Source organism: Lolium rigidum, chromosome 3 (assembly GCF_022539505.1).
Source record: "Lolium rigidum isolate FL_2022 chromosome 3, APGP_CSIRO_Lrig_0.1, whole genome shotgun sequence".
NCBI classification, from domain to species: domain Eukaryota; kingdom Viridiplantae; phylum Streptophyta; class Magnoliopsida; order Poales; family Poaceae; genus Lolium; species Lolium rigidum.
Window position 1 is genome coordinate 300,251,203 of NC_061510.1, and position 72,089 is coordinate 300,323,291.

General features: G+C 43.6%; 3 protein-coding genes across 8 annotated transcripts; all 3 read left to right on the forward strand.

Moving 5' to 3' along the window:
* The first annotated feature begins 35,314 nt into the window (after positions 1–35,314).
* Positions 35,315–44,299, forward strand: LOC124703621 (disease resistance protein RPM1-like). Of its 6 annotated transcripts, none has more exons than XM_047235851.1 (9): positions 35,315–35,422; positions 36,875–37,061; positions 37,150–37,402; positions 37,582–37,804; positions 37,916–38,036; positions 39,755–39,961; positions 40,097–40,162; positions 40,836–40,887; positions 41,343–44,299. In XM_047235851.1, the coding sequence occupies exons 2-9, from the start codon at positions 36,900–36,902 to the stop codon at positions 44,024–44,026; spliced, it is 3,768 nt and encodes a 1,255-aa protein (XP_047091807.1). In that variant the 5' UTR covers positions 35,315–35,422; positions 36,875–36,899; the 3' UTR covers positions 44,027–44,299. The 6 variants fall into 6 exon arrangements, with proteins under 6 accessions (XP_047091807.1, XP_047091808.1, XP_047091806.1 ...); XM_047235852.1 differs by lacking the exon at positions 35,315–35,422 and adding an exon at positions 36,302–36,367; XM_047235850.1 differs by lacking the exon at positions 35,315–35,422 and adding an exon at positions 36,378–36,732.
* Positions 44,300–47,771: 3,472 nt separating this feature from the next.
* Positions 47,772–49,301, forward strand: LOC124696744 (putative serpin-Z6A). Its single transcript, XM_047229424.1, has 2 exons — positions 47,772–48,173; positions 48,264–49,301. Exons 1-2 carry the CDS (start codon positions 47,772–47,774, stop codon positions 49,227–49,229), a joined length of 1,368 nt encoding a protein of 455 aa, XP_047085380.1. The 3' UTR covers positions 49,230–49,301.
* Positions 49,302–51,654: 2,353 nt separating this feature from the next.
* Positions 51,655–53,085, forward strand: LOC124696745 (putative serpin-Z5). The gene is made up of 2 exons (XM_047229425.1): positions 51,655–52,074; positions 52,177–53,085. The coding sequence occupies exons 1-2, from the start codon at positions 51,655–51,657 to the stop codon at positions 53,083–53,085; spliced, it is 1,329 nt and encodes a 442-aa protein (XP_047085381.1).
* The last annotated feature ends 19,004 nt before the right edge of the window (positions 53,086–72,089 follow it).

Consider the following 72,089-nt stretch of genomic DNA (forward strand, 5'->3'; position numbering starts at 1 on the left):
GATGGTTTCTGATGGCTTGTTGTTCTTCCTGTTCTAAGTGTTCTTGGTGTTCTTGGTGTTCTTGGTGAACTTACCACTGCTGCTTGTCGATGGCTGAACAAGTGACTAGGGTTTTGGCTGTGAAAAGCATTTATATGGTCAGCCATTGCATCTCTGGTCGACAGCTCCACCTTCCCCTTTGGGTGACTCACTGTGTGTGTGTGCTGCATGCACACAACCCTGTGAGCAGGCTGTGTGTGTGTGTACACCTGATACTCTGAACTTGGCTTGGAGATGATCAGCTCGACAGCTTGATCATATCCCCTTCATTTCCTTTATTTACTAACCTGCCAAGTGGCTATGCCACTTGGCTTAATTCTTGTCGTGCTTTGTTTTGTGCAGGGAATCAACAATTGATCAAAATAGATACGGAGATCATCAAATTCAAGATCAAGTGAAGATGATCTTGTAGTATTTAGGATAGGATTCATCCTTGTACCTTTCTTTTTATTTTCTTTTATTTTTCAATTTCTCCAATTCTTGTAACGTGTTGTAATATTTCATTTATTTCCGTTATGAATAATGTAAAGACAATGTATCATGTGTGTTAATCAATAAAGCTCAAAGTTTTCTTTGATGAGCTTTACTATAATTAATTGTTCATATTGTTTATTATTTATAATTTACTTAATGAATTTCCTCACAATTGAATTTATGAGATATTTGTTTGATGTTTGAATTTGAAATTCAAATTCAACTTAGGTTTGAATTCAATCATGCAACTTAAGTTATGATGCAAACTCTCCCCTCTCTTCTCAAAACTCTACCTTAATTAGATGGGAAACAAGTTTGTCGCACTCTCAAAACCCTAACCCTGTAAGGTGTCGAGAGAGAAACTTGTCCCCCTTCGATGCAGTTTTTGTTTAAAAGAGCGAAATTTCCCCGTAAATTACAATGCAATGCACATCCCTTTCTAAAATCTACCCCTCGATCGTCTCTAAACCTGGGACATTACATCTAATCCCTAGGCCTTGTTCCTAAATAATGCTATCGCTGCTTGTTTACTGTTTTACTGCGTTACTACTGCTGCGTTACTACTGCTCATACTTATTTATACCACATGTATTTCACTATCTCTTCGCCGAACTAGTGCACCTATTAGGTGTGTTGGGGACACAAGAGACTTCTTGCTTTGTGGTTGCAGGGTTGCATGAGAGGGATATCTTTGACCTCTTCCTCCACGAGTTCGATAAACCTTGGGTGATCCACTTAAGGGAAAAGCTGTTGTTGTTCTACAAACCTCTGCTCTTGGAGGCCCAACACTCGTCTACAAGAATAGAAGCTCCCGTAGACATCAAGCTATTTTCACGGCGCCGTTGCCGGGGAGGAAAGGTAAAAGGTACTCACACTCCGGATCTCGGCTACTAAGCTATTTTCGCCGTTGTAAGTACTCGAAGCTATTTCCTTTAGATCCTGCAATTGCATCTTTGTGTTTCTTGTTTACACTAGTTTGGCATAATGGACAAGAATGAGCTTCTTATTCTATTTCCTGATTTAAAACATGGATTGTTTGATGCGAAAATTAAAAAACCTATGAAATCTTATTTGCATGCTTTGGTAGTAATATTAGTATGAACGCTTTGAACACCATTGTTGATAATGATATAGAAAGTTCTAAGCTTGGGGAAGCTGGTTTTCATGATCTTTTTAGTCCCCCAAGCATTGAGGAGAAAATTTTCTTTGATGATACTTTGCCTCCTATTTATGATGATTATAATGATAGTGGTCTTTTGGTGCCACCTACTATGGAGAGTAAATTTTGTTGTGATTATACTATGCCTCCTACACTTGATGAGAATAATAATGATAGCTACTTTGTTGAATTTGCTTCCACTATAACTAATAAAATTGATTATGCTTATGTGGAGAGTAATAATTTTATGCATGAGACTCATGATAAGAATGCTTTATGTGATAGTTATATTGTTGAGTTTGCTCATGTTGCTACTGAAAGTTATTATGAGAGAGGAAAATATGGTTGTAGAAATTTTCATGTTACTAAAATGCCTCTCTATGTGCTGAAATTTTTGAAGCTACATTTGTTTTATCTTCCTATGCTTGTTACTTTGCTCTTCATGAACTTGTTTATTTACAATATTCCTATGCATAGGAAGCATGTTAGACTTAAATTTGTTTTGAATTTTCCTCTTGATGCTCTCTTTTGCTTCACCTACTATTTCTTGCGAGTGCATCATTAAAACTGCTGAGCCCATCTTAATGGCTATAAAGAAAGAACTTCTTGGGAGATAACCCATGTGTTATTTTGCTACAGTACTTTGTTTTATATTTATGTCTTGGAAGTTTTTTACTAATGTAGCAACCTCTCCTTATCTTAGTTTTGTGTTTTGTTGTGCCAAGTAAAGTCTTTGATAGTAAAGTGAATACTAGATTTGGATTACTGCGCAGGAACAGATTTTTTTACTGTCACGAATCTGGGTCTAATTCTCTGTAGGTAACTCAGAAAATTAAGCCAATTTACGCGAGTGATCCTCAGATATGTACGCAACTTTCATTCAATTTGGGCATTTTCATTTGATCAAGTCTGGTGCCTCAATAAAATCCATCTTTACGGACTGTTCTGTTTTGACAGATTCTGCCTTTTATTTCGCATTGCCTCTTTTGCTATGTTGGATGAATTTCTTTGATCCATTAATGTCCAGTAGCTTTATGCAATGTCCAGAAGTGTTAAGAATGATTGTGTCACCTCTGAACATGTGAATTTTTGATTATGCACTAACCCTCTAATGAGTTTGTTTCGAGTTTGGTGTGGAGGAAGTTTTTCAAGGGTCAAGAGAGGAGGATGATATACTATGATCAAGAAGAGTGAAGAGTCTAAGCTTGGGGATGCCCCGGTGGTTCACCCCTGTATATTTCAAGAAGACTCAAGCATCTAAGCTTGGGGATGCCCAAGGCATCCCCTTCTTCATCGATAAATTATCAGGTTCCTTCTCTTGAAACTATATTTTTATTCGGTCACATCTTATGTACTTTACTTGGAGCGTCACGTATGTTTCTTGTTTTTGTTTTTGTTTGAATAAATGCTTGTGTGGGAGAGAGACACGCTCCGCTGGTTCATATGAACACATGTGTTCTTAGCTTTTAATGTTCATGGCGAAGGTTGAAAGCTGCTTCGTTAATTGTTATATGGTTGGAAACGGGAAATGCTACATGTAGTAATTGATAAAATGTCTTGGATAATGTGATACTTGGCAATTGTTGTGCTCATGTTTAAGCTCTTGCATCATATACTTTGTACCTATTAATGAAGAAATACATAGAGTTTGCTAAAATTTGGTTTGCATATTTGGTCTCTCTAAAGTCTAGATAATTTCTAGTATTGAGTTTGAACAACAAGGAAGACGGTGTAGAGTCTTATAATGTTTACAATATGTCTTTTATGTGAGTTTTGCTGCACCGGTTCATCCTTGTGTTTGTTTCAAATAACCTTGCTAGCCTAAACCTTGTATCGAGAGGGAATACTTCTCATGCATCCAAAATCCTTGCGCCAACCACTATGCCATTTGTGTCCACCATACCTACCTACTACATGGTATTTCTCCGCCATTCCAAAGTAAATTGCTTGAGTGCTACCTTTAAAATTCCATCATTCGCCTTTACAATATATAGCTCATTGGACAAATAGCTTAAAAACTATTGTGGTATTGAATATGTACTTATGCACTTTATCTCTTATTAAGTTGCTTGTTGTGCGATAACCATGTTTCGGGGACGCCATCAACTATTCTTTGTTGAATATCATGTGAGTTGCTATGCATGTCCGTCTTGTCTGAAGTAAGAGAGATCTACCACCTTAATGGTTGGAGCATGCATATTGTTAGAGAAGAACATTGGGCCGCTAACTAAAGCCATGATTCATGGTGGAAGTTTCAGTTTTGGACATATATCCTCAATCTCATATGAGAACACTAATTGTTGCCACATGCTTATGCATTAAAGAGGAGTCCATTATCTGTTGTCCATGTTGTCCCGGTATGGATGTCAAAGTTGAGAATAATCAAAAGCGAGAAATCCAAAATGCGAGCTTTCTCCTTAGACCTTTGTACAGGCGGCATGGAGGTACCCCATTGTGACACTTGGTTAAAACATGTGTATTGCAATGATCCGGTAGTCCAAGCTAATTAGGACAAGGTGCGGGCACTATTAGTATACTATGCATGAGGCTTGCAACTTGTAAGATATAATTTACATAACTCATATGCTTTATTACTACCGTTGACAAAATTGTTTCATGTTTTCAAAATAAAAGCTCTAGCACAAATATAGCAATCGATGCTTTCCTCTTTGAAGGACCTTTCTTTTACTTTTATGTTGAGTCAGTTCACCTATTTCTCTCCACCTCAAGAAGCAAACACTTGTGTGAACTGTGCATTGATTCCTACATATTTGCATATTGCACTTGTTATATTACTTTACATTGACAACTATCCATGAGATATACATGTTACAAGTTGAAAGCAACCGCTGAAACTTAATCTTCCATTGTGTTGCTTCAATGCCTTTTACTTTGAATTATTGCTTTATGAATTAACTCTTATGCAAGACTTATTGATGCTTGTCTTGAAGTACTATTCATGAAAAGTCTTTGCTTTATGATTCATTTGTTTACTCATGTCATTACCATTGTTTTGATCGCTGCATTCATTACATATGCTTACAATAGTATGATCAAGGTTATGATGGCATGTCACTTCAGAAATTATCTTTGTTATCGTTTACCTGCTCGGGACGAGCAGAACTAAGCTTGGGGATGCGATACGTCTCCGACGTATCGATAATTTCTTATGTTCCATGCCACATTATTGATGATATCTACATGTTTTATACACATTATATGTCATATTTATGCGTTTTCCGGAACTAACCCATTGATGAGATGCCGAAGGGCCAGTTGCTGTTTTCTGCTGTTTTTGGTTTCAGAAATCCTAGTAACGAAATATTCTCGGAATTGGACGAAATCAACGCCCAGGTTCCTATTTTGCCCGGAAGCATCCAGAACACCCGAGAGCCACCAGAGGGGAGCCCTGTGGGCCCCAGATGATAGGGCGGCGTGGCCTGGGCCCTGGCCGCGCCAGCCTATGGTGTCGTCGCCCCTTCGACCTTCTGACGCCGCCTCTTCGCCTATATAAAGGTCCCAGACCTAAAACCTCGATACGGAAAAGCCACGGTACGAAAAACCTTCCAGAGCAGCCGCCATCGCGAAGCCAAGATCTGGGGGACATGAGTCTCTGTTCCGGCACGCCGCCGGGACGGGGAAGTGCCCCCGGAAGGCTCCTCCATCGACACCACCGCCATCTTCATCAACGCTGCTTGTCTCCCATGAGGAGGGAGTAGTTCTCCATCGAGGCTCGGGGCTGTACTCGGTAGCTATGTGGTTAATCTCTCTCCTATGTACTTCAATACAATGATCTCATGAGCTGCTTTACATGATTGAGATCCATATGATGAGCTTTGTATCGCTACTAGTTGTGTGCTACTCATGTGATGTTATTAAAGTAGTCTATTCCTCCCTGCATGGTGTAAAGGTGACTAGTGTGTGCACCGTGTGGTTCTTGTCGTAGGCTATGATCATGATCTCTTGCGGATTGTGGACTTAATTATCATTATGATAGTATTGATGTGATCTATTCCTCCTTCATAGTGTAATGTGGACGGTGTGTGCACTATGTTAGTTCTTGGTTTATTTTGCAATGATCTATTATGCTCTAAGGTTATTTAAATATGAACATTGAATTGTGGAGCTTGTTAACTCCGGCATTGAGGGTTCGTGTAATCCTACGCAATGTGTTCATCATCCAACAAAAGAGTGTATGTAGCACATATGAGAAAGAGTTATTTATTATGCGATCAATGTTGAGAGTGTCCACTAGTGAAAGTCTAATCCCTAGGCCTTGTTCCTAAATATTGCTATCGCTGCTTGTTTACTCGTTTCTACTGCGTTACTACTGTCATGCGTTACTACTGCTCATACTTATTTATACCACATGTATTTCACTATCTCTTCGCCGAACTAGTGCACCTATTAGGTGTGTTGGGGACACAAGAGACTTCTTGCTTTGTGGTTGCAGGGTTGCATGAGAGGGATATCTTTGACCTCTTCCACCCTGAGTTCGATAAACCTTGGGTGATCCACTTAAGGGAAAACTGCTGCTGTTCTACAAACCTCTGCTCTTGGAGGCCCAACACTGTCTACAAGAATAGAAGCTCCCGTAGACATCAATGAACAAATCATCCGCTTGTTTTCGGATAATCTCATACTTCAAGTCTGAATACATCTCATCCATAATCCTCATGGTTGCTACACTTCCCTTAACATCACCTTGAATAAACAAAATCTGAGCGTCCTCTAGCTCTTTCCGAAGTTCCTTTGGAATCTCCCATTCCGTAGGTTGATATTCCGTACTCTTCCTGCTTAAGGCATCTGCTACTACATTAGCCTTGCCTGGTGTATAATTGATTGTAAGGTCATAATCCTTAATCAACTCTAACCATCTCTTCTGTCTCATGTTTAATTCCTTCCGAGTGAAGAAGTATTTCAAACTCTTATGATCGGTGTACAACTCACACTTGGATCCATATAGAAATTGTCTCCAACTCTTCAAAGCATACACAATCGCCGCCAATTCTAAATCATGTACTGGGTAGTTGTGTTCATGTGGTTTCAACTGTCTTGATCCATAGGCTATTACTTTCCGATCTTGCATAAGAACACATCCAAGTCCATTCTTGGAAGCATCACAATACACCGTGTAATCCTTTCCGAGTTCGGAACTCGCTAACACCGGTGCTTGTGGTTAACTTATCTTTGAGTGTTTGGAAGCTGGCTTCACACTCATCAGTCCACACAAATGGAGTATTTTTCTTGAGTAACTTGGTCATTGGTCCGGCAATCTTCGAAAATCCTTCTATGAATCTCCGATAATAACCTGCCATACCAAGGAATCCTCGTATCTCCTTAGCATTTTTGGGTGACTTCCATTCTAATACGGACTGAACCTTGCTTGGATTCACCTCTATTCCTTCTTTGGTTATCACATGTCCAAGAAATTCAACACTATCTAACCAAAATTTGCATTTGCTGAACTTTGCATGTAGCTGATGTTCTCTCAAAATCTGCAGAACTATCTTCAAATGCTTGGCATGTTCTTCTTTATCTTTGGAATAGATTAGAATATCATCTATGAACACTATCACAAACTTGTCCAAGTACTTCATGAATATCTTGTTCATCAAGTTCATGAAAATTACTGGTGCATTTGTTAGTCCAAATGGTACAACCAAGTATTCATGGTGTCCATACCTTGATACAAATGCTGTTTTTGGCACATCCTCCTTCTTGATCTTGATTTGATGGTATCCTGACCTTAAATCTATCTTCGAGAAGACTCCAGCTCCTTGAACTTGATCAAAAAGGTCTTGTATTCTAGGTAAAGGGTACTTGTTCTTGATAGTTACATTGTTAAGATTCCTGTAATCTCCACACATCCTCCTTCCACCATCTCTTTTATCCACAAAAATGACTTGTGTACCCCATGGTGACACACTTTCTTGAATAAATCCTTTCTATTCCAATTCATCTATCTGGGCTTTCAGCTCCACTAACTCCTTTGGTCCCATCTTATATGGTGGTTGAGCTATAGGTGTTGTGCCTAGAATCAGATCGATTGTGAACTCTATCTCTCTATCGGGTGGCATGCCCGGTAGTTCCTTGGGAAATACATCTGGAAATTTATTTACTACAGGGATATCTTCAATCCCCACCTCTTTCAAACTGTTGAGCTCCAATCCTATCTCCAACTCATTGTATTTGTCTCCTTGGAAAACTATTCGACCTCCAATAGTGTTGCGAAGTGATACTGTTTTGTCTCCACAGTTGATCACCGCTCCATTCTCCGTCAACCAGTCCATTCCTAGGATAAATGAGATGTCCTTCATGGGAATGATGAATAGGTCCGCGAAATACACACAGTCACATATGGTTATGACTTGTGCTTCTTTCACGTTGGTTACTAAGATTGTTCCCCCCACGGATAGGACAGTTATAGGGGTTTATAACTTAGAACATCTAAGCCCGAATTTTTCCACAAATTCCAGTGCAAGAAATGATATGGTTGCTCCAGTATCAAATAAGACTTTGCCAGGATGAGTAAGAATACTGAGCGTACCTAAGACTGTTTGATCCGACTCTTCCGCTTGCTCCAAAGATGTGCAATTCAGCTTTCCATAAGGCTTCCCCCTCTTCTTGTTGTTGTTGTTGTTGTTGTTGTTGTTGTTGTTGTTGTTGTTGTTGTTGTTGTTGTTGTTGTTGTTGTTGTTGTTGTTGTTGTTGTTGTTGTTGTTGTTGTTGTTGTTGTTGTTGTTGTTACTTCCACCTCGTCCTCCTGAGCTCTGTCCGCTCCAAGACGCCTTGTTAGGACACTCCGGCTTGATGTGTCCATCCTTCCCACAACCATAACAGATGATTCTGGGTTTCTGACAATCCTTCTGCAAATAACCTCTCTGGCCACAATTGTTGCAAATGATCTGATTGATTGGGTTCGACTCGACCTCCCGGTTGTATTGATTACCGTAGTAGGTCGAAATCGGGGTTTGAAACTCCGATCAGGTGTTGGTTTGCTAATTGGGTACTTCCTTGGCTCGATACGAGCCCTGTTCCTCCTATCCACCTAGACTTGCCTGTAGTCATCCTCGAAAGTGATTGCCGAGTCAATCAGTTCCTGGAATTCAGCAGTCCGTGCCAACCTCAGTTGCATCTTCATGTATGGATTCATGCCTTTCATGAACCGCTTCTTTCTTTTCTCTTTCGTGTCCACTTCCTCGTGTGCATACCTGGAAAACTCGTTGAAATCCCGAACATACCGCATAATGGGTGCGGTGTTCGACGTAGTTCGTCAAACTCTCTCTTCTTCAGCTCCACCACGCTCTCCGAACATGGGCATCCGGAACTTCTTCTTGAACTCCTCCCAGGTGAACACCTTATCTGGAGGATGTACTGCTACAAGATTCTCCCACCATGACGCTGCTGGTCCTGACAACAGATAAGTAGTATACCGAATCTTCTCCTCATCGTTGCAACCAACGGTCTTCAGCTTACGTTCCGTATCCATGAGCCAATCTTCAGCATCCATTGGTTCTGGAGCTGATGTAAAAGGTAGTGGTGTTGCATTTTGAAAGTCTGATAGGGTTACTCCCTTGCCTTCATTACCCCTATCGTTGATGACTTGGGTAAAGAAGTCTTGCATGTTCTTGCCTTGATTTTCCTGGTATCGCCTCCTATCTTCTTCCATTGCTCTCATATACTGTTGGAAATCTGGATGCAGCATTGGGTGTGGTGGTGGTGCATTCTCCTCTCTAGCTGCTGCATCTGCCTCCTCTTTTTCTCCCGCCTCCCGCTCTCTTTGAGCCTCTTCAGTTTCAACTAACGCCATGTTCCCCCTAGTCCTGTAACAAAGAGTGATTACTCATAATTACACCATGCAAATGTTTTCTGAGCTCAACTCATTGCCCAGAACTAGTCACACAATGAAATCAAGAAGCAAATACAAAACAAACATTTATTATGCATATACTTTGTATATTACATAACATACACACTTATATTACATGTGGTACATATAAACCACTTATTTGGCTTTAAGCCCAAGCCAACGGAATTTAAAAATACGTTCTATTAAATTACCACCTATACGACTTTATTCTTCCTGGAAGCTCTACTCCTCGTCATTATAACTCGCCTCCGCGTACATCCCTGGGGTCCATCCCGGTACAGCGATTTGTCTTCCGAACACCGTCCGGAATGAAGGTCCTTCCAGTATGTATGTAATCTGAATCGGACGAAGTGCCGAGACAGAGATCTGTCATGCCAAAGTAGCTGGATAATGACTCATATGTATCCCCAGTAGGATACAACTGTTGACCGCCAAAACCCACCGTCGGGCAGCGACAGTCAGCACTAGTAGAGCCGGGAAGAGCCTAGAGCTGCGGCTGGCTGAGACCCCTCCGAGCGACGGCCCGCAATGCTCTTCTGGTCACACGCGGCGATGCGAAGTGCAAGGGCGTGCCACCTGACCTATACCCGGTCGGGAAGGTGATGGGGAATGCCTCGCTAGTTCCCGCATGGCATACACGTAAATGTTAAATACGAGCCTCGATCGGCTCTCGGGTTATCCCGTGAATCGGCTCAAAGAGCCGATCCACCCATGATCCGTGCGGGGTGCACGAATACTTGGTGATCCCGCTTGATCAAGATAAAGCTAATGAGATCTACGACGATTTAGGGTTTTCACCGCATAATCGGATCATCCTACTCCGGTTAGGCCTCGCGGCCACGCACGGTGCTCATAAGCCGATCCTAAACAAGGCCAAAGAACCAACAATGTAGTTGATCCACGGAACATCCTGTTTAGGACTTGCGAACGCCACCCTACATGCCACTGGATCCTCCCCCTTTGTAAGGCCTAACTATTGCGGATATTAAACTAATCCTTGCGAGCAAGGAGCAATCGTAACGGATCAGATCTACTAAACGATGAACAAGCGGGTGCCGCCCCCATGCCCGAGATAGGCATGAGGACGGCTAGATATGCAAGGGTTGCACTACGTAAGCATGTTTATACGAAGGACAATGCTAACCCTAACACATCTATGATAACTACGTTGCCCGCCATCAAAGACGCTTCGGTACGGGCAACGCATGAACAACGTGGAGCTTGTGCTGCCTAGATCGCAAGATGCGATCTAGGCGACATGTCGCTACCTGATTGAAACCCTCGAGACGAAGGAGTTGGCGATGCGCCGAGATTGGTTTGTTTTGGGGTGAACGTTGTGTTGTTGTTTATTCCATAAACCCTAGGTACATATTTATAGTCCAGGGGACTTTCTAATGCGGGCGTGCACTAAACCGTGCACGAGTAAGATTCTATCTCTAAACTAAAATACGATCAATATGTTACAGATACACGGGCAATTAAGCCCAACTTGGTATCACAGGCCGATTCATGTAATTCTCCACATATATTTCCTTAAGCCCATCTTGACTGCGGCCCACCTCCGACGCGGTCAAATCTCGGTGATAACACATGCCCCCCTGGTTTTGGAATTGGTAATTCCAAAATCACTCTGCTTTCCTTCGTCGGGTCATGTCGTGGCAGAACCGTCGCAGTATCCCTTATGATGATGCCTTGCCTTCTCAACTTCTCCGCGTGACCTGGCAGCTTTTTTTTTTTTTTTTTTTAGGCACCATTTCCTCGGAAACTGCCGTGGCATTGAATTTCCACTATATCCTCCTTCGATTTAACCGCTCTGAACAGTTCTTCTTTGTATCTCCCCCGCATTAGCACTCCAAAAAACCCTCCCAGCCACCATGTCTTCCTCCTCCTCTGACCCATCGGATCTTGCCAGCCAATCCTCCACGTCCCGTGAGCCGACGCCGGAGTACGACGCGGCGGCGGTCCACGCGGCCAACACCCGCCGCGCCATTGCGGCGGGGAAGGAATCAGACCACGATTTCTCCATCTGGTCCGAGGACGACCAGTCCTTGACGGACGGGGAGAGCGACCTCCGCTTCCTCGCCGTTGGGGAAATAGAAGAGGAGAGTGACGACGACGGCTTCTCCTCGCGACTTCACCTCTTCCGGGAAGAGGAGGAGCAGGAAGGGGAGGAGGAGGACGACGACGAGAGCTCCTCCGACGAGCCACCGGCCAAGCGGTTCTGCCCTTGGCCGGGCAATCTTAGCGACTTCGACAGCGACGAGGACGACGCTGACGAAGAAGATGAAGACAACGAGGGCCCGGTCAGCGGCCATTGGAGCGACGACGATCCCGCCGGGAGCAGCGCCGATAGTGGCGACGACGGCGACGACGAGGGCAGTGATGGCCCATAGATAGGACCTCTAGAACAGGGCCAGTAGTAGTAGATGGGGCCGTGGATCCCCTAGTACTTCCCTTTTGAGAGCAATTAGCTCTTTATGTAAGAAATCTCATCTTAATCAATGAAGAACTTTTCCTCAATCTTGATTTTGCCGATTCCTTTTAATTGAGCCGATTCTCTCTTCTACTGACCTTGCCGATTCGTTCCCTTCGCCAATGCGTGATGAACCGATCGCACCGCATCGGTCCTTTGAAACTCACCCTTCTCTTCTTCAGCTGATGATTTTCTAAATCTGGTGGAAAACGCCGGATTTTCAGGAAAACCTTCGAACTTTTCCAACCAAACCCAATAATCCTTTTCAGTACCCATCATCGTGAAGAAGGTTGCAATGAAGGATCAGCCGATGGTATCCTCATCGGCTCTTTAAACAGAGTATCCACTAGGCCTGCTGCCCCCCGAGCCTTACTCGAGGCGAGAATGTCAGAGAGAATGCGCCACAGCCGATCCTCTTTCTTCCTCCGACAGCCGATAATCCCTCGTTTCAGCTGAACTAGCCCCCAAAGATTGGAAATCCTTGACGAAAAAAGGTTCGGGAACCCGGCTCGGCTCGAAGCAACTGGGGAAGTTTCCATTGTTTTTACTCCCTTGAGGCAATAGAAGGCACCACCGTCGGACTCGGATTTGGTGGAGACTCGATAAACATTGCGTAATTCCACTGAAGTCGATGGTTGCGCATCGGCTGTTATATCCTTAAGTCGATGCCTCGTCGCATCGGCTATGTTCGAAAATTTTCGAATTTTCACTTTTTGTTTTTACGGCCGACCTGTGCATCGGCCCCCATATTCCAATACCCATCAACAGAAAATGAGAGGCTTCCGTTGCATATCCTCGTATTTTATCTACCTGGGTGCCCCCCCGAGCCGATTCTGTCAAGAGAATTGATGGTATCGGCTCGTGTCGGATAACATGTTGAACCCGGGCAGAATGGTGGGTGAGGATAATTTTGGCCGATTGCTGGAATCGGCCTCCACGCTGCTTGCTCGTTGAAGGTTTTGTAAGTTCCCTTCATAAGTTTTTTTTTTTTTGGGGCCGATCACAAGGATCAGCCTCTCCTGGTTTGCTCATTGGTTTGGTCTTGCTACTTGGTCAGGCTGGATAAAACCAACCCGACTTCTGACTTGATGCGCTTGCTGTCGTCCACCTTGAGTGCTCCGTGGAGTCGTGGAGCGCTACGCTCTGTCGGCAAGACGAGTACCATGTTTGTGCCAGCCCGATGTCTCATCATCGGCTTTCCTCTGTTTAGGCGCCACTCCATTTTCCGTGGACGACCCTCTTCATCCGGGGTTCGCTGGACCTTTGCAGCCGGATCAGGCCGTGCCTTCCTTAGCGTATGCGGGTACAACCTCTCGGCTTCCTCTAGGCCGCGCAATCGGCTGAACCCTGCGCTTTTGGGAACGGCTGAGTCCGTCAGGGCACCACCTTGGCCGGTGGTACCTATCTTCTTCCACTTCTCCCTCGCCTTCTAAATCCTCAAGATCTGCCCAACGAGGTGACTCAGCGCGTTTGCTTTGTGGCGGGAGAGGCCCTAGGCGCTCGAACACGGACACGTTGGCTGCCCCCTTCTTTTTCTGATTGCATTCTGGGCAATTGCCGATTGTGGGCAATCGGCTCATTCCTGAATCCCAGCAGTGTCTGAAGAAGGGGCAGTCCCAATGCCTGGCGTTGTCATCTTGCTCCCTTGATGCTTCCGTGGCACAGCGCTCGTGCTCCTCCTCATCGCGATCCTGCCGACGATGTCTTCTGGCTTCTCTAGCCAAACGATCTCCTTCATCATCATAGTTGGACCGTCGGCGTTGGTCATACTGACTCACATATTTGTTGAGGAGGTGGTCAGAGAGAGGTCGTTGATATCTTATATTCTTCACTTCTCCCTCTGTGACGTAGCGCTTGCCATCATGATGGAGCCGATCGCGTGGAGCGGCCTCCTCTGTATCTTTGCTATGAGAGCAGCTGCCCTCATCTCCATCTTTGCCAGAGTGGTTCCCAGGTCCTACCATGTTGATGCTGAACGTGGGACCTGGCTGGCAGCCCTCGGGGTAGATGACTTCTACCATGTTAACGGCGGGGAAGGGCTGGGTGTCTACCTTCATGGCGTACTGGTTGAAAATTAAACGCCCTTCTCTATCGCCGCTTGGATGTGTTGACGCCACACCCTGCGGTCGTTGGTGGCATGGGAAAGCGAATTGTGGAATTTACGAGTACGGCTTTCCGTTTAGCTCTTGCGCCGTGGGGAACTTGAGACCTTCGAGAATCGTCAACTCGTTTCTCCTTGAGCAGGAGGTCGAAGATTTGTTCGGTCTTGGTCACGTCAAAATCAAATCCCCGGGCGGCCCCGGTGGCTTTACCCATTTGCGGGACACGGGGGTTCCTCCCCGAGTCCACTCGACCATCGCTACTTCTTGGTCTCCCGCGAGCACTTCACTTTCCTCTCGTATCGACCATGACTACTGCACGCTTGAACTTGTCTTGGTACAGGTCCGGGTGGCGCTGTTCATATGCTGATAGTTTCGAACCATGTGCGCCGACGAGGGATAATCTGCTTGGGAGGCCATGTCCTTGAGCTGTGTTGCAAGGCCAGCCTACGCCAACTCGATCGCTTCCTTTTCGGTTATACGAACCGAATAACATCGGTTCCTAAGGTTCCTGAAGCGCGGGATGTACTCTGTCACCGTTTCTCCGCGCTTCTGACGTAGTTGTGCTAGATCGGCAATGCTAGAATCGGAAGCTTCTGAATGATATTGCATATGGAACTGTTCTTCCAATTGCTTCCAAGACCGGATGGAGTTTGTCTGGCAAAGAGGTATACCATCCAAAAGCCGATCCCGTGAGGGACTGTGAAAAGAGCCTCACGCGTAGTTGATCCGACACCGAAGCCGGTCCTAGTTGCGCCAAATATCGGCCGATGTGCTCGATGGAGCCGGAGCCATCCGATCCACCGAATTTGGAGAAATCGGGGAGCCGATATTTAGGTGGCAGCGGGATCATCTCGTACTCATCGGGGTACGGCTTGGAATAGCCGATTGCCCTCCTTTTCGGCATAATGCCGAACTGGTCTCTCGGTATGGTACCGATCCGATCCGCTGTGGCCGGCTGCAGGAGATGCGCTCTGAAGATTCGCCGGGGTGGCGTACTTAGCCAGCCATGTTTGCTTTTCCAGCTCTGAGCCAACTGCAGGAGCTGGGCTCGGGAGTTTCGTCGGGGTGGCGTACTTAGCTAGCCACGTCTGCTTCTCAAGCTCTGTCGCTGACGTTCCTCCTGTTTGCGCCGGAGTCCCTGACGTTGTGGCCTGGTTTGAGAGTGCCCAGTTGCCACAATCTGGCACATACGTGCACGCGTATCCTTGAGGGATCTCCTTAGGCGCCTCAACCAAGAACTGGTAGTCATTAGGGTCACCACCGATCTTGTAGACGACGAATGCCGGTGTAGCCGGCACTTCAGCGGTGCTGCCAACGCATATGGCAGCGGTGGACGGGACTGGAGTGGCAACTCTCCTTGGTGCGTCCCGAGAGCTGGTCCGGACGGCGAGTACTGGTGGCTCATGATCTCCTGGATCACGCGCAGAGCGAGACGCTCCAACACGTTGACCAAGTTTTCAGAGTGGCGGTGTAGCGAGTGAGCCACCAAGTAGTTAATCTCCTGCCGCAGGGCCATGGTGCGTTCCTCCGACGGGCAGAGAGATCTATCCCATCGAGTGCACCTTGTGGTGAGAATCCCTTCCATCCGATGCCATGGGTACGGGTTCTTCGAAAAGAGCCGATGAGGTCGGCTTTGAGGGTGGCCTTGATCTCGTCATGTTTCTTCTTGAGCTCAGCGAGCAGCTCCTCGTAGGTGACCGGCGTGCCGTCCGTCGCCATCTCGGATGTAGATGGCGATGTGGTTGATGTAGACGATCAATGTCCCACCGGGCGTGCCGAATGTGTTGACCGCCAAAACCCACCGTCGGGCAGCGACGGTCAGCACTAGTAGAGCCGGGAAGAGCCTAGAGCTGCGGCTGGCCGAGACCCCTCCGAGCGACGGCCCGCAATGCTCTTCCGGTCACACGCGGCGATGCAAAGTGCAAGGGCGTGCCACCTGACCTATACCTGGTCGGGAAGGTGATGGGGAATGCCTCGCTTAGTTCCCGCATGGCATACACGTAAACGTTAAATACGAGCCTCGATCGGCTCTCGGGTTATCTCCGTGAATCGGCTCAAAGAGCCGATCCACCCATGATCCGTGCGGGGTGCACGAATACTTGGTGATCCTGCTTGATCAAGATAAAGCTAATGAGATCTACGACGATTTAGGGTTTTCACCGCATAATCGGATCATCCTACTCCAGGTTGGGCCTCGCGGCCACGCACGGTGCTCATAAGCCGATCCTAAACAAGGCCAAAGAACCAACAATGTAGTTGATCCACGGAACATCCTGTTTAGGACTTGCGAACGCCACCCTACATGCCACCTGGATCCTCCCCCTTTGTAAGGCCTAACTATTGCGGATATTAAACTAATCCTTGCGAGCAAGGAGCAATCGTAACGGATCAGATCTACTAAACGATGAACAAGCAGGGTGCCGCCCCATGCCCGAGATAGGCATGAGGACGGCTAGATATGCAAGGGTTGCACTACGTAAGCATGTTTATACGAAGGACAATGCTAACCCTAACACATCTATGATAACTACGTTGCCCGCCATCAAAGACGCTTCAGTACGGGCAACGCATGAACAACGTGGAGCTTGTGCTGCCTAGATCGCAAGATGTCGCTTACCTGATTGAAACCCTCGAGACGAAGGAGTTGGCGATGCGCCGAGATTGGTTTGTTTTGGGGTGAACGTTGTGTTGTTGTTTATTCCATAAACCCTAGGTACATATTTATAGTCCAGGGGACTTTCTAATGCGGGCGTGCACTAAACCGTGCACGAGTAAGATTCTATCTCTAAACTAAAATACGATCTAATATGTTACAGATACACGGGCAATTAAGCCCAACTTGGTATCACAGGCCGATTCATGTAATTCTCCACATATATTTCCTTAAGCCCATCTTGACTGCGGCCCACCTCCGACGCGGTCAAATCTTGGTGATAACAACAACTCACCTTCTTCTGCCATCCATGGAGGATTTCTACTCACTTGACCTCTCATCTTCTTCTTCTTCTTTTTCTTAGTTCCAGAACTCTCACCTACAACGTACTGGGATGTTTTGGGTAGTCCCATCTCCAGATCTAAAGAAATGGAGTTGGTGTCTTTCTCTTCCTGCCCAAAGCTTTGGTTAACGTCTTGGTTAACCGCGCCTCCTTCATCCTCTGAATCACAAGTGATGGGTTCTCCTTCATCCCCAAATGGTTCCCCGAAACGCCAACCAGTCGAATTCTCGATTGGTGACTACGAGCGATTTAGGTTTACGGAATCATCTCCCCCATATCCAGATTCATACGATGCTGATACATGCGGATAGTGTGGGACAAAGTTGGGTGTGAGTGGATCTTTCTGGGACAACTGGTCACTCAAATCTACATAGCTGTCTAGGCTAAAGAAAGGTGTAGTGTGTTGTGGTTGTGCCCTCAGATAACACATCCGAGTTTGGACTTTATCAGGGTCCGTGAACTCAGCTAGCATGTGGTCAATCTCACCCCTCATCTTCATGTGTAAAAGGTACATCGTGGTCAATAAAGACTTACAGCTATCCATGTGATGTGCTGCAGGCTTCGGGGCTTCGTGTGCTAACACCGGATGATTCGAGTGGGATCCTCATCTTCCTCGGCATGAGGTATATGAGAAAACTCTGAACATAGCAGCTCTCTCGACTTGTGCTGCCTTATCTCAAGGATTGCCTTGAATAGGGCCATGTGATAGGTCTGTGGTGATGGTTTTGGCTTCTCCGTATGGCATTATACGACTCATCAGCAGTTTTGTCGGTAGTTGGACCGATACTCTGCACTTGGCTAGGATTTCCCCATCATAGTACGTATACTTGATAACAGGTATCCGTGGGTCACAATGGAGTTCCTTCAGCATCCCACACAGGAGAGCTGTGATTGGTCCATCATAATCACCGAGCCATCCCTCAACCTTCCTCAAAGTCCTCTTAGGAAACGTGTTCGCCATTATGGTTGTATACAAAAGCAGAATATTAGTAGTGATGATGCATCATAATAGCTATAATAAAGAATTATCGCACTAAAATATATGATCTTGCTATTCTCATGTGAATAATCATCATATTTGTAGAGAATCCTTTACTATTTCTACTTGACTCCTACAGGTTTCTTCCCTATACTAGGTTTTTCCAACCTAAGGTCGCAACATTTGCTCTGATACCAGCTGCGGTGACCCAGCATACCACTGCATGTTGTAGTATACAAGTCATTAATATGATCTTTGTGAAGGGACTTCTTCACAAATTTCCATATCCCTCAGAGTGGTACAACAGAAACATTGCAGGTCATAACACTCCATATATTATTACAAACATTGTCTTAACAAGTTGGTATTCTCACAGGTCCTATGAGAACACCCTAAGATACTACTTAATTACGATTACAACTCATAACTATAGATGAAAGAGCTCAACAACTTATTTAGGTAAGTTCTACGTTGCTCGGCTCTATGATGCTAGGGTATATCACTACTCCTCCACCTCCATGTCATCGGGTCCGTAGACTATCCCATAGTCTACTCCTTCAACTCCGCCGGTAAGATCAGGTTCCTCGTAGACCAGCTCGTAGCTTCCTTCCGGTGCTCCATCGTTGATGGCCTCCTCTTCCGGATCACAGTCTAGCAAGGGTGTCGAAAGAAAGTGAGTACATAGGTACTCATCAAGTTCTAAAAGAGTAAAAGGTGTTTGATGCACTAGCTACGACCATTGATCAGGAAATCGCAGGTCAATGCATGTTTTGAAATTATTTCTTCAAAAGGTTGCTTTTATTATGAAAACTATGCCCGTCAGTCTTCACAGGTTGACCAGAACTTCATGGAGTTCCTTTCCTGCCACGTTCGCAGTTCCCTTCCCGGAACAAGGAGTGATAGCCACAATTTGATATACACTCTGCAGAGGTGCGTTACTTTTCCCACAAGAGATCCCACCCTTTTTGCCATCCGCAGGGACTTGCCCCCGTTCACACTTCCTTTGGTGTGAGGCCAGGTATGAAAATCCAAGCCCACACCGCCTTCTCGCGACCCCGCAAACCCACCCTTTTGTCCACCCGTACACCCCCAGGTAGACTTCTCCCGATAATACGGCTTTACTCACGGTGTACTTTGGACAATCCATCATAGACCGTAGAGCTCAACATCACATATGGATGGGGATTTAAAAGGCTATCCCAACCTACGGCGGTGCCTCCAACACCCTGCAGCTCTACCGAGTCCGTTGGCGTGCGAAGGGAAAAGATACGGCTGGCTTCCCTAGAGCCATTATAGATCTCATGGTTAACGCGGTTTGTACGGCGCTAGAATCACTGGACGGCATTGGTAATTAATCCTAGGTTAATATAACCCATGCAATGGAACCTCCACCATATCAACACATACCATGGTTCCACTGCCAACCACATAGTCATATTGATAGTTGGAAAGTAACATTTTATTTGCGATGCAGGAATGATAAGTATATAACTTTGCATTAAAGTAATAGAAAATACTCAAGTTGGTATGAGCAAGGGTGAACTTGCCTGTGGACTGTGAGATAGTGCAGTTCAATGCAGTTGATGGAACCTGGACCTCGGGTTCTGTAAGAAGCATCATTGTCCGGTAAGGACAATGTTATAAAATCCAAATAATGCAGTCATGTATGTATTATTTTATGTGGAATCCCTTTACCCCAATGAGTTATTACAATTTAGGGTTGAGTTAAGATTTATGCCTTTGGCAGTAATTTACAATTGCTTTAATGTGTAAACCATTTTAATTCTCATAAAGTAAAATGATTCAAAGTAAAACTACTTTACCTTGGTGATTCATTATTCATTCCAAAAATGATTGGAAATAATAGAGTTGCCTCTACATTTTTGGAATAAAAAGGAATAGAATATTTTCCTTTGGAAAATACCTTTTTCAAATAGAAATGACTTGGAATAATAGAATTTCATTTTGAAATGTTTGAAAATAAGTATTTGAACTTATTTGAGATTTTTCCTTGATTTTTAAATACAAGGAAATAATAGTTTGAAATTCCAAGTTTTTATTTTAAATTCATTAAATTCATAAATTTGAATTTGTTTCTTAAATTCTATTTCATATTTTATTCTTGTTAAGAATAATTTTTCATTCACAAATCCAATTTTTAATGGATTTTTAGAGTTGTATTTTATTTACTAAAAATTGGTGAAATTCTGGCTATTTTCTTAATTGTGAAATGACCAGAATACCCCCTGGCCCCTATTGGGCCAGCCCACTAACTAAAGCCCATGGGACAGTGATAACCCACAAGTATAGGGGATCGCAACAGTCTTCGAGGGAAGTAAAACCCAAATTTATTGATTGGACACAAGGGGAGGTAAAGAATACTTATAAGCCTTAACAACTGAGTCGTCAATTCAGCTGCACTTGGAAAAGCACTAGCAACAGGGGTGATGTGAAAGTAGCAGTGATATGAGAGCAATAGTAACGATAACACGTACGATGCAGTAATAGTAACACGAGAGGCAATGGCACCAGAAAATGGTTGATACTACTTCCAATGACATGTAGAACGAGTATATGATGATGAGAGATGGACCGGGGTTCCCAGCTATCTACACTAGTGGTAACTCTCCAATAACAAGTGTTGGGTGAAGAAATTACAGTTGGGCAATTGATAGGATTGAAATAGCATTAAGACAGAACATCAAGATCATTAATCATGTAGGCATGTTTTCCATATATAGTCATACGTGCTCGCAATGAGAAAATTGTACAACATCTTTTGTCCTACCAGTCGGTGGCAGCCGGGACTCTAGGGAATCTACTGGAAATTAAGGCACTCCTTTTAATAGAGCACCGGAGCAAAGCATTAACACTCCGTGAAAACATGTGATCCTCATATCCAAGCCTTCCCCTCCAGCTTGTCCCAATTTCGTCACTTTGGGGCCTTTGGTTCCGGACATAGACATGTGCATACAACTTGTAGATATAATCTAAGCAATAAGTATAGAGCTTAAATCTAAGATCATGCCACTCGGGCCCTAGTGACAAGCATTAAGCATAACAAGATTGCAAGCAACAATAACTTCATAAACTTTGTAGATAGACAATCATAATGTAACAATCCATCGGATCCCGACAAACACAACACCGATTACATCATATGAATCTCAATCATGTAAGGCAGCTCATGAGATCATTGTATTGAAGTACATAGGGGAGAGAATACCAACTAGCTACAGCTAGAACCCGTAGTCCATGGGGGAACTACTCACGGAGCATGATGGAGGCGGTGGCGTTGATGGCGATGGCTTCTGGGGGCACTTCCCTGTCCCGGAAGGGTGCCGGAACAGAGACTTCTGTCCCCGAAACGGAGTTTCGCGATGGTGGCGGCGCCCCTGGAGTCTTTCTGGAGTTTCATCAATTGGTATCGCGTTTTTAGGTCGAAAGGGGTCTTATAGGCGAAGAGGCGGCGCAGGAGGGGCACCAGGGCGCCCTCCCCATAGGCCGGCGCGGCCAGGGGCCTGCCCGCGCGGCCCTATGGTGTGGGGCCCCTGGGCCTCCCCTCCGGGTCTCCTTCGGTGTCCCGGTCCGTCTCGGTGAATTATGATGTTTGGTCTTCGTTTCGTCGAATTCCGAGAATATTTCCCGAACAGCCTTTCCGGAACCAAAAACAGCGTAAAACGGAACCGGCACTTCGGCATCTTGTTAATAGGTTAGTTCCGGAAAATGCATAAAAACATTATAAAGTGCAAGCAAAACATGTAAGTATTGTCATAAAACAAGCATGGAACATCAGAAATTATAGGTACGTTGGAGACGTATCAGACAGCCCACTAAGGCGTGCCCCATATCGGGTCGGTGGCGCCGAAGCGGCCCACCTCGCTCGCTCACTCACTCGTCTCTCTCACTCGCTCGACCTAACCCTAACCTCTGGCGACACCCGTGGCGATGGCGTCGCCGCCATGGCCGCCGTCGTGCTCCGGCCATCTCCGTTCTCCCCTGCCTTAGCCACCTACCAGATCTGTACCGCCGCGAGACGATCTATCGATCTCCGTTCTTCGATTGCTTCCTCTCCTGGCGAATCGCCTCCTCTCTGGATCTCGTGGAGAATCGCCTCGGGCGATTGGGTGATCTCCGACGAGCTCTCGCCCTCGCCGTCGACGTGTGCGCCTCCGAGACCGACCTGGCGCGGGTGCTGCTCGCAGTACCTGTGCCGTCGTCTCCGTGCCGTGCTGCTGTGGTGGTGTTCGTCGGCGTAACGCCGGCGCCTTCCCTGGCTTTGCAGCTGCTATGGCCGCGCGAGCACTGCCTCGCCATGCCATAGCCTCTGCCACCAGGCGCGTGTATGTTGCTCTGCTCCTTCTCCTTCTCCTCTCCATGCCTGTGCACCTCCCAAGCTTCTGTGCTCCTTCTCCTCTTGTTCTACTGCTCTCTGATGATCCTGTGATCATGCAGAGCCTTGCTACTGCTGCTTAAACTACCCGTGCTTCCATTTTCTGCAAGCTCTGGCCAATTCACCAATCTCTGGTACTGGCCAGTGTGTGTTGCTTGTTGTGCATGCCATGTGTTGCTTGCTTACTGCTTGTTATGCCATGCTGTTCATGCTTATGAGCTTGCTATGCCATGTTGTACTTGCTTATGAGCTTGCTAGTGCTTACTGGCATATTCTACTTGCTTGTCTAGGTGTACTGCTATGCATCTGTGACACTTGTGAATGCCAGTGATGCCTGTGAGGTGCTTCTGTGCCTCCTGTGAAATCCAATGATCCATTGGATCAACCATTTCTTGTTGGCTAGCTTATCTGTGTGGCTTGACTTGATTCAATTGATCCATTTGATCAATTAAATGTCAGTGGCCTGGTTGTTGATTAATTCCTGTGGCTAAGTGAATCATTTCCTTACTGATGCTCAAGCATGCTATTGCTCCTGTGTATATGTGCTGCTTCTCTCTTTAGCTCACTGGACTTGATCCAGTAGCTATGATGCAGTGGCATGTGCTGTGTTGCCTCATAGTGTGCTACTGTCAAGATATAGCATGAATTTGTTATGTATTCATGCTGGAATAAATTAATTAATGATAAACTGCTTATGCAGTGATGATTAAATTACTTGCTTGTGTATGAATTTGCTGTTCATGATTATTTGACAAGCAAATAGAGTCTGAATCCATTTCTGGATAGTGATGCTTTGTATTTGGCTTGGCTTTGGATGGTTCTAAGTGTGTTGTGACCTCAGTAGCCTTGCTACTGACTGGTTGCTCACATGGTTGGTTGGATCTTGTTGGCTACTCATCTTTGCTTGCATATTTGGGGATCATAACAAATATGAATGCCAATATGCTTTCCTATGAAGAAATCTAGGGTTTCCTGATGGTTGCATGCTTAGGATTTTCTGTGTAGTCTTGGTTAGCTGCTAATCCTTGTAATACATCTACTGGTGCTATCTGTGTATGAGATCTTGCTAGTGTGTGCATCTGTGCATGTTTGCTAGCTTCTGTGCACAAGATCTGTATCTGGATGATTTATGTCTTAGTGGCTTCTAGACTGGCAGTAATCCTTGGTGAAAACCAAGTGATGATTTACCCTTTTGAGCATCTGCTCAATCCCATGACTATGTCATGTATGATTTATGGATTAGATCCATGGGATCTTCTTCAGGAACTAGGTATACCTTGTTCCAGCTCCTAGAGTGAGATTTTGTGTTGATGCAGACTTGTGGTTTGTGTCACAGCCCTTCACCTCCAGGTCTTGGATGATCTTCTCAGGTGACCATGATTTCTGGTGGTTCAGTGGTTGTGTGTGTTGGTTCTGTTCTTGAGCAAGAACTGGATGAACTATGCTGCTCTGGCTTCACCCTTACCTGGTGAATCCTTGTCTGGTCGACTGTTACAGTTTCTAGGGTTTGTGCCCCTTTTATATGAACTCTACTTCTGTTCTTGCCATGACACACAAGACTGGCTTGCTTTGGTGACTAAGCTTGTGCATTGCCTTGTTGTGGCTTGCCCAGCACACATGAGCTGTGTGCTCTCATATGCTGAAACTTGAGCCCTCTGGTGGTGCTCAGGTTTGGTCTGCTTGCTCTTATCTTGTGCTGTCCAGGGCTTTGGACAAGCACAAGTGTGCATGACAGTTGGTTCTGTCCAAACTGAATTTCTGTTTAACACTTAACTCTGTCCAAACTGAATTTCTGTTTAACACTTGACTTTCTGGCTATTACTTGTTGTTTTATGTTGCAGGTTTTGAAGATGAATATGACCATGAAGGTATTCTTCAAGTCATTTAGTCTAGGTTTTAGTTTAGGACAAAAATTGTAATCTTCCTTTTTCATTTCTATTTATTGTTCATCAATTCTTGTATCAAGAATATTGTAAATACAATGTAATTGTGTTGTGTTATCAATAAAGCTCAAATTTTACTCATGAGCTTTTGATTTGTGTAATGTTTATATTCTGGAATAAATGTTGTATTTATTATTCACTTTGAAATTCAAAGTTATTTGCAGTCATAATTTGTTTTTGAATTGTGAATTCAATTTCCATAGTGCTTATTGCTTATTGTTCAATGTATTATAAATTGCCAAATGAAATCATTCCCCAAATTAACAAGATACAAAAGAGATCATGTCGAAATTTCCCTAACTCACATTGCCTAACCTTAAGTGCAAAATGAGAGAGAACCTCGATCCCTCTTAGGTTTAGTTGCACTAAAGCGCGAAAATTTCCCCCGTTTTGCGATGAAATGCACATCCCATTTCTAAATCTACCCTTCGTTGTTCCTATGTTCTGGGTTATTACAGGAGGCGACGTCTCCGTCGACGCCGGCGCGCGTCAAGAAGGAGCCGTCGTCTCCACCGCCGACCAGAGGGCGCAGCAGCAGCGCCCTCGTCATCCGCGACCAACCCTCCTCCCGCAGCGTGGGCGGAAGAGGAAGTCGGCGAAGAAGGAGGACGCCGCGGCCGCCACCAACGCCGCCACAAACAGGCTCGCCGAGGAGGAGGCGAAGCGCGCGGAGGATGCCGCTGTGGCGGAGGCGATCGCCAGGTCGGTCAATGTCAACACCCGGATTTTTAAGTCCAGATGCCTGTTATGCCATACATCGCAATCCCAGGAATATTGTTGTTGCGAGACATAACAGTTGAATATCATAAGTCATCATTCATTACATATCATAGTCGTCTTACAAATAGATCACATGATCCAATATTACAATAATAGTTGAACTATTGTTTCAACACACATCACAAATACATAGCGGAAGCGTAAATATAAGGGACTCTCTAGTCCACAGGCCAACGCTTGACGTCAGGAGTAGTCCTAGTTGTCGTAGACGTCCTGCTGTCCATCCTCTTCATACTGTCTGTTCCTCTTCATAGTCCGGCCATTTGAATAGCCAGGGACAAAGCCGTGAGTACTTCAAAGTACTCGCAAACTAATACTAATGTAAGTACTAACATTTCTAGTAAGGGGGATGCTAAGCTCTAGTTTCTTTTGCATAAAGCCAATTTTAGTTCACAAACATTTTAGTAAACAACTCTTCATGTGCTAACTAACTCAAGTGGGAACATTAGTGTCATTCCCACAACTCAATTGTGTTTCAAGTCAAAGTCGCCATTTCAAGTTCAAATCACAAGTCACCCTTCACATGTCACCTTTTTGAAAAGTTCTGATGACGGAACAGTATGGCCTTTCCAACCGTCCATAACCGTGGACGCGGCTATTCGAATAGTTCTACACTCTGCAGAGGTCATACACTTGTGCCACAACATTTGCAATAATCCGTCAGGGTTAACTGGCCCTGATTTATCACACTCCATGTGCGGACTACCAACCATAACCTTTCACTTACATATCCTAGTATAGGCATCTCTCCCCATGAGCTTGGCCTCCCAAGTGAAGACAAACTGTCAGCTCGGAACCGCACGAGGCTTGGGCCGGACATTCACCTCATATTCACGTCATATCACATCGTTCCATATTTCTTTGGAGGCAGCCCTTGGCATAACCCCGATGACGCTTGTTCAGAGGGAACCCATACTAAGATACATAAACTTCTAGTTAAGCCCTACCCATATCAGGTATTGTGGGGGTACTTATAAAATTGGAATGGTATCGCATCCGAACCCAACCATCAGTTTTTGTACAGTTCACCATTTCATTCACCATTTCATTCTCCAGTCATATTCACCCTCAAAATCTTTCAATAGAATGACTCATCATTCCAAGGTTTTCAAAGTCATGTTATTTCACATGTTCCCATCTAAAGTAGTCAATTTTATTTATTAGCACTAGCAACTAGTCATGAGGGGTGCTAACTAGCTTTCATTGCTCTAGGCTAAATTGGATGATCTTGTTCTACTCTAGACCAAGTGAATCATGAATCAAAAGTAACTTTGATAAACCAAAAATAAGTACGGCTAGTAAAGTAAAACTGGGAAATAGGATCATAAACATAAAGTAAATGGGTAATGCCTTGCTCATGGTGAGCTTTGCACTTTGCAAGAGTATTATCTTGCAACATTATAACTTGCAATAGTCTAGCTTGCATAGGTGTTAGCTTGCCTTGGTGGTTGAGGTGGTCAAAGTGATCTTCTTCTCCTTCCTCTTCGTAGAAGACCTCCTCCTCTTGATACTCCTCGGTACTAGCGTCTAAAATACGAATACGAGGATACAATCACCAAGCTAATTCAATGGCTATCACACATATTCACACAAGCTACTCTAAGCACACAATTAATATAATTAGGGTGCATTGGTGGTGTTGCTTGAGGACAAATAATTTCCCCTCATTATATATGTAAATGATAGTTTCCATATGGTTCTTGAGAAATAATTTCCTCTCATTGAAATCTTCTTAAGATTTAATTTCTCAAACAATCACACATGAATTCATGTTGACCTAAGTCAACCATTCATCATCATCATTTGAGAAAATGATTTAAATGAGGTAGAGTACCTCATACTATTTAACAATGCTGATTATGATTTAACTTCACCAAGTATTTTATGTAAGAGTATTTGACCAGGGGTCAATACTTCATATGAAAGTATTTGGGACAAGATTTAAATGAAGTGAAGCACTTCATACAATTTAATCCTAACATGGTAGTGATTTAATGTCACCCAATAACTCAATATGAGATTATATATACCATGGTCACTACCTCATGTTGAATTACTTGAGAACAAGATTTAAATGAGAGGAATACCTCTCATATGATTTAACACATAGTTGTAACTAAGTTAACAACTACTATTGAGGTGAGTTAATATCATCAACAATTCATATGAGACATATATGACCAGAGTCTCTACCTCAGTTTGAATTGTTCATGACAAGATGTAAATGAGAGAAAAACTCCCCTATGATTTATTAATAGTTTTGGACAATATCTTTGACTAGAAATAGCCATATAGTCCTTTATTTAAACTATGGCATGATCATGCAAAGTAAGCATGGTATATTTTTGCATAAACAATTAGTACAAGTGTAATGTGACTTATAGGAGTTGGAATTAACTTAAAATCATTTGTGGTTGATTTTTAATAATTATTCTAAGGCAGAAAAGTCCCGGCCTTGTTTATTTTCCTACTTTAATTATATAATAGAACTAGGGTTCAATCCAGTGGCATTGTGTAGATAAAATCCTAAGCTTTCCAAATATATAAAATTTGTAAAATTTGGCCAAGTCAAACAGATTCTATGAATTTTCAAAGTTGGGTTCAGTATTGAATTCAAACTAAATTTATTTAACGAAATTTGAATTAAACGGGCTGGCGGGAAGCGTTACTCGGGCCGAATTGAATTAAAAGGCCCAAGCCAGCCCACCACGGTCCGCGGACGCGTGGGCTGCCTGACAGCGCGGGACCCGCCTGTCAGCGGCTCACTAACGCCGAATCGGTACGGGGGAGGGACAACCGTTGGATTACAACACGATCGTGCGGCGCACGATCGTCGTCTCCTCCGACGAGAGGGCTTACTGGCGCGGCGAGGCACGGGGGTCGACGGCGAGCTGAGGCTCCGGCGAGGGTCGGCGTTGACGCGAGGCGGGGTTGTCGTCGACGGCGAGTGCGCTGGTACCGGTGGCGAGGCTGGAGGTGGCCTGAATCGACGCCGGCGAGATGAGGTACTGGCGGGCTCCGGCGGCTAAATTGGGGAGCTCCGGTGATGAATCGAGAAGGGGAAGTGGTCGAGGAGGGTGAGAGAAGAGTGGAGAGGCTACTGGTGTGCTTGGATGGCTGAGGGGAGCTCGGTATTTATAGACTGGCGAGTGTGCTGCGAGGCGCGGACGAGGTCAACGGCGAAGTCGTCGGTCCACCGCGGCGAAGGAGCGAGGAATGTGCGCGGGAGGTAGGCGACGTCACGGCGGTCCTTGGGGCCTTAATGGCGCGGTACGGCGAGGCGTACGACGGTCGGGCGAGGGCGGTACGCGTCGCGGCCGTGGCGGGCGCGTTCGTCCTCTCCGGCGGCCGTGGTCGCCAAGGCATGACGTCGGCGTGTCCGGCGACCTCCGCGTGGCGAGGAGGGTACCACGGCGCGCGGGCTTGGTCGGGGTACGGTGGTGTACGGCGAACGCCGCGTGGCTGTGCCGCGCGTGTCCGTGCACGACGACGTCACCATGCCGCTCGCGGCGCGCCAGGGACGTCGTGGGCGCGCGTCGTCCGGGGCGTGTCGGCGTCCTCGCGACCAAGGGCTTGTACCGGCGATCTTCCGGGATTCTTGGCGAGCTCCTCGGACATGGTGGTGAGGCCGATCGTGGAGGGAAAGAGAGGGGAAGGTGTCGAGGTGCGACGTGGCCGGCATGGCCATGTCCACGCCATGGCTGCTCTCTCCTGGTGGTTTCTTGGCATGGGCTTGGTGTAGGGGTGTCCTCTGGTCATGGCTAGGGCAAGTAGTGGTCAAGGAGTGGTCTGGTTTGATCAATTTCGAATTTGTGGTGATCTTGTTCTTGATAAAATGTCTCCACTTTGCTCGGCTCATATATCCCGATCCAAAATGAATTTGGTATGGTGCCCTTGACAAAAGTTGTTCATCTTGTTGTGTACTTGGATGACATGCAAAGATTTGGATTGGTTTAGTTTAGAAAATTTGATATAGAGAGGCTCAAAGTAGTGACCAGACTATAAAAGTCAGAAATGACCATTATCATATGTGATCCTATTTTCACATTTGAATTTGGTTTAAAATAGTATAGCCTTGATTCTCCAAGTTGTAATTACTCATTAATATCATATTACAATTATTGGTGAAGATCAAATGGGTCTAGGGTTAAATTTACAAAAATGACATAGGGCCATATGTGAGGGTTTTGGGATTTTCTAGCTTTTATTCTTTTATTCTTCTTGGCTTCACTTTGACAAGAGTGAGGTTTATTTGGTGTTCTATTGAGTTGGGTGAAAGGTTCACACCATTTTGAGGCAAAGGGGGTGTCTAGGTCAAGATTTGCAAAATTAGCTAAATGGGTATGTGAGTGAACATGGAATTTTCTCACTATTTGATTTCTCTCCATTTGATTTGACTTTTCTTGACTCTAATGTGATTCTTATTAGTTTAGAAACATTTTCAAACCATTGAAACTATTTCAAAAGGTCTTGTTCAAAGATTTGCAAAAATGGCCATAACACATAAGATGTGATGTGTCAAATTTCATTAAACTTGTAAATTGTTCCCATTGCTTTACTTGGGCATGGGTTAGGGTCAATTTAGTGTTATATTAGGTTGAGAGATGGTTTCACATCATTTGGGTAAGGTTTAAAGTCATAGGGCAAGAATTGAGTATTATGGCTATGTGCCACATATGCCTCTATGCATATGTTGCATTTGATTTTTAGTTTGACTAGGCTTGACCCAATTGATGTTGTTGAGTGTTGAAATGGTATATAGGGGTGATCCAACCATTCACTACAAGTCTTAGGGTCAAGATCCTCAATTTCACAAATGTGATATTTTGCTCTCATATGCCTCTATGGCATTATTACTTTCTTTTCAAAATCTTTTGTTTCACTTTGGATTGTGTTTGAGAAGTACTAGATAAGGTTTGTGAAGGTTTTCCAATCCTCTAAATAAAGTAGAAAGGCCTAGGGTAAAGTTTTACCAAAAATAGCCATAGGCACCTATACCTCTATTATTTAATATCATTTCTTTTTATTTTGTTTTAAATAGATGGTGATAAAGAAGATGAGGTTTAGGTCTTAGTGGGGTTTACCATGGTTCATCACTATTTAGAGAAGAAAGAATGGTAGAGTTCAAAAATTAGAGCTATAGGCCCACATATGTCTTTTTCTTTTATCTTGGTTTCTCAAAATAGATCCAAATGATTTTTTAGAAGGTTAGGGTTTAGGGTTTTTCTTATTTGATTTCTTTCTCTTTTATTTTATTTGGTTGCTGATCTTCACTTGATCACTTTAGGGTTTTAGGGTTTATCACATAGCAAAATAACACACATCATGACAAAACACAATTATTATGTATGAGCACTAGACATAGTACTCTATGTAAGAAAAGTTTTTGTTGGTTCTCATTTTTGGAAAAAGGAAATTCATTTTCTCTTTGCTTTAAAATTTGGGATGTTACAGTCAAGGACCTGGTGCCCGCCGACAACGCCCTCCCCGAGGACGCCGCCCTGGAGTGGTCGAGGCGCGACTGGGAGCGCGAGGAGGCGGAGCAGCAGCGGCGGCTGATGGACCTGGCCGCCGCGCGTCAACTCGCCGCCCGCGCCGCCGCTCCAACCGCCGCCGACAACGTCGCTCGCTACCGCCGGCCTGCGACACCTCCATCCGGCGTCGCCGTCCCCGTCGTCGACCTTGAAGCCTCCGACGACGAATGGTACAAGCCATCGCCGTCCCCGCCTCGCACCAGCGGCCGGTGGGGAGACGCCGGCCAGGGCAGCAGCCAGGCCGCGCCGCCGCAGTTTGACGACGACGGCTCCGACGACGATGGCGACGACGGCGGCGACTACACGGTGTTCTACCGCCATTTGGGCATGTAGAGCGCCGTGTTTTAAAATTTACAGTTGTATTCCCCTAGCCGAATTCGAAATATAGTCGAATTCGGCCTCTATGTATGAACTTCGCCCTCTATATAGTATATATCATTAAATTTAGTCTAAATTCGCCCGTTTTAAGCCGTAGTTTGTCAAGTTTCCGTTTTTCAAATTTAGATCGTCGTCTTCGCCTGAGCACGCGGCTGGGAAACTACTCCTCCCCACGCCAAATTTACATCCAATCCGGACGTAAATTTCCCCGGATTTCGGCGTGGGGAGAGCAAACGAGTGGAGATGATCTGAGCAGCTGCTATATTTTCACTGATATACTTGTCTTGGCATGCTAATTGTCCCACACCTACTCTTTTGGTGCTAAAAGTAAGTCTATGACTGATATATGTTTCTATTATAAAGATACACAAAAGTAGTTGTAGTGGAAATAGCACCTCACTTGCACTATAGTAAATTTGGTTTTTATCATTCCTGCCAGCGTGACCAACATGAATCTCAAATTTGCCATTTGACCATCGGAAACCTCAATCTTGCCATTGCTCACTTGAAACACTCATCGGTTTTGCCATTCTATCATGGGCTTTCTATTTTCGTGCCCTCAGTTTCTTGGTTGTACTCAGTTTTCTCCAACTCCTTAGTTTTTCCTCAGTTTTCCCCAGGCCCTTGTCTGAAATCCGCAGAAGGAGCTCGGACGGTAGGATTTCCGTTTAGTTGACCGTTCCGTGCTGACGTGTGGGGCGGCGTCGCGTGGGGCTGGTAGAAAGGGACGACGTGGGATAGGACAAGACCGCGTTTGGTTGTACGTGAGAAGGAGCTGGCCGGTCCATACGGGCCACCGCCGGCAGCCGACGCACCAGGCGGCCTCCGCCGCGATCGCCGGGCCGTTGCACCAGGCGGCCTCCGCCGCGATCGCCGGGCCGCTGCAGCCGACGTTGCTGCTGTCGTCACCGACACCCGACATCGGGCTGCTGCAGTCCACGCTGCCGCTGTCCACCATCTCCGGGCCGGGCCCTACCTCGGCGCCGGGGGTCCCTCTTCTCCAGCAGCCGGCCACCTTCTTCCCCACCAGGCCGCTGCAACAGCAATAGCAGCAGCTGCCGCCGCCACCAACGCCGCCGCTGCAGCTGCTGTCCTCACCGATGCTATCCCTACCGTTCGGTGGGCAGCTGCAACAGCAGCAGCAGCAGCTACCGTCGCCACCAACACCGTAGCAGCGGCTGCTGCCACCACCGACGCCTTCCCTTCCTTTCAGCTGTGTGGGAGCGACCTTGGCCCCGGGCTCTACATCGACACCGCCCGGGATGCCCTTCCACAAGGTCCGTTTCCCTCCGTCGCCGTCACCGCTTCCAGCTTGGATCGCTATCCGCCACGTGTCGGCGGCGGTGAGGCTGCAGGCTACTGCACGCGGCCTCCTAGTGCGTCAGCGTGTGCGGAAGATGCGTGATCTGCAGCTGCATCTCCTCCAAGTTGCGCTTCGTTGCGCCACGGACCTCGATCTCGTCCGCTGCGTTGGGGATCTTGGGCGTGCGGTTCCCCCCACGGGCGGCGGACATGTTGTTTTTCCCGCGGGCAGCGACCTCAAAGTCTGCGCCATCGACAGTCATCCAGCGGGGAGAAGGCATGGTGTCACCGACAGGAGCGCACCACGTAGCACCACTGCATTCCGCCGCCGGCCGCCGCGCGGGCTCCTTTTGTCCCGCTGGTTTCCATGGGATCCAGGTGGCTGTACAAGTGCATGTCCGACAGGCGGATGGTGTCCACTTTATGTTCATGGGTCAACAATAAAGTGTCTCAGTCCATTTCAGGTTGAGAGTAATAAAACAAGCCGAGATGTAAAATGCTCGTTTTTAGGTGTTAGGTTTGTGTTGCGTCGAGTCATGGTTTGTTTAGGTTGCAGCTCAAGGATGAGCTGCATGTCCAGGTGGGATGTAGTGTTAGAGTACGTAATGGGCTTGGGCTGACGGTATAGCCTGTTAGTCTTAGGATTAATTAGAGATAAGAGTCGCTTGCCTAGGGGTCAAGTAAACCTCTCTATATAAGAAGAAGAGACATATCAATCTAATAAAGCAAGAATTAAGAAAAAAATCCCTTCCCTTTTGCCACCGACCGTGAGCAAGGCCTCTGGCCAGCCCTCTCGCGCCATCCCTCTAGCAGCCCCATAATAGTTGGTGTGCTGCCATCTTGGCTTAGTAGATGAATTTACATGTTTTGGTTTTCATGACATGAACATGTGTGTGAATTATTATCATTGCCGTGCAGCCATACGAGTAATTTTTTTCTGGGGAGCCATTTGACATTATCAATTCGATAACTTCGACGCTAAGAGCATCCCCACTCGTTGGCGCTCCCCACGTCCAAATCCGACGAAATTTTCGTCCGGATTGGAGGAAGATTTGGCGTGGGGAGGAGTAGTTTCCCAGTCGTGTGCTCCCCAAGCGGCGTTTTTCGGGGAAAAAGAGGATGGCTCGGGGAATCCGGACGAAAGAGGAGACACGTGGGCGTGGGCGGTTGGTTTAGCTTCATCCGGAGTCCCCGGGAGACCCCCGGGAAACCGAGGATGGCATGGGGAGTCCGGACGAAAATAGGCTCAAATCCGGACCAAAACGAGAAACCGGAGGTCTGACTGGGCCGTTTTTCGCCCCGTCCGGATGAAAAAAAGTGGCCGTGAGGGGCTCTGTGGGGAGACGAGTGGAGATGCTCTAAAAGATAGGAATAGCTAGCTGCTGATGTTACATATTAACTACTTTTCTAGGATATCTTGTGTCAGAGATTTTGAGTTATCCTTTCTTAATATTCTCTTGCATTCCAGCCATTGTCGAAGGACAAATTCAAGTCTGAGGTACCTCAGAAAGATGAAAAAACTCATGTAGCTTTTACTTTCGTAATAAATTTTAAAGTTATCATCAGTTTACCTGAGCAAGTCAGACTCCAACCAAATTGATGTACGGTAGCTTTTACCCGAGCAAGTCAGGCTCCAGTAGGAATGCGAGGTGTACACAAATAGTACCGTCTATTTTATGCTGGTACAAGTTTTCAGTAAGTTAGGTGCTGGTCCACCAATTCTATCTTGCTCATTTATCATCAGTTTTTTGTAATTTGTTTCTTCAGCATGCCCAAACTGCTCGAATGAAGGTTGACAGGTAGCCATGGCTATCCAAGATGGAACTGGTGCTGTCTGGATAACCTGCGATGAGAAGTGGCTGGACAGCAAAGATAAATGCTAAGGTTAACAAGAAAAGAGAAATTGCTCGGAACTAGATGGTTAGCTATGCAAGTTGCTGCACCCTGTAATTCTGGGCTGGGAAAGCTTCACTTCTCAAGATGTTGCACTCCAAACTGGATACTTGATTCATGAATCAATTCTTTATCAATGAATTAATACAATATGTATTGTTTGGTTTCTGCATAACATGTGTTTAATATATGGCCATCTTAGTAGGTTTGATTATTTGTTGAGCTTCTTCAATTGTTAACCTTTTTTTCTGCAAAAACGTCACTTTTTTGTTAGGTACCAGAGCTACCATAAGTAAGCGGCAACGTGATTCTATGTTGTTTAGTAACTGGGAAAGACTAAATGTGTTTCATATGGCAATTTTTTACACTGTCGTAAACATGTGCAACCGCTACAGAGTGGAAATTCGCAATGTAGACGGCCGAAGACTAATTACACATGGCTATCATAAAGTGCAACATGCAGGCATCGCAAGATTAAACGTGTGTAACAGATGACAATGATGCAACAAAAAAAAAACTTGCAAACTGACCACACCTACCAAAGAGTGCAAAGACACAATATAGCCGGCGTGGCAAAGCGCGTCTATTCATCTAGTACATATTTACTTGCTTTGCGCATGGCGCATGAGGAAGGGATGCATAAGGAAGATAGTGCTAATTTTTTCAATGACTTGTGCTACATTTTTTTCTTTGTCAGGATGTACTTTCAACGGTTGGTTTCAGATAGTAGATAATATATGTGGCCTTAGGTCTTTTAGGAAAAAAAAAACTAATACATTGTCATGTCCTCCAAACTTATCACCGGCCACATGCCATCACTATTCACTACGCCCACGGTATCCGGTGGGGATGGAGACTAGAGCCGGATGCCATGCCCACGTGGTCAAAGAATCAGAGCGAAATTGAGATTAAATTAATAAAACTTTAGACAAAGAGGCAAGCGGCAAAGTTAGATAAATAGAAGCAAAAAGAAGCAAAGTAGTTCTATTGCGCATACATTGCATTTGTCAGGGCCTGACTGAGTGACTGACTACTCGCATTGTCATTCTGATTCGGGTCTTCACTAACCAGGGTGTGCTCCACTTTGCTCCACAATTCAAGCAGGTGAGTAGATTTCTGTCATGATTCCTAGCAGATCTAGCATGTCTCTCTTCTCTGACGAACTATTACGCTGACAATATCGATTGGGGAGTTTTAGCTGCTCTTTACGGACATGTTCAACTCATTCTGCTCAGAGGTCTAGCATGCTCTTTACGGATATGTATTGCACATGGCTAGAAGGCCGTTCAACTCATTCTGCTCACAGGTCAAAAAAAAAAAAAAAAGACTCACTCTGCTCATCCCGGCCAAAGAAAGAATAGAACGCACTCTGTTCACGATTTTCCTTGGATCTGCCGGGAGGCTCGGTTGGTTCGTCCTATTTTGTCCTAAAACCAGCGTAGTACTTGAAGAATCCAAGTGAGATCCAGAGTCGCAGTTTGGTTCATGTTCATCCTTTTTTGGATATTTTCTCCCCTGTTTCCGCCCGGTAATGTCCGATAACTTTCGCGAACCACAGTAGGTCCTGTTCAAAATCCGTCGAAGTAAAGCAGCAATAAGCACGGCGTCGCCGTCGAAGCTGCTTTGCTCCTCCCCATGTGCTCCCAGCCATCGCCGCCGTCACCGGAGATCGGGAGGATGGCGAGCCTCGTCAGGCTGAGGCTCGACGGCGACCGCATCGCTGTTGAGATCCCCGCCGCCATGAACAGGATGAAAAAGATCACTTTTGCTCGAACTTGGCAGCCACTTCCTCGCCGGCGCTGTGCCCGCCGAGCTCGGCGGCTGCTCCGCATCTCGCTGCAGACGCCGGCGAGCGATTCCGGCGACACCTCGCCCAACCGGCCCACCAACGCCGTGCCGCCTGGCTCACGCTGCCAACGCGCTATCCGCCTGCGACGGCGACCTCTCTGGCAGCATCCCGGCGAGGTCTGCTCCATCGACGACCTGGAAAACACCCTCCACCACAGCCGCCACACTCTCTCCAGTGCGATGTACATCGGAGGTGACTAGGTGAGCAAGCTCGGTGCTCGACCTGTCACTACAGTATGCTCGCCGGTGATCCTTTTCTTCTCCCAAACGTTAATTATACGTATACTGGATTGTTTTAATGGGATGGTATTCGTTTTGCACAGCAGAAATTTTGGTCGTTTTCGTCGGGTTGACTTTCTTCCATTCAAGGAGAATAAGCACTTCTTGTCCCGCAAATATGTATTCAGTAGTAACTACTTTGCAGTCAGATCTGTGCTTGAACGCTTTAATTGCTTATCTCGCAGTCTTCTCTATGTGCTACTTTTGATGGACATCTGTGCGTTAGGTTTTGAGGTTGATTTCGTGTTGTTGAAGTTGAACACAACATGAAAAAAAGGTCATTGTCCGTAGGTTCTCATTCAACCCTTTTTACCTTTCAATAATTTTCTGGTCATTATCATTATATCAATGCCTTGTATGCTGATTGCAGTCTCGGTATATATGTGCAAAAAATGATAAATAATGGGCGTTCTTATTTTCACTTTCCAGAACATACTGTCTCATGTAATTGCAAATGGATTGCCAGACAAATACAACAAAGGATGACCTGGAGCGCATGCTATATGATGACACCGCTGAGCCCAAGGCCCTGCCACTATCACTTTTGGCAGAGATTACAAATGGTTTCTCTGCTGAGCACCAAATTGGCGAAGGTGGGTTTGCAGTGATCTACCAGGTATGTCACAATTTTCAACTGCCCAGCTCCTAATCGAAGTTGATCTTAATAGTCAAGTTGATCTCGTCAAGTAAACTTGTGACTGCAGGGAATACTCAAGAATGGAAAGGTCGCTGTGAAGAGGCTGTCCAATAAGCTTATGGATGACAAGGAGTTCCTCCGGGAAGTTGAATGTCTCATGACGGTGAAGCACAAAAATGTAGTACGGTTTCTGGGTTATTGTGCAGACACGCAAGGAAGTATGGAGTTATACAATGGCAAACTCGTCATGGCGAGTGTAATGCAAAGATTGCTTTGCTTCGAGTATCTATCGAAAGGGAGTCTTGATCAGTACATCACTGGTATGATCATGTGACATGTAAAGTTCCTTTTGATCTTTAATTTCATTGTCTTAAAGATTGTATAGTTTAAAATCCCAGATATAATCGTGATCACTGTGTCGTATACTATCTATACTCCAAATATTGAGGACTTGAATAAATAATAATACTATAATACCTTTACCTCTTCGCCTTTGTAGATGCATCTTGTGGTCTTGAGTGGAGAAACCGCTATAAAATTATAGAAGGAATTTCTCATGGGTTACATTATCTTCATCAGAAATACATCCTCCACTTAGATCTAAAGCCCGCCAATATATTGTTGGATGATGATTGGGTGCCGAAGATTTCTGATTTCGGTCTCTCAAGGTTCTTTCATGAAAATCAAAGCCGAGCTATTACTGCAAATATAGGTGGAACACTGTAAGTTTGCTAAGCCTCTTGCAAGTTCAAGCATTTTTTTTTCTGACTATGATTTATACAAGCACTGCGTGACCTTGCTCATTAACAAATCACACAAATATATTTATGCAGGGGGTATTTGCCACCGGAATTTTGTAACGGAGAAATCACATACCTGTTTGATCGTTTTAGTCTAGGTGTAATATTCATGGAGTTACTAACTGGAAAGAAGGGATATCACGATGTTGACAATGTAAGAGCAATTTAGGCCTTGTTTAGAAAACAAATGCTTGATTTTAAAAGCAATGCATTACTTCCAACATTATTGTTTTCTATTTTTAGATGCAGCACTCATTTTTTTGGTAATCCCCTATGGACCATATGTTTTGACTGAAAGACATAGTAACTAGATTCGTGATTCCCACAAACTGAATTGGTAGGAGGTGTAAATCTTCGATCGCAAATCTGTGATAGGATTTGTGAATTGGTTCGATATGATTCGTGAATCAAAGATGGTATACATTGTTTTTTCCAGAAATATAAGATAGAATACCGGCAAACCAACAATTAAATACTCCTGTTATCAAGAACCATTGTATGCTCCAGGTATTTATCTGGACCATCAAAGACTCAAAGTTAATACCCTGCTCCTTTCTGCCCTAGGTTCCTGAGAAACTAAGACCAAGCCGCAACTCCGAACTCCACCTAGGCTCCCTCCCAGGCTCTTGCGGATTCTGACCGGGTCGCGAATCAGGCAGCGATTCAGGAAGAATCAGAGCAAAGTTGACCCCAGCCTAGATCAGGGTTCAATGATAGATTGAGGGTATCGGATATTACATTATAATAATTATTAAAACTACGATATGAATATTTGGTGGAAGGAGGGCACGCACAATTCTACTGCACTTTGCCAAGGGGTGGTTGAACTAGGTCTGAAGCTTACCATGCTGCCCCAATATTTAGCACTTCAAAATTCACATGAATTAGCATGCTGAAACAGATTGAAATAATGATTTTAGCTGTAAATTTATCGCAGTATGACTTATTTTTAGAAACATGGTTCAGCGTGTGATTTATAACAAAAAAATGGTGCATGAATGGTGTTGCCTAATATGATTCTTGGTAACACGTTGAATGGTGGAACACAAAAGTTGAGTACACAAGGATGAAACAACATATCTTTTCGATTTTTTAAGCATCAACGTAACACAAAGATTTGCAAGTGGAACTAAAAAAACCATGCTTCTTACAGAGACACCCCTAGTAGTACGGAGAAGGCATCAAAGCACATATAGTTGGATAAACAGTAATTTTCTGAAAAGTATCTCCAATATATGATAAAAAAATGAAAGGTCATCTTATTTTTGTAGGCAAAATGGAAAGTATCTACAATGTTATCATCCATATTCAAACCTGAATTTGGATGCATATTTCGTCTGAATTGAATTGATACCTGGTTTCTTCCCATGGGAAAACAAACTTGGGGCACACCCTAACTAAGTATGTTGTAGAGACACTACTAAAAATATTGCATTAGGTGTAGGGAAATACTTTTGTACACCCACGCATGGGTGTGGGTGTTAGGGTCACCGTCCATTTATTTCTCGAGATTCGTGCCCACCATGGTAGATGAGAAGATTCCTTTCTCTCTCCTCTTTTTATCCGAATCTCAAAGCACAATGGACGGTGACAGAAACACCCACACCCATGCGTGGGTGTACAAAATCCACCATTTTTAGTTGCTATTCCTACCCATCTAGCTTATCTATCTGTCACCACCATTTTTCTTCCCAGCCAATCTTCCCCACCTTATGAGTACTTGACTTGATGTATACAACAAAATAATTCGTGAATTTTACTTGTTAGTTTGCAGTCTTAATTGATGTGGTTTCGTGCAAGAGTGGTAACATACTTTAATTTCACATATAAAAAGATAGTGTTTTTTAAATACTTGAAAAATTCAATTTTTAGGTAGTTGAAAGTTGGAGTAACAGGTTGGAGGAATCATGGGGCGACATACAGTTGGAACAAGTACGAGTATGTGCTGAGATAGGAATAGAATGCACGGACTCCAACCCAGCGAAGAGACCTAACAGTACACAACATATAATCGATAGACTTGATGAAACAGGAAGTATGGATGGCTACATCGAAGCTGGCAAGATAACTTCACATCAGGTAAGACCATTCCCGCGACATCCATGATATCATCTAGAAAAGTTAACTTTGAGAACTTGTGTACATGTCCATTTGCATTTTTGTTGCTTGGAGCCAGCGGATAGGGTGACTTGTCTTAACCGGTTATTTGAACAGGAAGAAAATTCTTCGAACAAACTACATCAAGATATGCCTAAGGACCTAGGAGAGACAAGCCCTCAGGTGACTTTTCTTCTAAGCGTGCCTGTAACTATTTACAAATTTCAGATGTATATACGTATTTGTCATCCCTTATGTTTGCATGCAACAACTTCCAAAATACTTTAAGTAAATATTTGTCAGAGAAAAGAAAAGTGATAGGTCGAAAATAGTGTAGTTAAGTTGGTGATGATTGATATTCATAATATAATGAAATTCGAATTTACACTTTTGTACCAAGATATTAGCTGGCAATATTCATATTCGAAACTTCAAATTATTATATGCATAGTTTTATATCATCTTTCCATAATATTATTGTAACTTTGTTGGTTATGCATATACTATAACAGAACTAGTGGTCTAAATTAGATTTTAAATACTGCTAATTTCTGGAACTTCACTATATTTATCACCCAGAGTAGTAGTATTTTCAGAAAAGATTTTTTTTTGTAAGGCTTTTCCACCCACGCAGTAAATTCTGATTCTGTACGGTGTTTTCTCCCACGCGGTACGATGTAGTACAATAAATTCTGCCAGGACCCTGAGTACTGCTACTTGCAGCCTATGTAGCGCATCGCCAACATTATATACTGTGGTCTGTTGCAATGCATTCGTTGTTAGTCATCTTGTATTTTTTTTGAGAAAACATCCTGGATTGTTTTGACTGAACACAATTTATTTTTCTTGCTCTCAGAATTTCTCATTTTCCTGGCCAACAAATTTAATCATGGATCAAACGGCACCAGGTAATCATACTATATATCCGGTTCCAACCAAATTATTTTCTTGAAAAGTAAGAGGTGGTTTTGTGTGGCATTGTTGGAGGACCAAGATATCAACGATGGTTCAGCACTGTACTGGCTGACGTTGAGTGGAATGGGCAGATTTGGTTGAAGTTTTGAAGTAGAGTCGGTACTTGCTGAACTTTCAATAAAGTCAATTTTGTCAATTCACACACATTATTGGTTCCATCAAACACATTCATATCAGCTGTCTTAGTGTAATGTAAACGGTTTGAAGGGTTGGTGCTAAAACTTATACCATGTCAAATGGTTAGAATGGTCTTATTGTTATATAGACAGATATAGTGTGATAGGATGGGGCAATGTTACAAATTCCTGTTCTTATATGTCTATAAGAGCCAAGCTGGGTGAGATTTATTTTTCTACCATGTAATATGCTCTGTGTCTTTGTTTTTCAGCACAAATGTCTGAGGTGGTACTCCCTGCTTTGACAAAGATTGGCTCCATTTTAGGCGATGAATCCACCATGGTCATCATAGCTAACCTCTCAAAAAAGGTTACCAATCTGACGAAACTGCCAGGACAGGTTGAGCAAATAGGAAAGCAACTGGAAAAGATGGGCATTGCTATTGGTAAAATAAGCACAGTGCACCTCGCTGACGGAATTACAAAGAGTTGGATTGGGGAGGTCCGTAAATTGGCTTGTCGTGTTGAGGATGTAATGGATAAATTCTCATACCATGTTGCTAAGCTCAAAGGAGGAGGGTTACTGAAGAAATTTGCCATGAAGCGAGCTTGTTATGACAAAGTTTTCACTGAAATTATGGATGAGGTGGCTGAGGTGGACAAGGAGATCCAGCTGGTTATACAGATGAGAGACCAGTGGTTGAAGCCCTGCAAAGACAGCTTCCCGGTTTTTATCCAAGATGAAGGTTTCGTTGGAATTGAAGACAACAGGATATTGCTGACCAGATGGCTGTACTCCAAAGAGCCCGAGAGCACAGTAATAACAGTATCTGGCATGGGTGGGCTGGGAAAATCCACCCTGGTGTCAAATGTGTATGAACGTGAAAAAATCAGCTTCTCCGTACATGCATGGATCGCTGTGTCACAAATTTACAATGTTGATGCTCTCTTCAGAAAGCTACTGTGGAAGATTGGATATACTGAACAACCATCGTCGCTAGGCATTGACAAAATGGACGTGAATGCCTTGAAAAAGGAGATACAGAAGAGATTTGAAAATAGAAAATATTTGATTGTAATTGATGATGTGTGGGAGAAAGAGATATATATGCAAATGCATGATGCTTTTGAGAATCTCCAAGGGAGTCGCATTATCATTACGACACGGAAGGACGATGTTGCAAAAATTTCTTCTCCCACCCGTCACCTTGAGCTCCGGCCGTTGAATAAGCCTGATGCATTTGACCTCTTCTGCAGAAGGGCATTTTGCAACCACAAGGGACACATGTGCCCGAAGAATCATGAGATGATTGCTACTGCTATAGTTGACAGATGTCGTGGTATGCCGCAAGCAATTGTTACCATTGGCAGTATGTTGTCTTTTCGACAAGAGCTAGACATTTGGCAACAAACATACTATCAGCTTCTCAAGTTGTCCACTGATGATCATGTGCGAGATATTATAAATCTATGCTACCATGACCTATCAGGAGACGTGAGAAACTGCTTGGTGTACTGCAGTCTGTTCCCTGGAGACCACCCCATGTCACGTGACAGCCTTGTGAGGCTGTGGGTTGCGGAAGGTTTTGTGCCGAGTAAAGGAAATAACGCACCAGAGGTGGTGGTTGAGGGAATTCTCATGGAATTGATCCACCGCAATATGCTTGAGGTGGTGGAGATTGATGAGCTTGGTAGGGTCACCACCTGTAAGATGCATGATATTGTGCGTGAACTGGCTTTTTCTTTTGCTGAAGAGGAGAGATATGCTTCTGCAAATGACTACGGCACAATGATACAGATTGATAGGGATGTTCGCCGGCTGTCGTTATGTGGATGGAAAGACAGCAGTGCGCTGAAACTTAAGTTCCCACGTCTTCGAACAGTAGTGTCTCTCGGATTAATTTCATCCTCTCCTGACATGTTATCTTCTATTTTGTCTGTATCCAACTACCTTACTGTACTTGAGCTTCAAGACTCTGAAATCACTGAAGTTCCAGCAACCATAGGGTCTCTGTTTAATCTACGTTACATTGGGTTACGGCGCACCAAGGTCAAGTCACTTCCAGACTCTATCGAGAATCTATCTAACCTCCAAACCCTAGATATTAAGCAAACTAAAATAGAGAAGCTTCCGCGGGGGCTTGTGAGGATCAGGAAGCTCAGGCACCTTATTGCCGATAGATATGCTGACGAGAAGCAGTCAGAGTTTCGGTATTTTGTTGGAATGCAAGCACCTAAAGAGCTGTCCAACTTGGAAGAACTGCAAACTCTCGAGACTGTGGAGTCCAGCAATGACTTGGCTGAGCAGCTGAAGAAACTGATGCAACTAAGAAGTGTCTGGATTGACAACATAAGTGCTGCGCACTGTGCAAATCTGTTTGCTACCCTGTCAACTATGCCGTTTCTTTCAAGCCTTCTTCTTTCTGCAAGGGATGAGAATGAGGCACTTAGCTTCAAGGCTCTCAACCCAAGGTCTACAGCTCTACACAGGTTGATTATCAGAGGGCAATGGGCCAAGGGCACATTAAATTGCCCGATCTTTCTCAGCCATGGAAAAAACCTCAAGTATTTAGCTCTAAGCTGGTGTCATCTCGCAGAAGATCCACTGGGGATGCTCGCACCCCACATGCCAAACCTCGCATATCTCAGGCTTAACAACATGCATAGTCCAAGTACTTTGGTTCTTTATGAAGGCTCATTTCCGAACCTGAAGACACTTGTCTTGAAGCACATGCATGATGTCAGACAGCTAAACATCATCGATGGTGCTCTTCCGTCTATTGAAGGTCTGTACGTTGTGTCGCTGCTGAATCTGGATAAGATCCCTCAAGGCATTGAATCACTTCACTCCCTGAAGAAGCTCTGGTTGGTCGGCTTGCACAAGGATTTCAGAAGTCAGTGGCTCAGTAGCGGAATGCACCAAAAGATACAGCATGTTCTAGAGGTTCGTGTCTAGATGATGCAGGCCGGTTCTGTCTGCATGGAGTGGTGTTCTTGTACGGTGCGTCACCCCGATAAGGTTTTGATTATGGACATTTCAGCATCACCTCGTTACTACCTCTGTTTTTGATGGAACCTCAGAGGACGGGGAGCTCTCGCATTGCATTATAAGAAGAGGGAAAATAATCCGGTTAATAAGGGAAACCGGACCCAAAGACCATACAATACATGGTGAATTAAGAAAAACCGGCGAAAACCACACACCACACAACTACAAGAAGATGGAATATAGTACCTCTGTTTTGGGAGGAGGCGTTTTGGCTCATAGGAGCATTTGCACCCATTATGCAAAATAATTAAAAAACATTTTTAAAAATGTTAAAAAATTCTGACATAAAATTTATGGTGTACATCGTGACATTGTATGCTCGTATACAAGTTTTCGTGAAAAAACAACATTTTATGTGGCATGTACAAAAAAGACAAAAAAATGCCCTGTACGTAGTCGTGTTGTAGCATCAGGAGGCACAGAAAATACAAAAAAAATCTGAAAACTTGTGTGCGAACATAAAATGTCTAGATGTACATGTAAAATTTTATTTCAAAATTTTTTGACACTTCAAAATGTATTTTCACACAACGGGTTCATATGCTCCTATGAGCCAAAGAGGATTTCCCCTCTGTTTTGTTACACAATTATTTCAAGTACAGCTGTTCATTTCCTTCCGGAGGAACCTGTAACTTCTGTGTTGTTTCAGTTAACATTCTCCAATACTTGTTTTACGCATGGACATGTGCGTGTTTCTATCGATTATTTCTTGCGAACAATCCTCTCGTGCATTCCATCCTAATAATTTCCTCTTGTGCATTAGTACATGATCTTTTCGGTAGATCATTTGTATGCTTTCTGGGATTTAGGCCCTCAAGTTTGAAATCACCAGAGCTTGACCTAGTATATAGTAGTATGTAGTATTATTTTCTCGGATTTTCCATAGCTGTTTTGCGTGTCTGGGCAGGTGTTTCAGGCCCCCAATTTCAGATCAACAGAGGGGAAACCGTATGTTCACAAAAGACTGTAGATGGCCCCTGAGTTGCATCTCGTGGGTGGCACGGGTTAGCGAAAACTGGTAGTAAAATGATGCCGCATAACCCAGCAGGGCTGATGGCAGCGGCGCGACCGTATCTGCATATTAGTGGTCTTAACTGAAGCTTAATCCCTAAATCAGCACAGTGGCGTGTCTAATCGAACCAAACAGAACGCCGGCGAAATTAATACAGAGAATTCAGAAAGTTACCGAGTAGAAATAAGAAGCATCGGCCCCTCAGCCAGGCGCCTAGTCGCCTACAAGGATCGGCACGCCGTCCTTCTACCAGCGTGGAAGGCGCCGCCGCTAGACTGAAGGTGCGCCCGCTGCTGGCCTCCCAGGCTCCCCACGTCGGTCGAACACGGCTGATGGACTCCAGTTCCTTTGGATGGGCCCCCGGCCCGGGATAGATAGGGTGCGGCATCTGATAGCTTTCCCGGTTTCTCAAAAAAAATCTGATAGCTTTGCCAACCCCTAAAAAACAAAACAAAATTTGCCCAGAGGGTCAACGTGAAAACACTCGGCAATACACCTCAAACCAAGAGGATTTGGCTCAAACCCAACAAATCCCTTGAAACTTAAAATACATCCCAATCCACTTCAATACACTTCAGTCCACCTGAGCAGGAGATTAACCGAACAAGGCCTTAATCTTGGTATAGTTGCGCTCTTAACCGCATAAGAGGCGGTTCAGGTCCAGGCTCTCTCAGGCGATTTCATCTGTCTCATTCCACTTCCGATTGTCGTTCTAGCATCACAAGTAGGAGGGTAGGCCTAGTTCTCTTTTGTGTATATGTTGTAGTTCTAGGTTGTCTTGGTTTTTGAGTTCCTCCGTCGACGTCATGCTGGGTCGGATGTTGATGGTGCTTTTAGCAATATAATGGTCTCCAGTCCATGCCCCTGCTCGTCGGATGTGTTGTTGACGCCGACGAGATGGGTGCGGAATCCAATCTCTTTGAGTGGTTCCGATCTGGCACTGCGTCTTGGAGTGGCGGTAGGGATGTGATGCTCTTCGATTTGTGGCGGTTTTGACTGTTGTGTTTTTGCGGAAGACGGTGGGGGATCCGGCATCCCGAAGGGCGGATTGGCGTTGGCCCCATATTCGGCGTTGAAGAGGCTCGAAGGGATCCTCCAACCGATGTTCCTTCTCGGGGGCTAGATCCGGTCTTACTAGACTAGTGGCCATCACGGCTCGTCAACGCTCATGGCTTGAGGTTTCTTCAGGGCCAAAGACTGGACCAACTTTTGGTGCTCTTATTCTCCGGCGACAGCGAATGACGTGTATGCTTGATAGTTGCGGCGATGGCAATTTGCAGGGGCTCGTTGTATTCTCCTTGTGTTTTATTGCTTGTACACGTACTAACTCTGTATTGTTATATTTAGGAATACAAGTAATGTACGTCTACGGCTGTACAACATAAAGAAATAAAAAAATTCTTAGTATTGTTTTATGCTTAGGCCCCGTTTAGGAAGTCTAATGTGTTTCCGGCCCATAAATTTCCATGCTCGACAGGAATGGAGGGATGAAATCATGGAAACGAAACATGACCTGTGATGGTGCATAAAAATAGGCCAAAACCGGAAAGGGGGAAACAAATTCGTCTAAACATGTAGCTTTACGAGGCTTCGTTAGAAAATTTTCGGGTTAGCTCGTTGGCGGGGGAGGGGGTAGGAATGGGTGTGGGGGGTGGGGGGGGGGGGGAGCGGCTGCTCAGGCTTGCAAATGGTACAGAGCTTGCAATTTATGATCTTTTGTAGCAATTTCATCTTCAATTTGATAGCTTAACCTGGTTTGCGTAGGATTCCAAAAGTTTATAGGCCCGCCCCTAGGGGAGGGGGCGGAGCGCTATTTGCTGAACAAAAGATAAACGAAATAGAGTTTATGAGATTTTCATCTATTCAGTGCAACAATTTCTCGGCTCTTTCTCTCATGCAATGGAGTTTATGAGATTTTCATCTCCCACGGCTCCTAACTCGTAAGAGATAAACAAAAGAACTCGTTTTATTTCATTTTTGATTATCTTTCGTGAATCCATTTTTTTAATGGAATCAAGCAAATTCTTAGTTGTGCAGATTTCTTTCTTCTTCTAGAAACTTCCCTAAAGCCTAGTGAAAAATAAGAACTGTTGAAAGCACCAAAGATTTACATGGCAGCTCTAGATTTGATAAGTTGAAAGAATTCGTTTGATAGAAAACTATCTAGTTTTAGTATGACTCCTTTGGTTTCTCTTTGAGTTTAGAAGCTGTCTTAAGACCAAAAGAATCTAGTATGCTCAAAGATCTGACGGCTTTAGGGAATCGTGGCCACGAACGACAGTGAAGAAGTCTCTTACCCTAACATGAGTTGCGGTTGGGTTAGAATCAACAAATTTTAGTACTCCTCTGATTCATATTACTTAATGCTAATATAGATGTATTTTCACACATTTTAATTGTAAATATATTCATTTTAGCATCAAATAATATGAATCGGGTATTTTTTTTTCTTTTTTGTCAGAATCAACATCTTCTGAATAGCCGTAGTACGTAACGTATTCCGTCGCGCTCCCATGTTAGATTTCTACAAGTAAAATAGCCAACCTGTTTCGTATAGATCGCTTTGACTTTGATACTCCTACTACAGTAGATTCCACGGCGACCACCAACCCAATCTCAACCCGGGGTCTCGATCTCACGATGGACTCCACGGCGACCACCAACCCGCTCGCGTGCGGCGGCCTGACGGCGCTCTCCCTACGCCTCCTCGGCGAGCTCGCTGAAACAGGCGCAAGCACCAACCTCGTCTTCTCGCCGCTGTCCATCTACGCCGCGCTCGCCCTCACCGCCGCCGGCGCCCGGGGCGCGACTCTCCAGGAGTTCCTCGCCGTTCTCGGCGCGAGGTCCCGCGATGAGCTCGCCGAGATCGTCCGCGGCTTTACGGAGCAGGTCCTCGCCGACCGGCCGCTGACGGGCGGGCCGCACGTCTCGTTCGCGTGCGGCCTCTGGCACGACGAGACCCGGAAGCTGAAGCCCGCGTTCCGCGACGCCGCCGCACACTCCTACAAGGCGGAGACCCGCGCCGTCGACTTCCGAGAAAAGGTCGCTACCCATGATGAACCATAACCTCTTTCTCGATCTTGCCGTGTTCCCATGTTTCACAAGCAATTCTAATCTGTTTCCGTGCTGCAGCCAGGGGAAGCCGTGAAACTGATCAACGCGTGGGTGGCCGCGGCAACGAACAACCTCATCGATTCGATCCTCACCGACGGGCAAGTGTCCAACGAGACCGACATCATCGTCGCCAACGCCGTCTACTTCAAGGGCATGTGGGCAGGGCCTTTCAACAAGGAGTACACCGAGGACGACAAGTTCCACCGCCTCGACGGGAGCACCTTCGACGTGCCGTTCATGCAGAGCGGGGCGAAGCAGTACATCGCCTGCCACCAAGGGTTCAAGGTGCTCAGGCTTCAGTACAAGGACGGCCACCAGCGCTGTTCGCCCCCGTCACCGTTCTCCATGTGCATCTTCCTGCCCGACGCCCGCGACGGCCTCTCGGGCCTCATCAGCAGGATCGTCGCGTCGTCCAGCTCAGACTTCATCCGCGAGCACCTGCCGACGAGCCTCGTCACGGTCGGCGAATTCCGGCTGCCCAGGTTCAAGCTAACATTCTCAAGTGACATGTCATCAGTCCTTCAGAGGTTGGGTCTCCAGGTAGCGTTCGATCTAAAGGAAGCTGACCTGTGCGACATGGTGGAGGACGAGGGCACCGGAATGCCGTTGGCTCTACAGAGCATCATCCACAAGGCTGTCATCGAGGTGAACGAATACGGTACCGAGGCTGCGGCTGCCACCGCCTCTCGGATGAAAGGCATGGCTGCACCAAACAAAAACGCGCCAGTGCCAGTGGATTTCGTCGCCGACCATCCATTTGTCTTCTTTCTAATCGAGGAGGAGTCCGGCGCCATCCTCTTTGCTGGGACCGTCCTCGAACCCTCGCCGTCGGTGCCTGGCGAGAAGCTTCTTCGCGGTGGCTCAGACTGCTCAGTGGACGACGATGTTGACATCGGGCCGGTTCAGTGCCAACTCACAAGTGAAAATGCCAACCGGAGCCTACTGGCATCTCTTCGCCACTGCCTCCGTTGCTTGTTTGGCTAAGGACTTAAATGAACTTATCAGTTATCAGTTTGTGTTTGCATGTACACTTCATACATATTTTCCGAAGCAGCTACAGACTGATATGCAATGTCAAGTGGGATTTTAGATTGATAACGAAATGTGGAGTATTTGGGTTTGTTAGAAAGAAATTTACCACTAGTTTCAGGCTGCACTAGGCGCCAGCTCACTGGGAACTATAGAAAATCAGCAACCTCCCCATTGCCAATCTAAGACCTTAGATTGCTGTAAGTTGCAACATCAAACTCCTTCATGCAACATATACTCCCTACTTGGACATATTCTTCTTGGCCCACCATCTTTCCGAGCTTAACAATGCAGTACTCTCGCTCTGAGCTCCAACTGAAAGCACACAAACTGTATCTAGGATCTTATGGGGCCACGGGGAAGAAGATACACAAATGAGAGTTAGATGATGGGCACAGTACGGGCTGTGTACCCTGATGCGTCTCCTGATTCGGTCTCCTAGTGATCCAAATGCTTTTTACTCAGCTAGGAGAGCTTTAGTATTGGTCTAAACCTACCAGACTTGTTTTTTTTTTCCAGAACCTCCAAGTTGGGACTTGTCAGCTTCTACACATCACGTATGTTTTCAGTGCGTGTTATGCTCATTTGGTGGTAATACATCTTACCCCTAAGCGAGGTTTGGTGTAAATGGCATATGATTAAAGGACTAACAATGCTATCAAGTGTTATGAAATAGTGTTAATTTGTCTTTATGCTTAAATTATATGTGGATGGAGATCCCATTCAAAAATACAAAAGGACGTCAACTCCTTTATATTCATATGTTTTGATGTTATTAATTGTGTCAAAACAAATACACACTATTAAGAAGGGTTTCAAGATGGACTTGAGGGTGGTCTCATTTACCTGGATATAGCCTTTTCTACATTTGGTTCAAGATAAACTGCCAGAGAAAATAGTTAGAAGCCTCTGTCATAGCATATTCCTATTTTTTTGTGCAGGTTTGAAGGCCAAATCTAGGTTAGACCTCTTGGGAACCCTAAATCTGAATAATACTCCTGAAATTCTATGTGTAGTCCAAGAATCACTCGATGGCCCGGATACCCAACCCGAAGGCTCCATGCCTGACATCGGGTGCATATGGGAAATCACCAACAAGTATATATTTTTGATGTTCCTATTTAAGGGAACCATCCTTTTCCACAAGTATTATCGGTTGAAGATATATAAAAATATCTCTCTCCTACATTGTTAATCTTCTCCAAGCTTTGAGATATCTTGTTTCCCCCATCCAAACTCAAGTACCTTGTCGGAAAAGAAAGATGAGATCTAGATATATAATCCAATCCAAACAAAAAGTGACCCCCTTAAGTTCATACAATTACATGTGACTCTTGGGTTCGTGGAAAACCATAGACGTTTTAGGGTTGCCCGAAAGCTTCCAAATAAAATTTATGAGGGTTTGGAGATCACTTAAGCCTACCACAAATGGTTGAGCTTATACTTCGTGGATGAGGCTCAAGGAGAAGAAGGTGATCGAGCTTTCATTGGTCTTAATTTAGAGGTCCTTCATGGTAACCCTCACATCTTTAGTGGTAATTAGTTTCTACCAAAGGAGGTGAACATGAAGAGACATGTTCATCTCTGTGTGTTAATCTTGTTCCGCTTCAACGTTTCTTCCACACTACGAGTTGATTCTTTTGTAGTTGATCATGTGTTCGAAAAAATTGCAGTTCACGGCTCTGTGTGCTATAAACGACCCATGTATATGCAATTTTTGTAGCTCATAGCTTGTCTATGCATTAACCATAGATAATAAAAATTAATAATGGTGAAATTAAATACCGTAGGATAATTGTAATTCTTGCTAGCTTGTACGGAGTACTACTCTATTGTCACTTTCATCATCATTGTTGGTGCTACCCATCGAGCAATATATGGCTGGGTAAATACATGCCTTTGTTACGAAGATTGCTGCAGTAAGACATGTCTGCAATTCTTCTCAACATGGTACGGTGCACACGTGTACCTGTTAGAGCTGATCTTGACATGTGTATGTTAGTTACTAACACTGTATTTTGGGTGCCACGTTCTATGTTAGTTTAGTCATGAGATCGAGTGTTTATTTTGTGACGAAGATGCTAAGCAGGGCAGCTCAGTGTAATTCGGTGGTTTTTGTTAAAAAAAAACAACCTTCCAGCGGGGCCTAATTTCCCCTAGCTAGCTTGAGTTACGGTTGGATCAGCCGGGTCAAAATCAAACATCCTAGTCCGTAACGTATTCCGCTCATCCGCTGCACAGTACTGCCCGAAACCCGAACATATTCCGTGGCGCTCCCATGTTGGATGGATTCTACAAATAAATAGCCAACCTGTAGATTTATTTTGGCATTGATCCCCCCTACTTCAAGGTAGGAATACATCGAGGTGTGGATCTCACGATGGAGACCACAGCGACCACTACTAGCACCACCGACAACAAACAGCTCGCGTGCCTCGGCCTGACGACGCTCGCCCTACGGCTCCTCAACGAGCTCGCTGAAACAAGCGCCAGCAGCAACCTCGTCTTCTCGCCGCTGTCCATCTACACCGCGCTTGCCCTCACCGCCGCCGGCGCCCGGGGCGCGACCCTCCAGGAGCTCCTCCTCGTCCTCGGCGCAAGGTCCCGCGATGAACTGGCCGAGATCGTCCTCCGTTTTGCGAAGCAGATCCTCGCCGACCGGTCGCCGACGGGCGGGCCGCGCGTCTTGTTCGCGTGTGGCGTCTGGCACGACGAGACTCGGAAGCTCAAGCCCGCCTTCCGCGACGCCGCGGCACAGTTCTACAAGGCGGAGACCCGCGCCGTCGACTTCCGAAAAGAGGTATATATGCCCCAGAAAACAGCATCTCTTTCTCGATCGTGCTGTGCGCCCATGTTTTACGAGCAATTCTAATCTATCATTGTGCACATCTCCGTGCTGCAGCCAGGGGAAGCCGTCAAAGTGATCAACGCCTGGGCAGCTGCGGCAACGAGCAACCTGATCGAGAAGATGCTTCACGGGCCAGTGCCCAACCAGACTGACATCATCGTCGCCAACGCCATCTACTTCAAGGGCATGTGGGACGTGCCTTTCCGCAAGGAGTGCACCGAGGACGACAAGTTCCACCGCCTCGACGGCAGCACCTTTGACGTCCCGTTCATGAGGAGCGGGGCGAAGCAGTACATCGCCTGTCACCAAGGGTTCAAGGTGCTCAAGCTCCCGTACAAAAAGGGCAGCGGCCGCTATTCGTCCTGGTCGTCGTTCTCGATGTGCGTCTTCCTCCCAGACGCGCGCGACGGTCTCACGGGCCTCATCAGCATGATGGCATCGTCCAGCGCGGACTTCCTGCGCGAGCACCTGCCGACAAGCCTCGTCAGTGTCCGCAAGTTCAAGCTGCCCAGGTTCAAGCTGAGCTTTTCAGGGGACGACATGCCCGCCGTTCTCCGCAGGTTGGGACTCCAGGTGGCATTCAACGAAACAAATGCCGACCTGCGCGACATGGTGGAGGAGGACGGCACAGGTAGGCCGTTGGCTCTCGGGAAGATCATCCACAAAGCTGTCATCGAGGTGAATGAGGAAGGTACCGAGGCGGCAGCAGTCACCGCCTGTATGAAGGTCATGAGGAGCGCACCACCGAAGTTGCCCGTGGATTTTGTGGCTGACCACCCGTTTGTCTTTTTTGTAATCCACGAGAAGTCTGGCGCCATCGTCTTTGCAGGGACAGTCCTTGAACCCACGCCGTCGATGCCTGGCAAAAAGCTTCTTCACGGTGGTCGAGTGCAGGGTGATGAAAACGCCAACAGGAGCGTGCTGTCGTCTCTTCATCATTACCTTCGTTCCTTGTTCGGGTAATTATAAGGACATACATTTTTTTTTCAAAGCAACTATACAGCAGTAGGAGTATGTTCCCTGGTGGCGAATCGGCTACATGTGATCCATATGCACATGTGTCATGGACATGCGCCTATTCAAAACAATTTTAGATATACAATGTCAAGTGAGACAATATTTCAGTCTAGTGACTGAATTTTTGTACATCCATGGACGATCGCTACACAGTATCCAGCCACTAGTTAGTTTAGGGTGCGTCGATGTCTCGGTTGACTGAGATTTTCTTAAGTCTCAGTCAACTCAGAAAAGTGCAACTGCAGTTTAAAGAAAAGTGCAACTCAGTCCAGTTGCATATTTCTGGCAGAAAAGTGCAATTGCACTTTTTTAACAGAAAAGTGCAACTCAAGTACTTTTTTGTAAGTAACTTAGACTTAAAAAAATCTCAGTTAACTGAGACATAGCAAAACCGGTTAGTTTAAGGGAGTACCCACTGAAATATAGTGTTCCAAAAAATAGAAAAGTCTCCACGCTTGCATGCTCCTCAACGCCCGGCCTTCTCTTTCTCTTCTGTGTGGAGGGTTTCTCCAAGCTGCTAAAAACTGCTCAAGTTGAGAACCAAGTCAAAGGTGTCAACTTTGGAGCAAATGGTCCTCATATCACTCATCTTTTATTCACGGATGACAGTGGCGAAGGACGAAAAAAATTTGAGGTCGGGCAAAATTTTAAATCGTAAAAAAAAGTGACGCAAAAGAATAAACTGTTTTGACACATTAATAGTTTATATGATGGTAAGCATAGTCTCTCAGTAATATGGTAATAGCAACATGTTCGAATATAAGTAGAACATACAAACATACCGATAATGAAGCTCTAATGCCGTCTAGAAATTCCAGGCAATGGCAAAGCTCTACCTTCCTTTTGAAAATCTTTTTTAATTTCACCAAGATCAAGATTTTTGAATATCCCTCGCTCGATGTAGCACATTGTGATGACCCAGCGTACCACTGCATGGTGTAGTACACAAGTCGTTGACATAACACAAGTGAAACACCGTTCCACCCATATTACATCTCTCAGAGTGGTACAACAGAAACATATGCGAGTCCAAGGTATGTCTATAGAAGTACACACGAGCTGTTTACATAAGATCAACACAACCTCCTACTTTACGAGTGAGGTAAAACTTCAAATAAAGCTCCGGAAGAACGACTCGTAGTCTATCTTATTGCTAACTCAAGTTCAAGAGCTACTTGGCTTGCTATAGAAATCTAGCTACTTAGGTGCTATGAATTAGGGAAAGGTTCCCTTCTATTACTAGTCTAGGTTTCCATTATAGCCGATGCGAAGTTGACTCCATTGACTTCTTTGATTGGATTCTTCATCTTGTTGCAGTTGACTCCTTTGTCTTCGAGTTCCACGGTAGTTTCTCCTTCGGTGCATTGATCTAAGAAGGGGGTTCAAATGGGATAGAATGAGTACGAGCGTACTCAGCAAGTTCATATTAGGAAATATGTGTATCATGCACTAGCTACAGCCATAGACCAGAAAGTCATAGGCCAATGCAAGTTTTCGTAAACATTTCTTCAAAAGGTTTATTTTATTCTGAAAACTATGCCCGTCGGTCTTCACGAGTTGACCGAACTTCGTGGAGTTCCTTTCCTGCCGCGTTCGCAGTTCCCTTCCCGGAACAGGGAGTGACGAGTCACAATTCGGTATCCTCTGCGGAGGTGCGTTACTTTTCCCATAAGAGACCTTATCCTTGTTGCCAACCAGGCGAAGTCTTTCCCGTCCACACTTCCTTTGGTGTGAGGCCAGGTGTAAGATCCAAGTCCACACCGCCTTCTCCGCGACCGCAAACCCACCCTTTTGTCCACCCGCACACCTCCGGTAGACTTCCCCGATAATACGGCTTTACTCATGGTGTACTCTGGACAATCCTTCATAGATCGTAAGAGATCATCATCACCAATGGATGGGGATTTAAAAGGATTATCCCAACCTATTGCGGCAGTGCCTCCAACACCCCACCGTCTCTACCAATCCGTTGGCGTGCGAAGGGAAAAGATACGGCTGACTTCCCCGAGCCATTATAGATCTTATGGTCAACGCGATTTGTACGGCGCTAGAATCACTCGGACGGCATTGGTAATTAATCCTAGGGTGATATAACCCATTGCAATGGAACCTCCACCATATCAACACATACCATGGTTCCATTGCCCACCACATAGTCATATTCATAATTGTAAAATAATACTTTGCTTTTCAATGCATGAGTGATAAGTATAGTACTTTGCATATAGTTTGATACAAATAATCAAATGACATGAGCAAGCGATGAACTTGCCTTTATTGACTGCAAGATTATGCAGGCAAAAGCTTCGATACGTGATAACTCCAAATTCTGAAATACCATCATCGTCCGGTAAGGACAATGTTTAAAGAACTGGCAAAGATGCTATAATGCATAGTATGAGATGCAATCGTCCCAAGCGTAACCTAACCTCGATGATTTAGGATGTATGAGTTGTAAAGATTTCTTTAGGGTTGGTTGCACTTTTAGAATGATTCTCAAACAAGGTTCTTATTAGGGTTTGGTGATATTAGCATCATAATCAAGTGATATAAGACATCATAACAAGTTCACACATAAAGAATATTGGTGGAACAAAATGTAAAGAACAGTGGTCAATTTTAAGTTCTACAAGACATGATTGAGGATTATTTATGTTATACTTCAAAAGAATAACTTTTGAAGAACAGGTTAAAATAAGAATATGAGTGACTATACATAGAAGCTATGTAACTCTAGGGTTTACTATTGGGTTCATTTAATTTCACTAATAGGAACTAGTTGGTTCTTAACTTGGAATGGGTTTCTATATAACAAGTATTGGTAGGTTTATTGCTAGGGTTTCTTCTAAGCATCATATCAAAGGATGATGGTCAAGATGGTTCTATAAATTAGCTATTAAGGTTTACCATGGTTTCACATTTGCTTCACTAAGTAATCTCTAATTGTTTCTAAACTAAGTGGTTTATCATTTCTTTAAGTAGGGTTTAGTTGGATAGGAGCATGTAATGTGAATTACTACACAAGGTTGATACTAGGGTTCATCATTATGGTTCTACTAAATTATGATGGTTGAGGTTGATCCTAATGGTATGGTATATAGGAGTGGTGATCAATGGTACTAATTCAATTAACAAGTTAAGGTTTATATCTAGGTGGCACTAGTGGATCATATAAGTTTTTAATTAAGAATAGGGACATGAAATGATAATTTTGTGTGACTTGGTCCTATGCTAGTGGATCATAAGCATGCATTCAATTGTGGCTTATTAGGGTTCTATATGTCAAGTGAATCTCACATGATCACATGTGATACATAATTAGGGTTTTAGGGTTGCTTCTAAGTTGGTATGATCACATGAAATAATGGGATCCAAGTTCTTACTTAAATTGAAACTAGGGTTTCTAAACTATGGTACAACTCCTAAAATGATGATTGCTAATAGAGTTGTGGTTACTAATTACTTTGAATCAAAATGAGTAATGGTTTAACATTTTATTAATTTTCCACATGAATTAATAATTAGGGTAACTCCTATTTAGGTTTAATTCAGAATCAGGGTTTAACAATTATTACTAGGTTTTAAAAATAGTAACCTGCAAATTAAAATTATTTAAGTTCACAATATTTAAGTTACTAAATTAATATTGGCTTTTAGTATTTTCTTGATTTATTATTTAAGAAGATAGTAACTTAGAATTTTCAAATTAGGGTTTATGGATTACCACTAATAATTAAGTTAATGCAAATATGGTAAATAAAATTAATCCTAACATTTTACTTAGTTACTGAATAGTTAAAATTTAATTTTTAAACTTTACTAATTATTGAATTCCAATTGTATTTTAAATAAATGAAATGGCATAATTAATAAGGTTAAAAATATGTGAATTTTTATTTTGACACCCATTTTTGTTTTACATTTTATTTGAATAGAGTTTATTTTTGTGAGCATTTTGATATATTATTCATATTTTTCTGAGTTGAAATGAATTTTATAGAATTTTGCAAAGTTTCAGCAATTTACTGGTTTTTAAATTAAATGAAAATTACTAAGCATACCGGTTCGGACCTAGCTACTGCGATCGACGAGTGGGGTCGCTGACTAGTCATCTGCCTCGTTGGCAGCTGACCAAGTCAACACGACCGATGGGTCCATCTCCACGTCACCCTACCGGCGGCTCAACGCCGGCGAGGCGAGGCACGACGGAGACGCCGATTTCCGGCCTCCCGGGATGCGCGAGTATACTTTTACGGATCCCCACGTCCTACGAACACGATGGTAGCGGTGGTTTGCCGAGAAACTCGCCGGAGCATCACCGGCAACCATGTGCTGCGGCGGCGCACTCCGGCCAAACCTTGAAACGGAGCTACACGCGATGCTAGGGAGGACTAATGGGTTCGGAAGATGCGCAAGCTCACCAGAAAGATGATGAGACCCTCGGCGAAGCTTGAGATGGTCGGAGACGAGCACGGCGTCGCGGATTCCGACGAACTTGGGTGAAAGGGAACGGACGATTGTCCGCGTCTGGAGCCGTCCCCCTTCGATTCCTTCGCCGAGAAGCTCACGGAGACACGGCGGTTCTGCTCAGCTACCTCCTAGACTCCGGGGTGGCTTCTATCGACGGCTAGCCGGAGAACGGCCGTCGGTGATGTTTGTTGATTGCGAGAGATATAAAGGTTCTGGGAAGAAATGGATGGGCGGCGAAGCTTTAGGGTTTCCAGGGGAAGCTCTTGGCATATTTATAGAGCGCGAGGCGATCGGGATTGACGACGCGACGGCGGCGTCCGGCCGAGATGCACGGCAATGGCGGCGTTAGTTACGGGCGCGAATCTTGACGTAGTTGGATAGGACGGACGCGAGAGGAGTTGGGCACGGTTCCGAGATGGCCTGCGACGTCCGGGTCGTCCTTATCGCCGCCGGGGTCGTGGCCTATCGGCGCGGGCGTGCTTGTCGACGCCGGGGAAGAAGAAGAACGAGGCTTTTCTCTTCGCACGAATTTTAAAGCGACCGAAACGGTAAGTGGCTTTGGGCTGGGCTGCGTCCGGGCTGTGTTGGCCTGCTCCTGGTCTCTGCTGGGCCAACGACGTGGGCTGTTGCTTGGGTTGCACGGCCGGGTAAGCCGGGTAAGCTTCTTCTCTTCTTTTCTATTTTCTGTTTTTATTTCCTGGTTTCTATTTTATGTTTTGAATTCAAATTTGAATTCTGTTTTGTTTTGCAGGTTCTAAATTATTTGAATATTATAACAATTTGATAATGATACTCACTGTCTTGTTTTGTTTTTAAACAACCATTTATAATTGATTAATTTTGGTTCTTATGAGGTACAAATTAAGACTCAAATAGATATTATTTTAGGGTTCATCTCAATTGCTTTTTAAATTTAGAAATCACATATGTTTAAATGCCTTTTAAAATTTAGACATGTGCATGGTGAACATATTATATTTTTCTATTGATTAACCATAGTGATTACTCACATATAGTTGAATTATGACTAGAGTTCAACAAATGGAAAAGGGTATGGAATTGGTTCATGATTTTATGTGTGTGATAGTTCTTAGGGTTTAAGAATTTGATGATGCTTCATTAATTGAAATATACAATAGGCATGAGGCATGGCAGGGTTTTACTTTTAATCCAAAGTGATACTTGGATTGAAATGCAAAGGTGACCTAGGGTTTTAGTTGTGATCACCCAATTGATACACAACCAAGAATTAGGATATGAACATAAGCTTTGATTATGTTTTATTGGCTAGCTAGGGTTACTCTAGTGTTTGGATAAACAAGGTTTAGGTTTAATGACATTACTTCTCCATACAAGGCATGAGGATTGGTTTGGGGTTAACTATTGGTGACATACTTATTATTTTATGTGATAGATGAGATCTATTAATCATATGTTTTTAACTTATCATCTATATTTGCAAGGTATAATCATGCATTAGACAAGATCCACTTATTCCTCACTAATCCCTCTTTATTATTCCTCTCATCACACTCATCCTAGATTCTTAGGGTTTATAATTAATACTAAGTGGTGATGATTATGGAATTGGTTTTCTAAGGTATTGCTATTGGAATAGGGTTCTCACCTCCAAGATCCAATATTGACTTGAACATCTAGGATTAGTACTACTCTAATATTCTTGTATGCACATGACTATGGTTAGTATTATAACTTCTCTCACTTCTCCATGTCTTGGAATAATCCTAAGGTCCTACTCAAGAGATGATGATATGATCCTCTAAATATATGGTTTGCCTAGGAATTCTACCTTGGTATCTTATGTAGCTTGTTCTTCAGGAAATCTGATAAACCTGCATCTTGTGGTATGCCTCCACCTCCTAGCTTCTTCATCTTGATCCTAACTAATTCACATGGAAGGTCTCAAGTGTTTGGTTTCCTTGTAGCATGGTACAAGATGCTCATATGGATGAAGGGTGTGGCTCTATTTATAGGCTTGGGCAAGCTCTAGTATCATGACACATAGGTGGTGACTCTTGTGTTGGTTTGATGAGTAAGGTGCTTGGTTGTCATGCCCTCATCCATGGCAATCCTTTGAGCATGAGGTGGCAAAGCTTGGAAAGCAAGTCATGTAGATATTTTCATCCTATGTGGCAAGATCATTATCCTCTCATATGATTTATTTTTGGATAGCCAAGTGGCATTTGCTACTAAATATCTTGTGGATGGTTTTATTATTGTGGATGAGTCATCATACCATCTTTGATTGGATTTACATTATAATATTATTCAAAAGGTCAAGTTTGAGGGTTATTTCTCCATTTTGGATAGTTGGTGTTTGATTTCACCAAGGCATGATCATATGAGTTTCAAAATACTCATAGTTAGTTTTATTCAAATAGTTTGAACTATGAATCGTAATGTAAATGGATTTAGTTTTATGATATTCCATATACTTAATAAGTTATGATTTAAATAAGAATGTGTGGCTTTTATGCACTTTAGACCCTGTGGTTTAACTTATTTATAAGTGAATTAAATTACACACAAAGATAGTTGCTAACTTTCAAGTGTTAATAAGTTAGGGTTTGATTCTTAAAGAATGTGTTGTTGTAAATCTAATTCCATTTGATCTAATCCATAGATCAAATCATCTCTACCCAAAACAAGGTTTTAGCAAAGATCACAGTGAAGTTTATAGCGCTTGACTTGATGATCTACTTCAATTCCAGCAAGTCAAGTGAAACTTCAGTTACTGTGGTAATTTTTATTTGAAGCGCGAAAATTCCCCGGATTTTCTATGCATGAATGCAATGCACACTTTGGTGTTCTCTCATTTTATATCCTCTAAACCTGGGATATTACAGCCTCTCCCCCTTAAACTGAACTTCGTCCCGAAGTTCGAACGCTCTCATGTATCGGAATGTGGAATTGTCTTGAATAGATCACCATCCTTCAACTCCATGGTGATCACATTAGATATAGTTGAATATATCCCTAGTCCAGATTCTTCCTGGAGTCTTCTGATGTCTGGCACTGATACTTTCTTCAATTCTATGATTTCTTCCAACACTCTAAGCTTATAGGCTTACTATCCAAAGATTCTTGGATTAAGACATCTTATGGTGTTAATGGACTTAACTAATGGTTGTGGTGACATCTTCCTATTTGGGTACTCAAAACTTGGTTCTACCAGCTGCGGTAATCCAGCTGCGATGTAATATGGCACTATGGTGTACCAGCTGCGATGTTCAAACCTCAATTCTAAAGGATTTATTTAAAGTAGGGTATTGTTTTCCCTTACTACCATAACGAAAGTAATGGTACTTAGTAAGGTATTTACAATAGGCATGGTCCTGGTGGTTTAGTCCTACGAATGGATTAGACTCATTTAGTCCATCCAATTATGGCTTCTAGTTAATACTAGTTATCTTCCTTTTGGTTTCTTTAGGTTCCATGAAAGGAATCTTTCTAATAGGCTTATGTCTTGGGTATGGTCAAACCCCTTTGTATAGTACCTTCTTAGGCTTTGATTGTCCTCCGATAACTTCTTCATCCAAGTTCATTATCTTAGACTTACTTGAGCTCTCTTGGTTTCGAGTAATTACAATTACCCACTCAAGTTAAGGTCTAACCCTTACTTCCTCGAGATATGAACCTTGGCTTCTGGTCTGACATCCTCCTGAGAGTACTATTATATGGGTACTTCCCAACAACCTTATAAAAATAAGATCGGACTTCCTCTCAGTTCAGACCTTCTTCTTGGTCCATCTTTATCCAAATATTATATCTTAATACTTCTCCTTCAACCTTCCTCTCCCCCTTGGAGTTTACTAATGATCTTCCAACTTCCTTTCTTCTAATCATTAAACTCCAAGGTTAGGTAGATTAGTTTAAGTCTAGGTTTATATTTTGTACCTTTCTAAAGTCTCACGAAGAATTCTTTGCGGTGTATCCACACGGTTGTGGGTATCCGATTGTAAGTCCTCCAACTAAATATTTACCAGCCACGAGATACCAGCTGTGAAATACTAGCTGCGGAATCCCCCTTTCTTTTAGGTAAAGAAATGTTCAGGCTGTGGGCTATCTGGTACCAGCTGCAGACTACCTAGTACCAGATGTGGCTTATTGGATACCAGTTGTGGCTATGTTATGGTTCTAGTCAATATCTACTTACCAGCTGTGGCTACTTACATAGTTTTAGTTAAGATATACCTCACTTTACATTCTTTCTCTTCATGGTTATCCTATATCAGTTGCGGTCTTATTATACCAGCTACGACTTCACTTGTCTATTTTCCTTCTTCTAGGGTTTGTTTTGCAAGATAACCACTTGTTGACACTATGAAAATAGTATTGTAAGTGACTTCACTTGCATTCCCTTCTTCCATAATGAATATGGCTCCACTTCTACTACTCCATATTCACTATTTTTCTCACTTTCATGATACTTCCATGTTGAAGTACTCCTTGATTAAGGATAAAAGTGAGTTTTGATTGGTCCTTCCTTTAGATTGTTGTGGTTGCTTCCCACAACTTTACTTCCTTCTTCTAGTGAACCTTCATCTTGTCTTCAAAATCTTCAGAATTCGTCACTTCCTTACACGAATACCTTTACCCTCTAGACCTATAACATCAAGTAAGAGCTTGATATTGCAACATGCATTTGCATATCAAAGTCAAACTTCATGTATGGATCTAGTCAATCAATGAAAATCCAATAAAATCCAAGAAAATCCAGCTTTGTGTTTATAATACACATCCTTATATGCCTGAATATAATAGTTGGGTAAGACATCCCTAAACATCAGGATCAGATGTGTAGTATATAACACCACATAAGATAGGTTTAGGTTGTGATACTTAGCACAAATACGTGAATTTCTACTATTTGTCTCAACATTTATCTCAATTGCACATTTGCAATGAGACAAACTTGAAACAAAATGGCTTGGGATAGTTGAAGTTAACCTAGTTTTCTTTGGAAGTACTAATAAAATAGTATACCAAATATCTGTGCTATTGAGGACTACTTCCTATAATACAATTAGTTCTAACATGTCTACTCTAAACACATGATTGTTTAGAATATACCACCTATAACTCTAGGATTTCTCTATGTGATATGCTCTAAATAAGCCTTCTTTAAATTAAGGACTATGGTTCTAACATACTTGGTACAGTTATTAGGATTTTAAGGCCTAAGCTTTCGAACTATTCCTTAAATCCTACTCCTAATCATTCTTTTGTTATCGTCACTTATGATGTTCTACTCCATCACATCATGATTCTCAAGTGAATCATATATGATTACCAATTTTACCATGAAAAGTAGACTTGTATAACTCCTATCACTCTTCCTTACCTCCTATGATTGACTCATCATAGACATATACTACCTTATATAACTTACCTCCCTTACTTAACATCAGTCATTTGACATTTTAAATGACTCTTACTTAACCATACTTGTCTTGGTATACATCTTCCAATAGGATATCTTCCTTATGGTTGTATCCTCTCTTTGGACTACCATGTGTTGTATACCAACTGTGGTCTACTACCACCAATTATCTTAAGCTTCAATGGTGTTCTAGTTATTTGGAATGAAGCAAGATAACTAATTAACCTTATTTAAGAAATATAGATAAGAAAGATTGACTCAAGTGTGTCAGGATTATTCTCAAGTGAATACCCATCTCAAGTCAAAAGAATAGTTGGTTTGGCTAAGACAACTTCCTATAGACACTACCAAACCTATAGGTCTCCTTTAAAGGGTTTTAATCCTAGGGTCAAAGCATTTGCTCTGATACCAGCTGTGGTGACCCAGCGTACCACTGCATGGTGTAGTACACAAGTCGTTGACATAACACAAGTGAAACACCGTTCCACTCATATTACATCTCTCAGAGTGGTACAACGAAACATATGCGAGTCCAAGGTATGTCTATAGAAGTACACACGAGCTGTTTACATAAGATCAACACAACCTCCTACTTTACGGTGAGGTAAAACTTCAAATAAAGCTCCGGAAGAACGACTCGTAGTCTATCTTATTGCTAACTCAAGTTTAAGAGCTACTTGGCTTGCTATAGAAATCTAGCTACTTAGGTGCTAGGATTAGGGAAAGGTTCCCTTCTATTACTAGTCTAAGTTTCCATTCTAGCCGATGCGAAGTTGACTCCATTGACTTCTTTGATTGGATTCTTCATCTTGTTGCGGTTGACTCCTTTGTCTTCGAGTTCCACGGTAGTTTCTCCTTCGGTGCATTGCTCTAAGAAGGGGGTTCAAACGAGATAGAATGAGTACGAGCGTACTCGAGCAAGTTCATATTAGGAAATATGTGTATCATGCACTAGCTACGGCCATAGACCAGAAAGTCATAGGCCAATGCAAGTTTTCATAAACATTTCTTCAAAAGGTTTATTTTATTCGAAAACTATGCCCGTCGGTCTTCACGGGTTGACCAGAACTTCGTGGAGTTCCTTTCTGCCGCGTTCGCAGTTCCCTTCCCGGAACGGGGAGTGACGATCACAATTCGGTATCCTCTGCGAGAGGTGCGTTACTTTTCCCATAAGAGACCTTATCCTTGTTGCCAACCGGTGCAAGCTTTCCCGTCCACACTTCCTTTGGTGTGAGGCCAGGTGTAAGATCCAAGCCCACACCGCCTTCTCCGCGATCGCAAACCCACCCTTTTGTCCACCCGCACACCTCCGGTAGACTTCCCCGATAATACGGCTTTACTCATGGTGTACTTTGGACAATCCTTCATAGATCGTAGAGCCATCATCACTAATGGATGGGGATTTAAAAGGCTATCCCAACCTACGGCAGTGCCTCCAACACCCCGCCGGCTCTACCAATCCGTTGGCGTGCAGAAGGGAAAAGATACGGCTGGCTTCCCCAGAGCCATTATAGATCTTATGGTCAACGCGGTTTGTACGGCGCTAGAATCACTGGACGGCATTGGTAATTAATCCTAGGGTGATATAACCCATTGCAATGGAACCTCCACCATATCAACACATACCATGGTTCCATTGCCCACCACATAGTCATATTCATAATTGTAAAATAATACTTTGCTTTTCAATGCATGAGTGATAAGTATAGTACTTTGCATATAGTTTGATACAAATAATCAAATGACATGAGCAAGCGATGAACTTGCCTTTATTGATTGCAAGATTATGCGGGCAAAAGCTTCGATACGTGATAACTCCAAATTCTGAAATACCATCATCGTCCGGTAAGGACAATGTTTAAAGAACTGGCAAAGATGCTATAATGCATAGTATGAGATGCAATCGTCCCAAGCGTAACCTAACCTCGATGATTTAGGATGTATGAGTTGTAAAGATTTCTTTAGGGTTGGTTGCACTTTTAGAATGATTCTCAAACAAGGTTCTTATTAGGGTTTGGTGATATTAGCATCATAATCAAGTGATATAAGACATCATAACAAGTTCACACATAAAGAATATTGGTGGAACAAAATGTAAAGAACAGTGGTCAATTTTAAGTTCTACAAGACATGATTGAGGATTATTTATGTTATACTTCAAAAGAATAACTTTTGAAGAACAGGTTAAAATAAGAATATGAGTGACTATACATAGAAGCTAGGTAACTCTAGGTTTTATTATTGGGCTCATGTAGTTTCACTAATAGGAACTAGTTGGTTCTTAACTTGGAATGGGTTTCTATATAACAAGTATTGGTAGGTTTATTGCTATGGTTTCTTCTAAGCATCATATCAAAGGATGATGGTCAAGGTGTTGCTATGAGTTAGGGTTTACTATGGCTTCACATTTGCTTCACTAAGTAATCTCTAATGGTTTCTAAGCTAAGTGGCTTATCATTTCTCTAAGTAGGGTTTAGTTGGAATAGGAGCATGTGATGTGAATTACTACACAAGGTTGATACTAGGGTTTATCATTATGGTTCTACTAGGGTTATGATGGTTGAGGTTGATCCTAATGGTATGGTATATAGGAGTGGTGATCAATGGTACTAATTCAATTAACAAGTTAGGGTTTATATCTAGGTGGCACTAGTGGATCATATAAGTTTTTAATTAAGAATAGGGACATGAAATGATAATTTTGTGTGACTTGGTCCTATGCTAGTGGATCATAAGCATGCATTCAATTGTGGCTTATTAGGGTTCTATATGTCAAGTGAATCTCACATGATCACATGTGATACATAATTAGGGTTTTAGGGTTGCTTCTAAGTTGGTATGATCACATGAAATAATGGGATCCAGTTCTTACTTAAATTGAAACTAGGGTTTCTAAACTACTGTACAACTCCTAAAATGATGATTGCTAATAGAGTTGTGGTTACTAATTACTTTGAATCAAAATTAGTAATGGTTTAACATTTTATTAATTTTCCACATGAATTAATAATTAGGGTAACTCCTATTTAGGTTTAATTCAGAATCAGGGTTTAACAATTATTACTAGGTTTTAAAAATAGTAACCTGCAAATTAAAATTATTTAAGTTCACAATATTTAAGTTACTAAATTAATATTGGCTTTTAGTATTTTCTTGATTTATTATTTAAGAAGATAGTAACTTAGAATTTTCAAATTAGGGTTTATGGATTACCACTAATAATTAAGTTAATGCAAATATGGTAAATAAAATTAATCCTAACATTTTACTTAGTTACTGAATAGTTAAAATTTAATTTTTAAACTTTACTAATTATTGAATTCCAATTGTATTTTAAATAAATGAAATGGCATAATTAATAAGGTTAAAAATATGTGAATTTTTATTTTGACACACATTTTTGTTTTACATTTTATTTGAATAGAGTTTATTTTTGTGAGCATTTTGATATATTATTCATATTTTTCTGAGTTGAAATGAATTTTATAGAATTTTGCAAAGTTTCAGCAATTTACTGGTTTTTAAATTAAATGGAAATTACTAAGCATACCGGTTCGGACCTAGCTACTGCGACTGACGAGTGGGGTCGCTGACTAGTCATCTGCCTCGTTGGCAGCTGACCAAGTCAACACGACCGATGGGTCCATCTCCACGTCACCCTACCGGCGGCTCAACGCCGGCGAGGCAGGGCACGACGGAGACGCCGATTTCCGGCCTCCCGGGATGCGCGAGTATACTTTTCGGATCCCCACGTCCTACTGAACACGATGGTAGCGGTGGTTTGCCGAGAAACTCGCCGGAGCATCACCGGCAACCATGTGCTGCGGCGGCGCACTCCGGCCAAACCTTGAAACGGAGCTACACGCGATGCTAGGGAGGACTAATGGGTTCGGAAGATGCGCAAGCTCACCAGAAAGATGATGAGACCCTCGGCGAAGCTTGAGATGGTCGGAGACGAGCACGGCGTCGCGGATTCCGACGAACTTGGGTGAAAGGGAACGGACGATTGTCCGCGTCTGGAGCCGTCCCCCTTCGATTCCTTCTGCCAGGAAGCTCACGGAGACACGGCGGTTCTGCTCAGCTACCTCCTAGACTCCGGGGTGGCTTCTATCGACGGCTAGCCGGAGAACGGCCGTCGGTGATGTTTGTTGATTGCGAGAGATATAAAGGTTCTGGGAAGAAATGGATGGGCGGCGAAGCTTTAGGGTTTCCAGGGGAAGCTCTTGGCATATTTATAGAGCGCGAGGCGATCGGGATTGACGACGCGACGGCGGCGTCCGGCCGAGATGCACGGCAATGGCGGCGTTAGTTCTGGGCGCGAATCTTGACGTAGTTGGATAGGACGGACGCGAGAGGAGTTGGGCACGGTTCTGAGATGGCCTGCGACGTCCAGGTCGTCCTTATCGCCGCCGGGGTCGTGGCCTACTGGCGCAGGCGTGCTGTCGACGCCGGGGAAGAAGAAGAACGAGGCTTTTCTCTTCGCACGAATTTTAAAGCGACCGAAACGGTAAGTGGCTTTGGGCTGGGCTGCGTCTGGGCTGTGTTGGCCTGCTCCTGGTCTCCTGCTGGGCCAACGACGTGGGCTGTTGCTGGGTTGCACGGCCAGGTAAGCCGAGTAAGCTTCTTCTCTTCTTTTCTATTTTACGTTTTTATTTCCTGGTTTCTATTTTATGTTTTGAATTCAAATTTGAATTCTGTTTTGTTTTGCAGGTTCTAAATTATTTGAATATTATAACAATTTGATAATGATACTCACTGTCTTGTTTTGTTTTTAAACAACCATTTATAATTGATTAATTTTGGTTCTTATGAGGTACAAATTAAGACTCAAATAGATATTATTTTAGGGTTCATCTCAATTGCTTTTTAAATTTAGAAATCACATATGTTTAAATGCCTTTTAAAATTTAGACATGTGCATGGTGAACATATTATATTTTTCTATTGATTAACCATAGTGATTACTCACATATAGTTGAATTATGACTAGAGTTCAACAAATGGAAAAGGGTATGGAATTGGTTCATGATTTTATGTGTGTGATAGTTCTTAGGGTTTAAGAATTTGATGATGCTTCATTAATTGAAATATACAATAGGCATGAGGCATGGCAGGGTTTTACTTTTAATCCAAAGTGATACTTGGATTGAAATGCAAAGGTGACCTAGGGTTTTAGTTGTGATCACCCAATTGATACACAACCAAGAATTAGGATATGAACATAAGCTTTGATTATGTTTTATTGGCTAGCTAGGGTTACTCTAGTGTTTGGATAAACAAGGTTTAGGTTTAATGACATTACTTCTCCATACAAGGCATGAGGATTGGTTTGGGGTTAACTATTGGTGACATACTTATTATTTTATGTGATAGATGAGATCTATTAATCATATGTTTTTAACTTATCATCTATATTTGCAAGGTATAATCATGCATTAGACAAGATCCACTTATTCCTCACTAATCCCTCTTTATTATTCCTCTCATCACACTCATCCTAGATTCTTAGGGTTTATAATTAATACTAAGTGGTGATGATTATGGAATTGGTTTTCTAAGGTATTGCTATTGGAATAGGGTTCTCACCTCCAAGATCCAATATTGACTTGAACATCTAGGATTAGTACTACTCTAATATTCTTGTATGCACATGACTATGGTTAGTATTATAACTTCTCTCACTTCTCCATGTCTTGGAATAATCCTAAGGTCCTACTCAAGAGATGATGATATGATCCTCTAAATATATGGTTTGCCTAGGAATTCTACCTTGGTATCTTATGTAGCTTGTTCTTCAGGAAATCTGATAAACCTGCATCTTGTGGTATGCCTCCACCTCCTAGCTTCTTCATCTTGATCCTAACTAATTCACATGGAAGGTCTCAAGTGTTTGGTTTCCTTGTAGCATGGTACAAGATGCTCATATGGATGAAGGGTGTGGCTCTATTTATAGGCTTGGGCAAGCTCTAGTATCATGACACATAGGTGGTGACTCTTGTGTTGGTTTGATGAGTAAGGTGCTTGGTTGTCATGCCCTCATCCATGGCAATCCTTTGAGCATGAGGTGGCAAAGCTTGGAAAGCAAGTCATGTAGATATTTTCATCCTATGTGGCAAGATCATTATCCTCTCATATGATTTATTTTTGGATAGCCAAGTGGCATTTGCTACTAAATATCTTGTGGATGGTTTTATTATTGTGGATGAGTCATCATACCATGTTTGATTGGATTTATATTATAATATTGGTCAAAAGGTGAAAGTTGAAGGTTATTCCTCAATTTTGGATAGTTGGTGTTTGATTTCTCCAAGGCATGATCATATGAGTTTCAAAATACTCATAGTTAATTTTATTCAAATAGTTTGAACTATGAATCGTAATGTAAATGGATTTAGTTTTATGATATTCCATATACTTAATAAGTTATGATTTAAATAAGAATGTGTGGCTTTTATGCACTTTAGACCCTGTGGTTTAACTTATTTATAAGTGAATTAAATTACACACAAAGATAGTTGCTAACTTTTAAGTGTTAATAAGTTAGGGTTTGATTCTTAAAGAATGTGTTGTTGTAAATCTAATTCCATTTGATCTAATCCATAGATCAAATCATCTCTACCCAAAACAAGGTTTTAGCAAAGATCACAGTGAAGTTTATAGCGCTTGACTTGATGATCTACTTCAATTCCAGCAAGTCAAGTGAAACTTCAGTTACTGTGGTAATTTTTATTTGAAGCGCGAAAATTCCCCGGATTTTCTATGCATGAATGCAATGCACACTTTGGTGTTCTCTCATTTTATATCCCCTAAACCTGGGATATTACACACATCATCAAATCATTAAGCCAACCATCAGACATCTTGTTGCGCAACTCTATCTTGATAATCTTCATAGCTGAGAATACCCTTTCAACTGTTGTCGTCCCCACCAGTAAAAGCATTGCCAACTCAATAAGGCGGTAAGCTGTAGAAAACATGATGTGCCTTTCAAGTTCAACCATCTTTTTAGCTAGGCTTGCAATGTCAATACAAACTCTGAAATCTTCAACTCTCTTCATATGAACAAGGAATAGCTTAAGGGAATCTTCTATATGATCTCGCTCATAATCCGAGAAATCATCACGATAAATCTCTGTAAGACAAGAAAGCTTACTCACATTGAACCTAGCAAATGAGTCTCTTGGATCAAGACAAGAGAAATTCTGAATAACCTCTGAAGATGCCTCATTAAATCGATGATCAAACTCTGTGATAATAGAGTCTATGGCAACATAAAAGGTGTCAACACGATAAAAATGATCAGTGGTGACCGCGTGTTTTCCCCTTTTCTTGTTCTACCCCATTTTGTTACCATGGTATCATACTTGGGATTATGATCTCATTTTTAATGCAAAATGATTTGACACCTTCCAAGAGTGAATCCCAACCATGATCTCTCCAATTGACCAAAAGTGCTCTCACATCCATAACCAAAGATATGACCTGAAATTATACAAATAGAAGTTTAATTCAACAAAATATACATCGGGAAAGTAGAACAACTAAACATTATCGCATACCTGCACAATATTCTGATCCTTCTTTTGCAATAGAAGAGATACATCATTTGTCATACAAAGTAATCTTAACATCATCTTCATGTGGAGCACAAAACTAAAAGGAAAACTCTTCACATCGGCCGACCGACCGCGTCGCTCGATCGGTCGCTCCGGCCTCAGCGCATGTTAATGCCTAATCTATCCACCCACGCCATCCCGCATGCACTGCAGAAACTGGAGCAGCCGCATGCCACCGGCCAGCCTCGCGCGCTTGGCTAACATGCATGCACTGCACTACCTGCTGCTGCATCCCACATGGCCTAGGTGGCTGGTTAAACTAGCTAATAAATGGAGCTGCATGCAGTATGCTAATACTTCTACCTTGCTAGCTCTGCTGCCGCATGCACGTGTATATATAGTTGGATGGCTGCTAAATTATTTTATTGAAATTATAGTTTACTATTTGTTGTAAACACCTAAATTTTATGTAGAATTTGTTTTTAATTGTTGTTGTAAATATAATAGTGATTTGTTGTAAAAATATCTTGGCAACAGAAATATTAGTTTGAGATTTTTTTTGTTGAAATTATTGATTACTATTTGTTGTAAAACACCTAAATTTATGTGGAATTTGTTTTTAAATGTTGTTGTAAATATATTAGTAATTTGTTGTAAAAATATCTTGGCACAAACAATATTAATTTGAGATTTTTTTGTTGAAATTATTGTTTACTATTTGTTGTAAAGACCTAAATTTTATGTGGATTTTGTTTTTAATTGTTGTTGTAAATACATTAGTGGTTTGATTGTAAAGATATGAAATTGTCTTTCTATTGAAATCATTGTTTACTCAGCAATAATCACGGTAGGCTCTACCAGATACCCAAGAGGCAACAGCCCATGACCTCCACCGGAAAAGCAAAGCAGCAGGACTAGGGCCTATAGACGTGTACTGTAGCACAGCAGTGGAGGAAAGCCAAGTTAGGAGAGATATACTAATTGCCTCCGTACGATCATGATCCAACTTCCTGGAAGCAACCGATTTTTTGGCACCCCATCTGCCGACCGACGACTAGCGCCTGCCAAACTAAAAGTCTCCATTTTATGAACATATCCTCCCACCTTAGTTGGATTACGAGAATCATACTCAACAATGCTCAAAATTTCTACAGATGCATCCCACATTGATTCAATACGACATAAGGTTGTGTAGTGAGAACCCCACCTTGTATCTCCAGGACGGTACAAAGATGTTTCTTGACCCCCCCCCCTCCTGTGGGCATTTCACCTTTCTTGATCTTAGATAGAAGAATCTCTTTGTGCTTATCAAAGAATATATCCTTCCTCCTACAAGATGAACTAGAGAGATTGGCAATCTCTTTCACATCATCAAAGAAATCCTCAAGACCTTTGCAGCATCTCGATAAAGCAACAACAATCAGCTGCAACTGGTGAGCAAAGCAATGAATGTAAAAAGCATTTGGGTTTTCATAACAGATTAATTTATGAAGTCCATTAAATTCTCCCCTCATATTAGA

Coding starts and splice junctions, on each gene's coding strand:
- LOC124696745 (XM_047229425.1), top strand. CDS start 51,655: ATGGAGACCACAGCGACCACTACTAGCACCACCGACAACAAACAGCTC. Junction 52,075..52,176: donor CCGTCGACTTCCGAAAAGAG/GTATATATGCCC, acceptor TCCGTGCTGCAG/CCAGGGGAAGCCGTCAAAGT.
- LOC124696744 (XM_047229424.1), top strand. CDS start 47,772: ATGGACTCCACGGCGACCACCAACCCGCTCGCGTGCGGCGGCCTGACG. Junction 48,174..48,263: donor CCGTCGACTTCCGAGAAAAG/GTCGCTACCCAT, acceptor TCCGTGCTGCAG/CCAGGGGAAGCCGTGAAACT.
- LOC124703621 (XM_047235851.1), top strand. CDS start 36,900: ATGGATTGCCAGACAAATACAACAAAGGATGACCTGGAGCGCATGCTA. Junction 37,403..37,581: donor TCTTGATCAGTACATCACTG/GTATGATCATGT, acceptor TCGCCTTTGTAG/ATGCATCTTGTGGTCTTGAG. Junction 38,037..39,754: donor GATATCACGATGTTGACAAT/GTAAGAGCAATT, acceptor TTCAATTTTTAG/GTAGTTGAAAGTTGGAGTAA.